This window comes from Diadema antillarum, unplaced genomic scaffold (genome assembly GCF_040938485.1).
Source record: "Diadema antillarum isolate AM-2024a unplaced genomic scaffold, OU_Dant_1.0 scf00000209, whole genome shotgun sequence".
NCBI lineage: Eukaryota > Metazoa > Echinodermata > Echinoidea > Diadematoida > Diadematidae > Diadema > Diadema antillarum.
In genome coordinates, this window is record NW_027271098.1 from 41380 (window position 1) to 102327 (window position 60948).

The following is a 60948-nucleotide window of genomic DNA, read 5'->3' on the forward strand; positions in this document are numbered from 1 at the left end:
CTTGACAGATTTACTCCAAAATTGGCAGGTACCACCATCATGGCGATGAGATCTCAATTCATTTAGATTAACCACCATCCCCCCCCCCTTTCCCGATACGATAGAGCTACGTTGGTGCTATAAAAACATCGATGACAATACATTGTAGTTTCAAGTTTAATGGCAGATCCATGGATTAACACAATTTACATGACTTGTGAAGGTGGACTTTTCCATTAAGTTTTGACTCATCTCCTCGTGCCCCCCCCCCCCCCCCCATCCTCCACACACTAACACGCACACAAACATGGCTAGAATCCCGGTATCTGCCTTTAAACTTCAAACTTAAGTCACAATGTCTTCAAAGTACCAGCCTAACTCTTGTTTCAACCGCTTTTTCATTATGGTGCACATTCAATGATCTCTTTTCCAAGAGGGATCACCCGCATTCTTCATAGCATTGTCTTTTCATTGGGCTTCTTCGTTTATTTTATTTTTTTATTTTTTTTTTTTGGGGGGGGGCAATATATATTATCATCTATATAGGACGTTTTAGCGGCGCATTAAAAACGCGTATTGTAGTCCGCTCAATTTTTACCGTTCAATATTATATATATAGTGCATGAGGCTGAATGCACTATAACAATATAAGCACCGACAAATTCTGAATTTGCCCCGAAGGCCAGTTATATTCAATGAGGCCGCAGGCCGAATTGAATATAATTGCCTGAGGGCAAATTCAGAATTTGGAGGTGCTTGGTAGGCCTACTTGTTATAGTGCAATAAGATGTCATGCACTATGTGATATATAAAATAGCATACATACCCAGTCAAGATAAGCCTAGATCATTTCTAACAGTTGCACGTGTCTACACAAGCAATAATACCAGTTTCTTTGAACCTGTGTAGACAAAATCCTGAAGATCCAAATTAAACTATAGAGTCTAGGGTCTACGTGGTTATATCTAACGTTTTCTAGGCCCTACGATAGGTTAGGCCTAGGGCCCTAGGGGTCCTGGCCTAACGTTTTTATACTAGATCTACGTACACTGTACTGTACGTCACTTACGAGCAAACAGAGCTAGTTCAGTTAACACTTGACCCTACAATACTCTATACTAATAGGTCAACTAACAGTAACACGTTAGACGCCCTACTTACTGCACTGTGGGTCCAGGACCAGGACTAGATGATGTTTTGTAGGATTAGGGATCTACTGGATTTAAACACAAGGCTCGTGCCAGGCCCCATTGCTGCACATGCGGATTCCGAGTTCGAGAGTGTGTTGTGAATGTCGTAGTAAAGTTCATAGCGTAGCGTGATCAAAGAGCGCTTAGCGTACTAGTATACTGTACACACCACACGCTGCCCATTTCCACGGCGCACTTCCACGTAGAATGTACGGAGAAAGCGGCACAAATCTTGGGTTGACTTGCTCAGTAGGCCTAATATCCGTCGGATTGATTCCTTTTTCAGAACAGTAGGAGTCCAAAATTCGTAGGGCGTATTTGATGGCATCCTTTGTGTCCTTATTGTCTAAGATACTGTTTATATAGATCAGTCTCTCTAAAAGTAGCGAACCTGTTCATTTCAGCTTCCATGTTTAAATCTACCGCTGAAAGTCAAGTCCCACACAGATAAGTTGCTGGCATAGCCAGCCTGCGAGAATTGAGAATAACGATAATATCGAGCAAAACATATCGCGGCTGGGGCGCAATCGCGTTGATAAGGTGCGGGATTCAAGTACTCGATGATTAAAATGAGGGAGCAAAAACCGATATCAAATCGATAGTGGGTTATCGTTTGCAATCGTTATATTTTGCGTGCACTATAACTTTTGTCGTGCACTGCCGGCCTGTATTATAAGTATGTATGCTATAATGTATTTTTATATCAGAGCTTATTGAACGAATCGCATAGACCAACGTATTAATTCCCCATAGGCTTCCGTTGCCGTTCAAGATCACACGATATTCAATTCTGTCTCGTTTATTGCGTCAGCGCTTGCTGAATGCGCAAACGCTTGCTACTAGTGCGCGTCATTTTGTTACATTTTTCACAAGCGCGCAAACATCTTGCTAGTTGTTTGTTTCATACGCAGTTTTAGGGGCTTCCCCTTTACAGCGCTGGGATGGGACTGCCGAGTCAACTTCAAAGACGAGTAGAAGCCGGGTAATTTTGTGCAGTTTATGCTTGCTCTGCTTGATTGTATAGATGATAATAATTATATTGGATGGCCTTGATTCATGGAAAACCAGGGAATATTGCACTCGTTAGGGTCAATATTGCACTCATCTTCGATTCGTGCAATATTGGCCCTAACTCATGCAATATCCCCTGGTATCCCATTCATAGCCATCCAATATAATATAAATATTTTACGTTGATTACTTCAACACTCAATACATTTTTGTGTGTGTGCGTGTGTGTGTGTGTGTGTGTGTGTGTGTACAAGGGTATAACCCTAACAAAAAGTCCTGTGGCACTCCCTGTGGTACTTGTCGGTACCACACAACGTATCACACACTCTCAATGATACCACAGCAACTTTGTGGTACTGTACCACAGGCTTGTAGGGTACTCCCTGTAGTACTTGTCAGTACCACACAATGTACCATATAAATAAATGTTACCACAGCAACTGTGTGGTACTGTTTTACAGGCTCATGTGGTACTCCCTGTGGTACTGGTCGGTACCACACAATGTACCACACAAATATATGTTAACACAGGAACTGTGTGGTACTGTGTCACAGGCTCGTGTGGTACTCTCTGTGGTACTTCTCTGTGGTACTTGTCAGTACCACACATATACAACACAAGCATATGTCAGCACAGGCACTGATGTGTGGTACAGGATAGTACCGCAGGACAGTATCACAGGACAGTACAACAGGTCTAAATGTCCTGTGGTATTTCGGGACCTACCACAAGGCAGTACCACAGGAAATTACCACGAATTGTCCTGTGGTATTTTGGGATGTACCACAGGACAGTACAACATGAATCCCTGTGGTAAATTGGGACGTTTACCTCAGGACAGTACCACAGGACAGTACCACATGAATTGTCTGTGGTATTTTGGGACGTACCACAGGGCAATACCACAGGAAAGTACCACAGGACAGTACCACAGGGCAATAAAACAGGACAGTACCACACGAATTGTCTTGTGGTAATTAGGGACGTACCACGGGACATTACCACAGGAATTGCCCTGTGGTATTTTGGGATGTACCACAGGGCAGTACCGCAGGACAGTACCTCAGGACAGTACCACACGAATTGCCCTGTGGTAATTTGGGACGTATCACAGGACACTACCACAGGACACTACCACAGGAAAGTACCACAGGACAGGACCACGCGAATTGTCCTGTGGTATTTTGGGACGTACCAGAGGACAGTACCACAGGAATTGTCCTATGGTACTTTGGGACGTACCACAGGGCAGTACCACAGGGCAGTACCACAGGGCAGTACCACACGAATTGTCCTGTGGTATTTTGGGACGTACCACAGGACAGTACCACAGGAATTCGATCCTGTGGTAATTTTGGACGTATACCACAGGGCAGTACTACAGGACAGTACCACAGGAATTGTCCTGTGGTATTTTTGGACGTACCATAGGGCAGTACCACAGGACAGTACCACAGGATAGTACCACAGGACAGTACCACACGAATTGTCCTGTGGTATTTTGGGGGACGTACCACAGGACAGTACCACGGGAATTGTCCTGTGGTATTTTGAGACGTACCACAGGGCAGTACCGCGGGACATTACCATAGGAAAGTACCACAGGAAAGTACCACAGGACAGGACCACGCGAATTGTCCTGAGGTATTTTGGGACGTACCACAGGACAGTACCACAGGAATTCCTGTGGTAATTTGGGATGTATACCCAAGGACAGTACCAGAGGACAGTACCACAGGAATTGTCCTATGGTACTTTGGGACGTACCACAGGGCAGTACCACAGGGCAGTACCACAGGGCAGTACCACACGAATTGTCCTGTGGTATTTTGGGACGTACCACAGGACAGTACAACCGGAATTCGATCCTGTGGTAATTTTGGACGTATACCACAGGGCAGTACTACAGGACAGTACCACTGGAATTGTCCTGTGGTATTTTGGGACGTACCAGAGGACAGTACCACAGGAATTGTCCTATGGTACTTTGGGACGTACCACAGGGCAGTACCACAGGGCAGTACCACAGGGACAGTACCACACGAATTGTCCTGTGGTATTTTGGGACGTACCACAGGACAGTACCACAGGAATTCGATCCTGTGGTAATTTTGGACGTATACCACAGGACAGTACTACAGGACAGTACCACAGGAATTGTCCTGTGGTATTTTGGGACGTACCACAGGACAGTACCATAGGACAGTACCACGGGAATTGTCCTGTGGTATTTTGGGACGTACCACAGGGCAGTACCGCGGGACATTACCATAGGAAAGTACCACAGGACAGTACCACAGGACAGTACCACACGAATTTCCTGTGGTATTTTGGGACGTACCACAGGACAGTACCACAGGACAGTACCACAGGAAGTATATCCTGTGATATTCCTGTTGTATGCCTCCCAAAATACCACAGGCAGATCATGTGGTACTGTTCCACACAAGTACCACACAACAAATTAAATGCATAGTATCACACAGTCGTGCCACATAGCAAAACCACACAACAATACCACACATATACAATAGAAAGTAGCACAGAAAAATACCACAGTATATTATTCTTTTTTTTTTCCATAATATTTTATACCACAGGACTGTCACATCAGGAGAATATCACACAGCAGTACCACACAGGAGTACGGTACTGTGGTACTGTCCTGTGGTACTTTCCTGTGGTACTGTCCTGTGGTACCGTCCTGTGGTAATTACCACAGGAGTACCACAGGACTTTTTCGTAGGGGAAGATTTCAATTACTTTTGTTTATCCTGTTCAATTGTCTTATTTACACCTTTTTTTCCACAAAAAGAAACTTTGGTTTATTGTGGGGTTTTTCTTGTCGAAAAATGGAAATATACCTGAAATTGAACTTGAAGTTGGCATACGCGATGTCCTACATGCACACAATATACCATAATTACGTACATACAGTATAGGCCCTAATACACATTAATGCGTCATTACAAACATCGCTAAAGAAACGCACACGCACACACACCCACGCACACACACACACACACACACACACACACACACACACACACACGACAAACCAGTGCAAACGTAGCAACAAGCATATCGCCATTCAAGAACACAGGTAAGTGTGCTCACGCATGGCGACAAAAAAAAAAAAAAAAATACTGTAGGACCTACACAGACCAAAACACATACGGATAATTATTTAACAATTTTGCTACTTCGCGAACCATTGATCGCTGCAGGACGAACACGTTGTAAAGCAGTCTTCAAACACTAGTACAGCATAATTATATGTAAATGGCCACAAAAGCGATTGATTACATCATGTGATTATTCCATTGTGTACATAACATGTATTCCGATGTTATGTGATTAGTCAATCCTTGACAATGACAATTTTTTCTGTTAATTCGATTACATTTATCACTTGAGCACAAAGTCACTAATTACCTCTTGACCATAATATCATGCATTAATTGATTAATCATGCATTAATTAATTGATATTAATTCAAATCAGTATAGAATTATAAGATTGCAGTAGAACAAATTTCTGTTTCCTTTTAAATGGTATTATAGAGGGGGCATTTTTAATATCGGAATGCAATGAATTCCAATAGCTTGGACCGATATAAACAAATGTGTTCTTGGCTAAAACGAAGAAGAGGTAAATGATATTCATTAGAACGTCGAGTTGGATATTCATGAAACGACTGTTTTTTTTAGGAACATGGAATGAAAAATATCAGGAAGACAGTTATTGTTATACATATACATAAATTGTTCTAAATTAAATGAAAACAAATCTCGGATTTTTAACAGCTTATTAGAAGCAAGCAATACACATGATACATCTGTATGAGAACGTATGGGAGAATAACAAATGATGCGGAGTGCTTTCTTTTAAAAGGAACACTCTATCCAACAAATTTTGGTGGGTGTTGCCCCAAACTAACACTCCGTAATTTAGGTAGGGCAATATCAATGACGAGTATATCATAAGTAATGATTTTTGTGGGAAACACAATTGTAGTCTATTAATGACGCCTATATTACGTGAGATTATATTACAAATATAATCAATATGCAATTTCCAAGAAAGTTTGTCATCTACAACAAGGAATTTGAAATGTGAAACTCTCTCTAAATGTGTATCGTCCAAAACTATGTCTGCATTTAAAGTGCTAACGGTATTACTAAAAAGCATATATTTCGTTTTTTTGAACATTCAACGAGAGCTTATTAGCTCTAACCCAATTTGTTACTTTTTTCAATTCACTGTTAACTTTTCGAACAAGAACATCAATATCACTGTGACAATAAAATACATTAGTATTATTCGAGTAACATCCAAAACTTTGTAACAAACACTTGTATCGCTGGCCAAAAAACAAAAAAACAAAAAACAAAACAAAAAGGCCTACCTGCTTTTGACATAAAATATACCACTGTACTTGACACTTTCAAAAAAGCACCCTTTATGGTGAGAAAGAGAATACAACCATGTATGGACGTACATATCAACAATATACACTCCGAATGAGACAAAATGGCCGTTATAGACAGATGACCGCTATAGACAGCTGGTTTCTAAGAAAGCTTTAATTGTTAATGAAGGTGGTAATTGTTCAATCGTAGTTTTGATTCACAGTTTCTCTTCCATACATAATATAGGTGACGTGAACGGTTTGTGTTTGGTGGTTGTATACGGCAGATGGCCGCTGTAAAAAGGTGATCACTAAGACAGTTAATAGGATACAGTCTCTCACCTGTACAGAACGGCCACCCCGAGTAAGAAAAAATATGGCCGTTGTATACAGGTGGCTGTTATGGACAGGTTCATTTTCATGCTTTTTCTTTGAGCGGGAATTTAATGGTCGCAAACGCAGGTGGACGCTACAGAAAGCTGGTCGCGAAAACGGGTCTTGCTGTACAGTCGAACCAGCATATAGCGGCCACCCAAGGGAAATGAAATAGTGGCAGTTAATAGACAGGTGGTCGATATAGACAGGCGATCCCTAAGACAGGGTTAACTGTATAGTAAATACAGATGTTAGTGATTCAGGCACACAATATTGATTGAGAATTTCTCTTTCATCTACTAAGAGTATATCCGTAATAAATGTATATAGGTGAAGTGAACTGTTTGCACATTTCCCGGCAGCTTTTTGCACATTTCCCGGCAAAATTGAACATTTGCACATTTCCCGTTGATGAAATGTTGAGATTTGCACATTTCCCGGCGTTTGCACATTTCCCGGCGTTTGCACATTTCCCGGCTCCACAGGCCGCCCACTGATTGTTATGCTCTCGAAAGACCATTCTCCGGATCAGTGCTCCGTGCCCCACCCCTGCACTTGAACCCTTGCTACCATGGTTGTCCCATTGGGCTGTCAAAAGTGCGGCGAGCCCAATCTCAGGTCGCGATCATGTCGACATGGTATGCAAATTCAGTAGAGACGTTGTACACAATACGGTCACAAAGCAAAACTTATGTCCGTTTTAGATCATCGGCCAAGAAGAGAGCGCCATACAAACAGCACATGAGTAATGTTTTGAACTGCACGGGTGTAGTGGCGGTGAACTGATAGAACAGATAAAAGTGTCAATTGTTCTAGTTCAACCTCAAGGACCTCATTGTTCGTGCTGTTCAGTACCCTCCCTCACTGACAATATCCTTCTCCCTTACAGCAAGGCACATTCAAATGTTCAGCCAGTGGGTACATCATTTTGTAATATACACATCCATGAGAGTGACTCTTTCCACAACAACTCTACCGACCTCGCTCACCACACCAAGGACAACATCAGTTGTACCACCGCTAATGCCATGTATCTCATCACTTGCAGAGTTTGTATATAGGATTCAGTATGTTGGGGAAACTTAGACAACACTCAAAAGACGCTTCTATGGACACAGATCTACTGTCAACACAGCCAAGCTCGATACTCCAGTAGGCCACCATTTCAATCTTCTCAATCATTCCGTCACTGATATGACTCCCAGGGCATTGAATCTTTAGGCACTCGTCTAGACACAGTCCGAACCAGCAGAAAGAAGCTCTGGATGAAACGACTTCACACCATCCAACTCCATGGCCTCAATATCCAAGAGGGAAATGATTAACATTTTTTTCCTCATTCTTTGCGCTTTTTCCTATTGCAATCCTTTTATCCCCGATTGATTCCTTCCTCTTGCCAGACTCTCTTTTATACAGCCCTTTTCCACCCTCACATACACGCACTGTGTATTTGTTTGTGTTTATACAGGTGTATGCTCTATACATATACATGTATACATGCAAATCCGCATATGCATACTTCTCTCCATGTTCTCCCTTTGGTTTTTGTGCTTTTTCCCCTTTTTTTGTTTTTGCTTTTTTTTAAAAGTTTCTGTTGTTTTTATAATCATTATCATTATCATTACCATTACTGTTATCAATATCATCTTTATTGTTATTATTATTATTTTAAACACACTTTGGTATGTTTGATAGCTTGCATTTGTTGGTTGACTCTCACGTTCATTTTGTTGCCTCTTCTTGGTATACCAGGTTAGGGCTCACTGCTTGCTCAGTTCCCCCCCCCCCCCCACTGTTGCTGTTGCTATTTCAATCTTTTCCTTTCTTTATCCCTATGTTGTTCCTCATCTTGTTTGATGTTGCCTCCCTATTCATCCTTATCCTCCAAAGGTTGTCCCCCTTGGTCCTCGGGATAATCACTGACCCTCCTCTGCCTTTTGTCTGTCCACTCTCATTAGTAATTATCGACCCATTTCAGTTTTACCTTGTTTTTCAAAAATCCTTGAAAACAAAGTAATGTATAATAGATTTTATACGTTTTTATTTTCCAAAAATGTTTAATATCCGAGCCAGTATGGTTTCCGCAAATTATTTTCAACTGAAATGGCTATTATAGAAATACAAGATCAAATGATTTATGAAATAAATGTTGATAAAAGTGTAATTGGAATATTAATGCACCTTTCAAAAACTTTTGATTCTCTTTCTCATTCTATTTCATTTTTAAAAAGTAGAGTATTATGGTAGTAGACGTAGTGTTTGGAAAGGTTTTGAGTCTTAATTCATATCTTTCTGGCAGAATGCGATATACTGTTTTTAATTCTGTTTCTTCTGATTTGATAAGGATTTGCAGCGGGGTTCCACAGGGGTCGATTTTAGGCCCTTTGTTTTTTTTTTGGCTTTATATCAATGAAATTTTTAATTCTTTTTCATTTTATGTGCTCAAGACACTACCATTCTTGCTTCACATAGTAATAGAGATATTTTATATGATATTGTAAATAACAATTTGTTTAAAACTGTGAATTGGCTTCAGTGCAATAAACTGTCACTAAATGTAGATAAAACTAATTATATGTTATTTCAAAAGAAAAAGGGAATGTGCAATTAACAAATGACGTAACAAATATAAGGAAAGCCCAAACGTCAATGTGAATCAGTTCAGTTTTTAGGTATCATTTTAGATGACAATATTGACTGGCGTGACCACAAAGAAAATTTATGGAGAAAAGTTGCGCAGTTTGTTCGTGTTTTAAATCGTTTGAAGTTTGAATTGGTCCTATTTTCTCTTTACAATTCTTTTTTATTATGTCATTTGTTGTACTGCAATGTTTTATGGGAGACATTTTTAATTCCAGACTTGATAGATTATTCAAATTACAAACAAAGCAATATGTCATGTTACAAACTCTCTTAGCTCACACCTCTCAGTTATTTAAACGATTGAAAACACTTAAGTTGTATGATATAAACAAACTTCAAATAACTTCCTTGATGCTATGTTTTTTACACAGATATACTCTCTCCTTACATCATGAATGTTTTCACATTAAACTCAAATAAACACATTTATAGTACGCAGAGCTGCAAAAAGGTTAATCAATTTTAAATGATCTAGTATTACATAAAATAGGTTCATCATACAGGTTTTTGAAATGCAATAAACCCAGATAATTGTATCCCCCGAACTTCGGAGGATACTATGGATTTGGCCTCGTTGCGCCGCATGAAGGCATGAAGGTGCATGTATATATATAAAGACGAAGAAGCCTATTGTATTTGGTGATGGCGCCCTCACTTGTTCCGTCTGTATACATGAAAAGGTAAATTTAACAGGGTCTTCTTGTGTGTGCGACGCTGGCCTTGTCTCTTGACCGATTTTTTTTTTTTTTAAATTTGGTATGTAAATGTATCAAAGTCAAATCTATACACTTATACCTGTCGATAATGCTGCCCTCACTGTCCCACCTTTTACAGGGTCAAAGGTCACCCTGATCATGTCAAAATTTGCAAAAAGCGCTTATTTATACAATAACTTGATTGTTACTCGACGGATTTTATTCACACTTGCTAAGGAGGTGTATGGGTGGTCATTCTACGTAAAGCCCCTGTTCCACTATGCCGTTCTCGCTACGATTTGACAATTTTCTCAGATCGGGAAGGATCGGGTAAAACCTGAGCCGATCTGGACACGGTATGATGTTAGAACGCTCTAAGCACGCTGCAGCTACGACTACCACGTGCTTGCTACGCTCTTACTACGATGATCGGTAATGAGGCATTACGATCTCTGCCGCTGCAGCTACGCTTTAGAACGATGTAGCTACGCTGTCAGTGCGATGTTGCCGATGTTATCCGATCGATGCACGCTGTATCTACGCTTTGAACGATCTTTACGATCTTATCACGCTGTCACCCCGTTCAGAGAGCTGAAAAGTGCCCGATGTGCCCCGATGTACCCCGATTCGACTGTCGATCTGCAGTCAGTCAACTTATTAGCATGCAGAACCGAAGAAATATACTGTGGACCTCGAAGAGGCTCCTTAACTCACGGTTCTTTTGCAGCAATGCATCGTTATAAACAAAGACGTGCTGATTTTTCCAAGGCTTTTTCTTGATGTCCTTTCTTTTATAGTCCGTCTTCCTCCAGTTGTAGATGATTTCTTATTCTTCAAACTTCTGCTATGTCCTCTTCCTCCTCATTAAGCATAACGTGCAGTCTCTCTTTCTTCGCCTTTTGGGTAGATGCTTTGCTGCTTTCTTCTCTTCTTTTTCTTCATCTCTTCTCCTTCTTCGAAAATTTGAGCTCCTTCTTCTTCATGTTCTGCCCTGACAGGTGTAGCGACAATGCCCTCCTCCTCCTCAACAGTTCTGCCTCTCGATCTCCTTATCTTCTTCTGGCAGACATTTTTTTTTTGTTTTCTTCCCGTTCTTGTGCCGATGTTACTACGCTCAGAAAGACCTTGTTACGCTCATCCCGCTGCGTTTACGCTGCCACTACGCTCTCCCCGCTTGCCGTACGATTAAAAATAGGTCAATTTTGATCGGGGAGATCGGGAAGAAATTTTGAACAGTTTCAAAATTTCTTCCCGATCTGAAAAAATGCCCGCTCCAACCCCGACCTCCACACGCCGCTGCTACGATGCGCGCGGCGCCCTCAGTGTTCCGACTTGGATACCATGTCACATTTCTTGTGTGCGCAGTATCAGCCACATTTCTTATTAGATTTTCTTCAAATTTGGCAAAAAGGTGCATTATAGGGCTCACACCTGTAAATAAAATGAAATGTCCCAGACCCCTTCACAAATTTGTACCAAAGATACCAAAATAAATGAAGAAAACAATTAATTGAAGGTCATTAATGCAGTTTCGCATAAAACTGAATAGCTGCAGATATTCAGTATGAATTCCGCTACAAACTGCATTTTGGTTTGAAGATGAAAGCTTTTCTCATGGAATTTGAAGGGACTACATTTCATTGGGTGCATGTACGGAAAATAGGTGATATTTTGAGTGAAAAGAACTCGTAGTCTGACTTTGCGGACCCTTGGACAGAGTTTGAGCCGAAGAACCGGCCTTAGAAATTTGATGGATGACAGGGTATAGCTCACTTATCCAGGTTAGTGAAGATGAAACACCTCATTTCCCCCAGCTATTTTACAGATTTTTTTTTTTTTAAATTTGAATTTTAACACACGTCTCTATGGGGAATAATTTACCCGTGTGAGCCCTATAGAGAATGCACACAATGCACACAAGTCAATGGGAAGTATTCATCCCATACAAGCTCTGCTGGTTTATGCTGATCTATTCTGTCAAATCCATCCCCTTCCCCTACCCCCCCTCCTCTCCCCTTACTCCTCACCCCTCTACTCCCCCCCCCCCCCCAACTCTGCTTAACTACAATGTGTTTTCTTATTATGCTCTTGAGGTACTAGATCTTGGTAGAAACTAGTCATTAGTATCACACAACTTTGAATGATTGTGTCATTTTAATCTAGTTCTTTGTTTGGGCCAGCACTGAAACAGCTCAAAATGCATGAAGTTTGATAAATAAAAGTGTTTTGCAGTACTTTTTAGACAAGAAGGTGATGATGACACCCCCTTAATCAAGAATAACTACCTGCATCTATGTATTCATCTTGTGAAAAACTAATCAAAACTGCAAGATTTATTTTTGAAAAAAATCCAAAGGGCATCATTTTCAAAAGTGTCTCTTTGAGAAGCTTTATAACCCTTGAATGTGCAATTTCCTATAATACGTTTATGTAGTGGCAAATATCACCAAAACACATTTATGATGTTAAAAAGTCAAATAAGAAATGATGACCTCCACTATAGTGAAATCAAGGTGCCTATTGTTTTTGGTGGTGTCGCCCTCGCTTGTCCCGTCTGTATACATGAAAAGGTAACTTTACAGGGTCTGCATGTGTGTGCGACGCTGGCCTTGTTTCTTGACTATTTTTTTTCAAATTCGGTATGTAGATGTATCATAGTCAAATCTATACACCTATACCTATTGATAATGCTGCCCGCACTGTTCCACCTTTTACAGGGTCAAAGGTCACCCTGATCATGTCAAAATTTGCAAAAATGCTTATTTATGCAATAACTTGGATAACTGGATATTACTTGGACTTGTTAAGGAGGTGTGTGGGTGGTCATTCTACATGAAGGACACAACAGTTTGTGGTGATGGCGCTCTCAGTGTTCCGTATTATATTATGTTATTATATTGCGTATCCATATTATACAACATTCTGGCCTAAAAAGTAATCCAGATGGGGTGTGGGAGACGGGTTCGGCGGATACATGTGCTCGAACGGGTCTCTTGATTGCTCTAGTTTTGATAAGAAAAATAATAATTCCTTTAAGAAGCAGTATATGTCTGTTTTTATATTTTGTTTTGTTGTATGTTTATAATTAATGAAGTATCTTCAGTATAGAATTGATTTATGATCTCTGAAAATAACTTAGATTCCAATGTTACAATCTTAAGTAACTTTGACAACGGTGTACGAGCGCCTACAGGTCTTATTGGCTTTTTATGTGTACACTATTTTCCATGTTACCTTTTGCCTGTTGTAATCTGTAACAATTTATGACTGTAATTTTGATGTTGTTGTTGATGTTGTTGGGTTTTTTAATGAGTGATGTTTGTATGTTTTGATCTTGTAACACTTTATGTTTAATGTTGTTTTTTGTGATTTGAAATGGAAATTAACGAATTGAATTAAAATTAAGTGTTGCTTTATCACAATTTCAGAACTTAAGTGGAGATTGTGTATGGATTACAGAGGAAAGAGAATTAATCATTTTTCGCATATGAAGATGACATGAAAAAGAGAATGAAAAATAATTATATGTTTTTGTCTGCTCCTTAGAGAGGAAGTATTTGTACTTCCCGCCCACCTCGACCTCGACATCCGTTGTGGTATATTAAGCGTGATCTGCACTCCCCTTTGTCACTCTTAACATTTCTCGTGGGGCGAGACTTTTCCTTTTTTCCCCACTAACAAATAAGTTTAGCAGGAAACAAACTCACGTAAGCTGTTTTTTTTTTTCGTAAACCGATTCTTTGAGTTTCGGATTTTTCATGAAAATATCCCACAGTTTTCCTGCGAATGAATTAACAACAACATTTCAACACGATACATGTGTAAAATAAACCGTTATTTGGTTCATGCGGAATCTCATTCAGCGTAGTGATTTTTGTTATCACCTTCCATGTACTCAAAGAGTTTTCGGTAAAAATACAATTATGTTTATGAGTTTTATGGGGATGATGCTGGGCTGCGTAGAGCAAGGGTCAGTGATCCCCTCCCCTCCCCTTCGACAATCGACGGTAGAAATGTCAGAGTGCAAACTTGGGCAGCCATGAATTTTATTGTGGTCTTGTAATTACATTTTCTTTCTATTTAAAGGACCCCCCCCCTCCCCCCCCCCCCCGTTTCTGCGGCCATGATAAATACTTGGACTACGACTTGCATGCATTGGTTATTGCTATATCAGCGTAGTCATCGGGTACATTTTTGCATTGCCCTTTTTGCCTTGAATTTGTCTAGCTGATGTCATGAAGCATAACATTTGGATGTGTTGGTAAACTGCCTTATTGCATACTTTATTTCGCATAGTGTCTTATAAGGTTTGTCAGTTTGCTATCTTGTGCATAATTTGATTGACATGGAAAATTTTGGCGAGACCATGATAATGCAAACCCATATGAATAGTTATATTACAATGGTTGCGCTACAATACAGAAATAAGTAGTAGGCCTTCAGTTTGTTTGTTTGATTATTTGTTGGTTTTTTTGTTTGTTTGAATGAATGATATTCGTTTATATCAGTTTCCTTTAGGTTTCCTTTATGTTTCTCTCTCCTTTATGTTTGATATAATAAAGTTGTATTTGGTATCGCAGTCTGAATAATATCCCTTAACCTTACTATAAGTTTTTCAGGCCAATTCCAGTCCATTTGATAAAGGGTTCGTTCAATCTAGCAAAATCCTTGTTATCGCATATTCTGTCTTCTACGTTCAATGTATCACTTCGATCAATGAAATTTGTACATGTGCCTTTTTATTGCATGAAAAGTGTATTCAAATTGGCAGGTGCTCTAGAGTCATGCAAATTAACATCATGTTATTTTTATTTAGAAAATGTGAGAACATCTAAACATATGCAGTTATATGTAACTTTTTGTTTCATCAGTACACTAGTTACGCTCAAACAGTGATCCTGATGAGCTAACTTGGAGGATAAGCTCTATGGGGCGCCAAGTGTTGTACGGTCGATTTCGTTACCGATTCAAAACCGACCGTGCCACTTTTAGCGACCCATAGAGCGTATCCTCTAATTGGGTTATCCTTTAACTTAAAAATCACCTTTTGAACATGACCATTGTTTAGCTGTAAAAGTAACATGTTTTTTATCCTAAATAACTCGATTTTGTTGTTCTGTATCGCCCTTCTTCTTTTATACATGTTATAAGGCCTACATCCACCAGTAATCTTCTATCATTAATGTTGTTACAGTCTGGCGTATATCTCAAGAAGACACATTGACAGAACTGTTGCCAAGATGTTGGTGTCCCTATACATCACACAACCAACAAATAGTCGCCAGGCACGGATTTATTTAGTTTGAATAAGAGCAGATTCTGAAAGAGCAGACTTTAAGCTTTAAAATTATGTTGACTAAATTCAAATGGATTCTCCCAACCTTAATCCCAATCACACTGGAAAGGTTATACTGAAGTACACGGTGTATTCAAGCACTTAATCTTACCAAAACGTACTCTGTGCAATGAATGGGACAAAAAAAAAAACAGGATGTAAAATTTCATGACAACAACAATGAAGGGATTATCAGTTTAAGCCGAAATTGATCATGGTCTTTAACATATTCTGTCCATGACTATCAAATACCAAATTCCAAAGCAGTAGCATCATCAGATGAACGTGAAGAGTGTGTATGTGTATTTAAGAGGGCGGTGAGTTGGCTCAGTCGGTAGCGCGTCTGCCTCACGATCACGCGGCCCGGGTTCGAACCCAAGTCTGGACTGAGCAATGTTGTGTGTAAGCATACCGTCCCCTCTAGCAAGAGGCAAAACACTCTGTCCCTCGGATAGGACATAAAATGGAGGTCCCGTGCATGAGAGAGTAACAACCCATGCACGTAAAAGATCCCTCTTTATTCATTCATCCCAAAGAGCAGGGTGTTTAACCCGGTGAAGTGGTCCCACCTCACACCCAACTGGACCCCGCATGGAAGACCAGCTTAACGTGGCTGAATATGGGCTATCCCGCCATCTCCTCAGATGGACATAAACAAACAAACAAACAAGAAATGAAAAAGAGGACTCTGAGACACACCTAACCACACTAGTCTGAAAAAAAGAATGTTCTAAGAACTCCTTAAAACACAATTTCCCGCTAGTTTTATGATCCTAAACTTAATGAAAACGTAGAAACAGAATTGCTCTTTCAGAAAATATGAAAAACTCAAGATTGACTAGGGTGACCCGTTTCAACTATATTGAGTCCTCGCACAAAATCAGTACGTTAACTTTTTTGTTGTTTTGTGATGTACGCCTACAATGAAGAATAAAGATTGAATTCGAAACTATGAAATTTTATGGTGTTTACAAAACAATAACTACATGAGGAAAGAAAATGAAAAAAGAGAGAGTAAAATCATATTAACATGCCTGCTAAATTGACTGCAATACAATGACATGTTGAATTCAATGCCCAGAAATGAATTCGAATGACATTGGTTTCAACCACAAGTAATCTATATGAGAAAGAGATCTCATCTCATAGCTCTCCCATTGGCTAATAAAGAAAAAAATGAATATTTGTCAAATCCTGTTTTCTGATACAACATCCTACCTCTAAGACGTCAGTTCGGTAGGTATGAAACACCACAAGAATTTATTTCGGTTTATGCAGGTTGCTTATTTTTTATAGCACTCCCCCCAAATTTTGAAGATTTTTATGTATTGGTTAGTGGAGGTTATGAAAAGATATGATCAATTCCATTTACCTTGCTATTGTGAATTTCGCCCACTCTGCCTTTCCGAGAAACCATGTAATCGTACTACTGTTGGTTTGTGTCCAAACTTATATTAAACTTATTCAACTTTGCTTGCATGAGTTAGGGTTCTATCTCTGAAGTCGACTTGCATAATGAAATGTCTCGAAGCGAATACAAACACACTCAAGATCTCAAGAAGAAAAAGAAAGTCTAGTCACTCGATTAATTCTTCATACAGGTTGCCAAACTGTGATTTAAAATAGGTAAGTGAATAAAATGCAAGAAGAGAGAATTTGTGTTGTGTTTTCATATGTTTACTACGTCAAATTACTGCTCTAGGCACAGTTTAATTCACAAAAAGATAAAAGCTCAATGAGAAATGCAGGTTATTAGCTGAAAATACTTTCTGGAGATTCTTAGACACAGATCGATATGCGAAAGAAGGTGGATTGGCAAGAAGGCTGACAAATCAATATTTTGGGAGTCCCCGCTTCTCATTTTATCTTTTACCTGAATGAGGATGAGATTTCCTGCATGTTAGAAAAAAGGAAAGGAAAATCTAATGGAAGTGAGTTGAAATGCGCAGGCTTTCCCTTTTCAGGTCTTTCTTATTTCACAGGCACTGCCAGGGACGAAGAGCGAACTGGCTTTGTTAGTTTAGTTTCACATTAGTATCAGTGAAACCTACATTAAAGGACATTAAATGGGCAGTTTTAAGGAGGTTGAATGCCGCGAATGCACAAAGAAAAACGCATTCAATTATATTGCATTTTACTGAGGACTGTCAACTGCGCACGATGGCAATCGATAATTTTGGTCAGTGCATCTCTAATTCTAGAGAACAGATTGTAACATTCCATTTGTCAAAATCATGTGAGTTATCTAGTCATTGGGCTCCACTGAAATTTTGTCTCAAAACATCATCTCAACCTAAAATTTCTTTATCGATCGCATATAAAAACAGAAACGAGAAAGTTACATGGTGTCTGTAATCTCTTTCTCCTATTTTTTTTCTATTCAGTTTTATGTATACATAGTGTATGTGTAAATTATATACATACACATTATTATGTCTGAGTTATATCAAGAAGCTGGTGTTTGAAGCTCGGTTATACAAATTGTATTGATGGCACAGTCCTCAATCTACACACACTACGCCATCTGTGCCTTAGTGTGGAGTAGTCCTGAGGGCCTCAGATCAATGACAAGGCTTTAAAAACACTGTCAAAACCTTAAGGGAAATCAAAAATTTCCCCTTTGGAACGAATTCCCCTTAAGATACCTCGTTTTCAGACCCCCATGTACGCTTTTATGCATATATATATATATATGAATATACACTATATAAATGTATACATAAATATATATACACTATACATATATATATATATATATACATATATATGTATATAAATAAATGAATATATATATATATACATCGGCAGCAACGAGCTGAAACTTATAAACATGGCGGGATGGTGTAAGTTACTATGTACTGACAACAAATCTTACACCAGGGACGCAGCTGTACGTGTTGAAACCCCTTTATTGAGATTTCGTGCTTCGCCCTTCGTCAGAAATATACAATGACATTGTACACCAACTGTAATAATAAATATATACAATAATCAACCGAGATTAACTTATGGGCACATAAATAGCCTTAATTATATAAAAAATTTTTAAAAATGTGTATACTTAAACATAACAATTTCTTCGCAAACCTGTGTATGTGTGATGATAGAATACAAAAAATAACAGAAAAATGATTTTAAACAAGTACTGATATATGTTTTAAGCAGATACCAAATTACAATATGTATATATATATATATATATATATATATATATATATATATATAATTATATATATACATGTACATTTATATATAAATGTAAACGAATACAAATAAAAACGGAACTGACATGTTATTCCATGACGGGGCCCGTTCCCATTTAATCTGCTACAAACAATTATTCAAGTATATATTTAAAAGTCAAACAACACAGTAATCTTTCTTTTTTAAGACTTCGACAAAATAATACATATCCTATAATTATACGTGTACATGTACATATATGCACATACATACATACACATGCATATTTCCATGCATGTCTACATTCATTCACCAAAATTTCCTTCAACAAATTCTCAAAATTCTCAATCCCTATCAAACCAAAATACATATTCAATATCTGTTTAAAATAATGAGATAAAAGGGGGAATATATAAAAGATATATATCCCTCATTCCATATTCATTCCATATCAACCTTATCACATTACATATAAATTACACATTTATATAATATTCACATTCATACCTACATCTATTTCAACACTTATTTAAAATTCTCAGTTACATATATATGCATATATTTGCATGCATACTTACATCTACGTCAACAATTACCCATAATTCTGAGTTCCTATTTAATAGAAAAATATATATATAAACAATAAAAAATATATAGAATGTATATTATAGTATTACTTAAGGAGCCGTTCAGCTTCGTCAGTAGAATATAGAGTTTAATTATATAGAGTCTAATTCTGCATTTTGGAGTGTGAATGGTAGAGAATTTGTATGAGTGTAAAGAAAAATCGAACAATTAAAGCATGGTTCTGCAAACGTCTTTTGATTGTACTCCTGTGTAAAGGATTTGGAGCATCTGACTATAAATTCACCGTAGACTTCGAAAAAAAAATGAAACAATTTAAATGTTTCATTTCAATTAGCATGAATATTTTTTAATCTTATAACAGCCTACCTCTAAAAGGTCAGCATTGCAACAACACTACACGAATTTTACTTGGATCGTAAAGGTCAACCAGGTTTATGCAAGATTCACTCCTGATAAAGTGATAAGAGTTACTATCACCAAACTCTATGCAAGTTTAGGAAAATGAGATGGGCACTTGTGAAAAAATAATGTGTCTTGTGAAAAATAATTTTGCTGAGGCTAATAGATTCGATGAAATGATCAACATTTCTTCCTTTGAATCCATCATGTAGTCAACCTGGCCTATAAGTCGACCTCATACCAGTCGCAAAAAAAGAGAGAATTCTATTACCCGGGATGGATATACCTACTCTCATAAGCATCTACTTCTATTTATATGCAGGTTCCCACCACACACAATTTTATTCATCCGTCATGAATGTAATGTACTTGAGAATGACTTCAGTTGATTTTGTGCCATGTAAATGCTGTTTGTATATACTGAACTTATAACTTATAATTTATGTGTTACTTTACATTGTCACAGATGAATGTTGTAAATACAACACTGTATGGTTTGTGTGGAAACTAAATAAATGAAATGAATGAATAAGCCATTGTATGTCGAAATTCATTTAACACGAAGGGTTTTCTCTGGTTACTTTGGATTTGACTTAGGCGAGGATGACTGTATCTAGCAAAGTGAACGCAAGCCTGAATTTGAATGTGACTTCTCTTCCAATGTATCAATCGTTTGGTTTACTCAGTGTCACATGGAATTTTAAGCTTCTTCTATCGTGTGCATCAAAAACACCTTTGTTGATCTGACAGTATGAATATACCAAAGACCATTTTAATCACGTGAAGAAACGCTTCGTACAATGTCACTGCCTTCTCCAGGCTTAAGGCTTTACCACCTTTCAAGCACTCGAAACAGACCGAAGAACATTTTGGAAGTTTTTGTTTTGCCCGTTGTTTTTTATGGGGCTCTACATTCGAGTTTCTGGAACTAAAGACCAAGATGAACATCATTTTATTCAATTTGTCGTTGACCCGTAACATTTGCCCTCAGTTCATTTGATACACGTTGTGGGTCGCAACAAGATAAGGTGATTATAATATGGCCATCCAGATCTCAACTTTTTCTACCATTTTTTTCCATTTTTTATAGCACTGTAGAAATGTAGGGTAACTGCATGTTCTCTTTACTAACATTGCTACACATACCTGAATATACCCGCAATTTTAATAGGTATAGGACTGGCACTAACTTGAGTTTTTATCAGGTTTTTTATGAGCATTTACGGTGAGCCATTTTTTTTCTTCGGCAGAATGCCAGTTGCAAACCCTGCGTATATAAGGCTTTATCTAATCATAAAAATAGGGTTTTTTAATGACCAATTTTGTTACGTTTGTGGTGGAATCATTTCTTGAAAACATTACTTTGTAAACACCCCCCCCCCCAAAAAAAAAAAGCGAAGGGAAAGCAATGCGTATAGGCCTACGTGTTACTACAAGCTATAAAACAAGACAATAGTGGTGATTCTGTACACACAAGGTTATTTCAAATCATTTTGACATGAATGAGAGAATACTAGTACGTCCTAGGAATCTACAGACCTATAAATGAGTAGGGACAGAGTCTCTAGTACTTAGGAACAAAGGGTGTTATTGACTGTTTGCCTTTGTCTAGAGTGTACGTGAAGTGCCACTTTGAATATGGGATTCTGAAATACAGAGATGATTGTCCTTGAATGGACATTTAAGGCGCTTCTAATCGCAAATCGACTGGTTGAAACTGCGCATCATTCAGTATCACTAATTGATAACGGCATCAAGTTTTTGTTACCAGTGGCAGAACCTTGGTTGACCCCACTTACAGTGTTAACGCCGGGAGCGGTCAGTCCGACGGTTTGGTGAGCCGATGCCGACCTGATGCAACAGCTTAGCAGCACCCCTCTGAACTCTCGAAGTCGAATCCAGTAAATCAGTGGATCTATAACCCCGCTGAGGGCCACTAAGCAGAAAGCAAATTTAGATAGATTAGAAAACCAGCGCAATTCGAGCAAAGATGGGACGTGATATTCGAACAAGAGAATGATACACATCGGGAACCAGCAGACAAAAGAGGCACCAACGATCAATGCGAACGTAACTAGAACCCTTTTCTGTTTCTCCATACGTCTTACAAGGAGAGAATCTCGAAGCCCGATATCGGTCGAAGTTACAGCGATCGCGCGGTAGATCAGTACGTAACATATCGCGGTGAGCACGAGACAGGCCATGATGAGTATAGACGACATGAAGAGGCCGATAAACTCGTATTGAATCGTCATCGATACCGCCAGGTACACTGTTGTGAATATCGCCCAGATGATTAAGCAGACAACAAGCAGGCGAGGCAGCGTGGCGATACCTCGATGGTCGAATGGATCCAGTCGAAAAACGATATATCGGTGAAAGGCAATCGCCAGCACACTGAAAAGGGATACCAGTAGGGCTGCATTGAACAGAGGCTCCATCCACCTGGCTTCTGCGATCCACCTCTGCTTAATGAAAGATGGAATGAAATATACGAGACCAAACTACGTACATTATGATAATCGACGAACTGAAAACAATGAAACAACGCTCACATCAAAGCATGCTTGTTAAAATGGCAAGTTTTATGCATTAACGGTTGTTTCACAATAAGGATAAGCCTCTGTGTGTCCCGAAGTTGAAAATTGTTTCCTTGTTTTTATTTGGGGTTTTTGTGCATTAAAGGAAAGTTGAATGTAAAACATCTTTAAAAAATGGGAGCTTAAAGTCGTCAACTTTTCTTTTTATTGTGTGAAACATTACAGTGGTGTTAAAAATCTAGCCCATTGACCATTGGTAGCATCTAACCATACCCTCACTAGAAATTTCACTTATAAGGTGAAAAAACACATTTTTTGACAACTGAAGGATGTTCAGTATTAAAAAAATATATTAAAAAAATATCACATTATCAAGTTTCAAACAGCTTTCTAATAGCATAGTAACAATTTTTGTGGAAAAATCCACAAAACAGTTCCCATGAGTATATGTGACCCTGCACCTCAAAACAAACAAAAAGTCGCCAGACATGAATTTTTAGTTAAGACCATATTCTGAAAGAGCAGACTTTAAGCTTTAAAATGATGTATAACTCAAATCAAATGGACTCTTCTAACCTATCTAAATATTGGAAAGAAAGCACAAACTCAGGAAAAGTGTGAACTTAGAAAAGAGGCTCTGAAGTACAGTGTCTATTCAAGCGCTTAATCTTTACCAAACCGTGCTGGCTGTGCGATGAATGGGACAAAAAAAAGGAAGTAAACCACCAGAGTAACAACAATGAAGGGATTATCAGATTAAACTGAAATTAAAGATGCCTCATTAACACACTCTGTTAATAATTAATGCCAACTTTCAAAGCAGTAGCATTATCCTTTCAAAAGTTATTAGAGTTGAAAGTGAAGAGTGTGGACAAGGTTTTTCAGAAATGAAAAAGGGATTCTAAAGACACACCTAATCACACTATTCTACCAAAAATGTTGGAGATAAATTGCTAAAAAAACACACTTTCCTGCCCGTTTTATGATACCAAATTTTAGCATAATGTAAAAGAAGACCCGCTCTTTCAGAAAATATGAAAAAGTCAAGTTCGGCTAGGTTGACCCATCTCACTTATTTTCAGTCCTCACGCAAAATCAGTGTGTGCGACTTTATGTTCGTTTTGAGGTGCACTGTATCATATTATGATCTTAAACCCCACACATCAGCTATATCCAGATCCCTGTTTTATGAAGAGTTAAAATTGATTATAAAGTTGATTTCTATGGTAAGTCTATGGCAGCCTGTGAGGAAAAGAAATTTAAAATCAATTATATATTTGGATAAAACAGGACCTTGTACTTCCCTAATAGGGATATACGGGTGTTTTTGCAGTCAAAGTTTGATTGTAACTTGGTGAGATAAGTAGTAAAAAAGCGATTCGGAGAGGACATTCATTTTTCAAAGAAACCTTGTTTTTTGACATATAAATATATTAAGGAATATTTACAAAATATTTTCTCCCTAAATGATTGATGAAAATTGTGATTTTTTAGTTCAAGAGGAACATTATCTCTGATAGGTTTCATCGAAATGTAGAGCAATTTGATATCAGGCACAAAGAGACCCTACCAACACTTTTAAATAATATGGTCATTTGACAAAAAAAAAAAAATGAAAGAATAGGTAAACCATAATTTAGACAGAGCGGTTGGACTTCACAGATGCAATTTTTAAGAATGGTTTTACACTATCATAATGTTTGAATGCCCCGTGATAAGTAATAAATGACATATATAGAGGACCATATATTTACCATTAAGAGAGGACTTTTTGGCAACTGAAAATACTGTATAAAACCATAAAACCACAAAACTCTGTCTGCATATTTATTCTTTAGATTCTGAAAGAAGAGTAGGAGAATGGATCCATCTACAAGGACATGTTTTCAATAAATTTCAAATAAATAGAAATGAAATATAATACAAGAAATCCTGAAAGAACACGAAAAATGGGCTACATATACATTGTAATTTAAAACAACATGATAGTATGTGTACGTACGTCACACCAAGGTTCCTTTGCATACAAATCTTATACACTGATGTGGCTAATGTGTGCTGATATATGAAGCATTAAAAAAATCACTTGGGAGAAGATAGAAAAAAATAGAAAGCGAATTGGCGTTTCCGAAACGTAATATGACGAGGTGAATTAGTCGGACCTGACTTGCCTTGTACTTTTGAAATCAAAACATTTCTTTTTTCACATGAACAAATTCCTGATACATTGTATCTAAAATCATTTGAGATGCTTGAATGAACAGCCTGAAGTTTTAATACTTTAACTTTTGAATTAAAGATTTTATTTGTTAATTCCTGTACCACTGGGGTCTTGCATATCTTGCATATCAAATTTATTTCATTGTTTAAATGTGTCTGACTTTGCTTGATTTATCTCATATAACATACTTTTTATATAGTCTATATCTTGGTAAGCCTGTTATGGTCTTACTCTCTAAAAAAAAAATCGAGTGAAAATTTTCACTCTAAAAAAGTGAATACAAAAAAAAAGGTGAATTTCGAGTGAAATTGGAGTGAATTTTGAGTGAAAATGCTCATTTTCACTCATTTTGGAGTGACGTCAGGGATCACTCGAAGATTTTGGAGTGATCCCTGACGTCACTCCAAAATGAGTGAAAATGAGCATTTTCACTCAAAATTCACTCCAGTTTCACTCGAAATTCACTCTTTTTTGTATTCACTCTTTTTAGAGTGAAAATTTTCACTCGATTTTTTTTAGAGAGCTATATGTGCTTTGGCGTTGACCCTTGAACTCTTCCTCCTTTGCTCCTTTCCCTATCCTCCTCTTTCTGTCCCCTTTCTGACCTTTGACCTCCCGTTTATTATTTCAATGCGTGATATGTATGAGAGCTGCTTTGTTTCTGTCTGTGTGTGCGATTGTGTGTATGATTTGTTTTATGTTCCCTTTGTTTCCCACGCAATTTGTCTTATCGTTTTGTTTCACTAGTGCTACTACTTACTACTCAGCTTGGCCTTTTAGCAGTTCCCTCCATTTCCGACATCTTTTCCATGATACGATTCAGTTACAGTTTTCCCATTTATTTCCGTAAATTACAAGTATGTTTTGTTTTATTGTAAAAAAGAATGGTCTGCATTAATTTCACTTGAATAAGCAAAAATAATATTGTACTCACTTTCTTGTATATGCAAATGTCAGATTGTATTATATACTTTTGTCGGAAATGAAATAAAATGAAATGAAAGTAAAAGATAGAGCATTTTTCAACAAGATGTATGCATTCTTTGTTTATGATGAAAACATTTTCTTATAATGTATAATGTAACTTAATCTTTGATGTAAATAGGTATGTATACATTGTACCTATGCAATCCAGAAGAGTCAAACAGATCCAAAAAAAAAATAATAATAAAATGTTTCGGAACAAAAAAAAAAAACAAAACTAAAAATCTTCAGGGCTCTTAATGAGGGCAGGATACACAATTTGAGTTTTGTCCTGTGTGAAGTAATATAATCTAATACAGGTACTTTCCTGTACGATTTCACCTTGTACATTACATGCCCAGTACATTTTGGGGGAGCATGCTACATACAGTACAGAATATGCACTTTACACGAGTTTATGATTCATCTGTTTTGTTGGTGGGGGTAATTAAGAAATAACCATATCAATACGATTTGTGTGCGCTTCTGCAGAAATCTGTGTGTTTTCACTCATTTTGCTTTTTCATTGATTATCTCGTAAAAGTAATACCTGAATCGCCATCTCAGCCAAAGCATACCATCCCTTGATGCCATTATGTAAGCATTTTCAATGAAGATTTAAGAGGGTGCTTTACAATGCCTTTATCTTGCCGTACTTAGACTATTGTAATCTCGTCTGGTCAGGGACTAGCCCGCGACAATTAGATCGGCTAACGATTCTCCAAAAGAAAGCCATTCGCCTTTTTTTTTACAAATTCCCTCAATCTTGCCTACACCCCTCCATTATCTAAGGACTTGCAAACGTTAAATTTTCGAGACAGAATTTCAATTACAAACTTGGTATTTTTATGTATAAATATGTTCGCTCAGTTTTGCCTGATATTTTCAATGACTATTTTTTCTTCTCATGCCATGAAACATTATTTCAATACTAGAAATAAACAGTGTTATATTTTACCCTTTTATCGTCTGAAAATCACTCAGTCAAACTCAATGAAGTACAAAAGGGCTAAATTGTGGAATTTGTTAAGCACGAAACTGAAAACTGTTAACACATTGAATCTTTTTATGACTCGATATAAACAGCTTTTTTTTTAATCTGTATTAATTAATGTTTATTATGTATGAATGAATGATGAAAATTGTGCAATTCCCTTACAAACTTTTGACAATTATCCTTCATGTTTGTTTTGTTTTTTATTGTATTGTATTATATTGTATTAGTTCAGTCGTTGTTTTGTTTCGCGTTCCTGCTTCTATCATAATGTATTGTTGATTTTGTAACGGCCTCTAATTTAAGTTCTGTTTTAAGTACATTTATATATATATATATATATATATATATATATATATATATATGTGTGTTTCATTCAAAACTGTGATTTTAAACTATGTTGTAAAGGAAATCTCCATTTCCAAGCCCTAGGCTTTTGCGTGATTTCCTCCTTTGAATCACACATCTATGTAAATATTTTCAATATGATTTTATGAAATTAATAAATTGAATTGAATTGAAAAAGGGTGAAAGAAATGTACGTCTTTCTATTTTGTGTTAAAGACATCACAGCAATTCTTTTGACTTCTTTCTTTCCGTTATAAGTTTTGCTTTTTATAATACAATGTCCTTTACACTGAACGTTTTCTTGCATGTATATTGTATGTATGTATTGTACGCACTTAATTTTGATGACTCTTGCAATTTTCCATTGATTGGTAGTTAGCCGTCCCAAATAAAAGGCAATCGAAAAACTTAAAGGCATTTGGAACAATTGTGGTTTATCATCAAAGAGCAAAACATCCCTCCCGTCAAAAAAAAAATGACATATACTACTCTCCCTTGTTATCCGATATACTGTTAGACTGGCTACCTCTCGTGAAATCTGGATTGAACTTGAGTCCTGAATGTGGAAATGTACAAGAATGTGGAAATGTACAAGTAAAAAAAAATAGATAGAAAGATTAATATACGTAAAATCTGACTTATCTTTGACATCATAAATATTTAATAATTATCGCTGTTTATTCAGTAGACTAATATTTAACATATAAACAAGGAATGTCACTTACCGCTACAGGACCTTCCAGCCGTCTTGCGAGATTTAAAACAAATATTACAATGGCTGCGACACAGTCCGATAAGGCCACGTTAAGAGCGAAAACATTCTGTTTCTTGCGTAGCTGAGGACTGACAAAGATTGCGCAAATCGTTAAGAAGTTGATAAGAGCAGCCAAAGCCGTGAATATAAGCAAGCAATATTGGAGAACAATCTTAATGACATCCATCGTCGTTTGACAAATAAAGGAGTTGGAGTTCAGTCACCACAATAGCCGTACGTAGCAATAAGACTTCCGATCAATGATTTTACAGCGTCAAACATGAACTTCTATTTCCGCGGAGGATATCAAACACACTGGTTGGGAGGTCTTGAATGCACAGCTCCTGTATTCAAAGGTACGCCACGTAATTTAACGGTTTGAAAAATTGTATACACTGTATTACACTCGCTAAATCAAACAATATTATATCAACATATCGGACCTATTACAGTGTATTATATTATGATTATTATTTGATATTTCTCCCACATGTGAACCACTCGTCATTTGTATTATGCAATGGCAGAATTGGTAAAAAAAGACATTATGCTGAAACGTTTTTGCCGAATTATGCTGAAACAAAGTCAGTGAAAGTGAGTCGCTTATTATGTGATACATCAACCAATATCAATGACACGCAGCTCTAAGCATGGTATAGTAATTACTCGACTTATAAACAACGCATTTCTTTTTGCAAACCTTTTACGCATTACACTAGGAGCCGCCACAGGTAGGTACACTTTAATGAACATCTGAATCATCCAATACTGTCGACACCATGCAGCAATAATTGCTCATAATGCAAGGAGGAAAAAGTATAACTTGCGAAAGGCCTTAGCAAGCATGCAGCGAAAGAGCGGAACAACACTAAAAAAGAAAGGGAGGAGTATTTTTAAGGGCTGCGTATAGCTCTGAAGAATAGCAACATGTTCGCCGTCAAAATATACTTATGGTTTGTCGACCGCTTTATTGGCTCTAATCATCGATAATGGATAAATCACGTCACTCCCCCTGCCTTACCCGTTAGGTTGGACACCGAAATGACGACTGATGCTACACCAGAGGGTAGAACATGTCAAACGAACGCCACTCTAGCCAATCACTGGTCTTTATATAGCGAAGACATACATAATACACAAAGAGCAGTTTAAAGGGATGGTATAGTTTAACAGGTTCCAACTTTCTGTGAAATATAAATGAGAAACCTCATATGAAATGTTATGAAAGAGGAAACGATTCTTACATGAATTGTTTGTTTGATCATGTTGATAAAGATCAGTTTTGAAATGGCTGAGATATCCAAAACTATAAGTGAGCCAATCCTCTGTCAGCCATTTCAATAAATCTATTTTATACTTTAGTATTTCATAAGTGGTTTCTTATTATCTATCAAAGCAGGGAAAATCAGTGTCCTTCATTTCAACCACAAGTATAGCACCCCCTTAGAAAAGAAAAGAAAAATAAATAAATATTGTGTGCTCTTTTTATTTTCAGTGACCGCTTGATGGCGCACTACGTATCTTATTAATTAATAGAAATATTATATATTCATATATCATAAAATATATAGAATATAATATATTATATTATATAATTGATACAAATATACAAAAAAAAAGGCTTGCATTAATTTCTATGCCCGTTTTTTCTGTCGGCTTTCTCTCCTCCTCACCCCCCCCCCCCCACATTCTCCGTCATTCTCCCTCTCTTCCTGTCTTTCTTCCTCGTTATCTCTCTCTCTATCTCTATCTCCCTCTCTATATCTCTCTTTATCTCACAAGCGTCACTCTCCACACACTGCGTCACATTCTGTGTAATATTCGATGTACTTCACTGACCTCATAGCTTGCAATTATCTTTCAATTTGTTTTTACGTTGAATTCTAGTTAGTTTTTATGACCGCGAGATGGTATCATCGTAATTCATCTCGAGGTTAAACATTTCTGACTTCGGCATCCTGCGCGTCATTGAAGGCACTTAAGCTAAAGGTATGAAGACTCCTAGTTTTGTTCTTGTTCTTCACCGATAAACCTCAAGTTTGGAAGTCTTTTATTGCGCACATTAGATAAAACAGGGAGGTCACCTCCCTGGCTAAAAGCACTCGGGAGTGTTAGGCGTCAACACTTCAAATAAAATGCGTGAGTACATGATTATCGCAATGATTTGGTGTGATTACTGATTTTGGAACTACTTATTGTCCTCGCAATCGCCTTAATAGCGTCTTCACATAGCAAATAAGAAGAAGGTTTTCATCGCATCGGACGATTTAGGCCACTCTCGAACTGGATTTTTTTTTACATTAACCTCTGTGGCCCCTTAGTTGTTCAACATTCTTTATTACATGAATAAACAATGTGACCTGAAAGGCCTAGGTTGTCTCCTCGATTGAACGGGAGGCACAAGGCACAGATAAAGAACAAGACAGAAAAACATGTAACTACATCTTACATAGTAAAAAACACACTCAAGAAGTACAGGTACATAGTTATTACTCAAAAACAAATTAGTAAAAAAAATACATTTATACACAAACAAAATCAATTAAAATATGCAATACATGACAGTATTTGATTTCAAGACATACCTTTCTGTCATTGTCAATAATACAACTTTATCTCATTCTATTGTTTTCATATCTTTACCTTTCAAATCGTTTTCTTTAACCTCTCTCTCTCCCTCTCTCTCTCTCTCTCTCTCTCTCTCTCCACCTTCCTCTCCTACCTTTCTTATATCATTCTTTTACTCCATTACCTATCAATTCATTTCACACCTTTTTAATTTCTTCTCCAAAAAACTCCACTTTAACTTTTTCATTAAAAATAGCACCAATCCATTAACAATACCAAATCATGAACATCAAATCTTATATATCAAATACTAACAATAAACCAAATTTCAAATTCTTTTTTCTGTGTATAAATCGAAACATAAAAATCTTAACACTTAACAAAAATTTTACTAATGATGTAAATAGATATACAAATATCATTATTTAAAATCATCATCCGCCATACATTATATACTTATGGTAAATCGAACCCCAAATACTGCTTTTTTACTTTCACAGTGCATGTAAGGGTTTCCATGGGTTCTTTACGAGCATTATAGATGGCATAAAGAGGAAACAATATATATTTTAGACAGGGCCTGGATGTAGGGTTTCATGTTTGCCTGTTTATGTGCGAATCTTAATATGGAACAGATTTTCTTTTATTTTCTTTGGTAATTATTCCTCGGGAGCCAACTGCGAAGCAAATGAGATCACACTTGTAACCATGGGATTTAATGTCTGCTTGAAGGGGCGCATATTTTTCTCCTTTTCTTTTATTTACGTCTGTGATATTGGGCTCAAATGGAACTGTCAACTCTGCAATTACAACTTGCTTATCTCTCTTGTTCATTTTCACAATATCGGGGCGTCCTGCTGTAACCACAATATCAGGGGGTATGGTGTCACCGTTAACGCGATGACCATCTAAATCTGCACGCATACAAACACATATGATTTCCAGTACAAGTAATGTTATCACTGATCACATTCTTCACATAATTCAAAATGGAATCATGTCTGTAATTACGTCGCTCTTGTTCCAACGTTGTTTTACAATTGTTCAATATGTGGAAAAGCGTTTCATGATTGCCACCACACAAATGACAACGGGAATTATTTTTTACCCCATTTAAATAGGGAGATTATCACGTGAAGGTAGGCAGTTTATGGACGCTCTAAACTGGAGGCGCTTTTTGGAAAAGAGAACATAATTGAACGCATGAAATTCTTCCATCGAGATGTTTTCATGCAACTGATTGACAAATAATTGCCCTACATCGACGTAAATAAACACTGAATTGATCAGTGTCTTATGTCGATGTCGAAGTAGGGCAATTTGTCAATCAGTTGCAATAATTGAACGCCATGTCAAATCCGAACCCTCTAATTGCAACAGCTTTAAAAAGTCACCTTGCATGACAAGGGGAGCTACCTTTTCCCTCCATAAACAACGTCATAATACAATGACGGAATGTACCAGAGTATGGATAATTGGTGCAATGTATGTCAAAAGAAAGTAAATTAACACTTTCAGGTACTCGGGTACTTATTATCAGGTTTGTTCTGTCTTGATGTAATTGTTGTTGCTGTTCTTGCATTGGAAATCACTTTCACTGCGTCTTTCCAGACTATAAATGATTTAGCAAAACAGGCAGTAGGCATGTATCATTACATGCAGTTGTCTCATGAAGGTTATATCTATAATCGTAGAATTAGCATCATGCCATAATATAGCATATCACATCACATCAGATCACACCACACCACAGCACATGGCATGACATGTCATTCGATCACACTACACCACAACAAGATTCAAGATTAAAATTTAGTTTCACTTCCATCAAATAAACAAAGAAATTATATACAATGTATATGAACATGATATTTGTAATAATTGCTGAATGTGATTTAACAAAGTACATATGAAAATGAGTAGCAGATGAAAAAACATAATTATATCTTTCATAATATATACATGAAGCACAAGTTAATTAAGGATGGGGATGGAAATAGAGGATCCCACTTAGATGCAAACATCGCATCACATCACTTCCGTCACACCACATTACACCACACCACGCCCATGACATGACATGACATGACATGACATGACATGACATGACATGACATGACATGACATGACATGACATGACATGACATGACATGATATCACGTGTCATTACACCACATTACACCACACCACACCACATCACATCACATCACATCACATCACACCACACCACTCCACACCACATCACATCACACCACACCACGCCCATGACATGACATGACATGACATGACATGACATGATATGATATCACGTGTCATTACACCACATCACACCACATCACATCACATCACATCACATCACATCACACCACACCACACCACACCACATCACACCACATCACATCACATCACATCACATCACATCACATCACATCACATCACATCACATCACACCACACCACACCACACCACACCACACAACACCACACCACATCACATCACAACATATCACATCACACCACATCACATCACATGACATGACATGACATCACATCACATCATATCACGCCAACCACATCACATCACATCACATCACATCACATCACATCACATCACATCACATCACATCACATCACATCACATCACACCACACCACACCACACCACACAACACCACACCACATCACATCACAACATATCACATCACACCACATCACATCACATGACATGACATGACATCACATCACATCATATCACATCACATCACACCACACCACACCACATCACATCACATCACATCACATCACATCACATCACATCACATCACATCACATCACATCATATCACGCCAACCACACCACATCACATCACATCACATCACATCACACCACACCACACCACACCACACCACATCACATCACATCACATCACATCACATCACATCACATCACATCACATCATATCACGCCAACCACACCACATCACGCCAACCACACCACATCACATCACATCACATCACACCACACCACACCACACCACACCACACTACACCACATCACATCACATCACATCACATCACATCACATCACATCACATCACATCACATCACATCACATCACATCACATCATATCACGCCAACCACACCACATCGCATCACACCACATAACACCAAACACCTCATCACGCCACACCACGTACCTCACATCACTCACATCACATCACACAGGTGCACCACACGATATTATAGGTCTATTTATGAAATTACGTGACATTTGGTTAACATCATTGATATGTAGTCTCTTCTTCATAGTGCGCAGAGATAGTTGAATTGATATGACTATGACATCTGCTTTTTTTTATTGCTCCAAGGTGTTTTTTTTTCTTTTATGATATACTAAATCATACAGTGTAGTAGCATTCGTGTTATATCAGCTAACAGCGAGGACGCCGTCAGACTTTTTTTTTTTTTTTTTTTTTTGATAAAACAAAGTGGAGACCAGAGTCTCTGGCTATTGTCCATGCTGTTACTCAGAATATCCAATTCTGTCATTACCTCGTTTGCTATTAGCACTAAAAAACAGATTAATGAGGGATCTTCCATGCAAGGACGGGTGATTAAACACTATAGATCACAACAAAAAATACTCAGTGATTGACCGCATTTCGACAGAGTATTGATGAAAAAAAGATCATACTTTCCCCATCATCATAATCATGAATTTCTAATGTCTGACGAAATTTGTATATTCAGCGATTTTTTTTTTGCGTTGCCATTTTTTCTATTGTAGTCAACTCATATCATTTCCAAATTGCGTCTTCGTACGACCTTCCCATCATTCAATGCAGCTCAAATACATTCAAAAGCAGGGAAAGGGAGGATGATTATAGATTACGATTTGTTACTGCACATCAATTTAAGTTCATCAAACAATGGACCAAGGTCCATGATCAAACATAGCCTACGCCTACGCACTGCGTACTTTGTAAATGAATCCCCATAACTCCTGCCCCCCCCCCTCTCTCTCTCTCTTCAGGTAAGAGTCAAGGAATCAATCAATCAACACATTATGAAGCCGATTTGATATCACAACCTGTTCCCATGAATACTATCAGCAAGAGAAGAAGTCACTGTTCGCAGATAATTTCTCTTGCGTCGGAGCATGAAGATTTCCGTTAATACAGGCAAAGCTTTTATAGGGGTGTGCTCTCCATGAAGCGCTACAATGTTGAACTAACTCGGCGTCTTAAAAAAAAAAAAAAATCATATTGCTACCAGTATTAGTACGTGGAGAGTTGAGGCAGGATGTATCCTACGCGCTTGAATGGCAAGGAGCGATCGTGACATGTCATCTTAGTCATTTACATATTTTGCGAACATTGATAACACCAGTATAGTAGACTATTACTTACGTAGTTCCTCTGGCATATTGCGTGTCCCGAAACACAGATTTTTAAGTACCTGTCTGTAGCTTCTTAGTCAAACAATTGACAGTGAGAGGTAGGCCTGTTTATGTCAATAACGTACGGTTATACAAGGAAACTAGAAGCACTTTTTAAAACTGATAATTAACTTTCACGTTAATGGAATGAAGCCGGTAATTCTGATAGCTGACGGGTTCGCGATTGTCTCTTGACAAATGAGTGTTGACATACGTGCTCATTTCAGAGCCGAACCAGTGACGGTTAGCACGACTCATGTATGCCATGATTGCTATCTCCCCTGTCTCTCGGTTAATTATATCTCTGCAGTGTGAGGCTCTAGTTGGAACTATAGATCACGAGGTGGCAGGTGTAAGGCAATTTCTATCACCGAGAAATCTCATACTGTCATTAATCGCTCGAAACAGTGCATGACATATTAACTTGTTGAAAACCCCGCTAAAAAAATAAAAAAAAAATGTTTACATAGACATAATTTATATGTGGGACAATCAGTGTACTGCAGTGCACAAGGTGGGTGCAGTTAAATGTTATACAAATGCGACGAAGCAGTCTATAAACCAGATACCGTCAGCAGTTTTACACTCTAAGGCTTAATAACTATTGCTCAATCCGATGTCTGTGACGTATGATATTAATGGTATAGTGCACTATACCATGAACATTACGACTGCCTTTTATCTTCAAAACTATCAACATCATAGCGATGTTCTATGTGTGGTCACCATGAAGCCTATCATACTATGATTATTGATCAAGATTTCAATCATGAAGGATGTGATACAAGATTGTTATGTAGACTTTTGTGACCATCAGCAGGGTTGGAAGACAGGGCGCAATACGTGGTAAAATCTGGAATATGATACCCTGGTTCACCACTCGATGCTATATTGTACCGAATTACATACACGTAAAAGTCATTATACGCTCACTCCTGTATATCAGATAAAAAGTGTGTACACTGTGCTAGATCAACAGAAATAGAATCCGCAAGAACCATACTAAAATTGAGTAAACCACTCTACCATGCTTTGATGATAGATGCTGCGTGCAAGTTTGTGTGTTTCAGAACATCATAAACACAACATGTACGATCAAAAGCGCCATGTAGGATTTCAAACCCGAAAACAGCATCGTCGCTGAAATCACCAACAGCGATCAATAAACCAGGACCGTGCCCTGTGTTTGTGTGCGTTATCCTGATTGCCATCGGGTATGATTATGTACCGAGAAGAGAGTGACGTGTGGGTAACTAACGTTATTGTCTACTTTGCCTGAAAAGCGCCCGAAATTACATTTAAAGGCATAATTTACCATTTGCAGAAGAAACAAAAACTCAGCATCAGTGCTTTAAAAGAATTGTAGTTCTAAAATGTGAGTTAGTGATAGAAACAACCACTGTAGAATTTTGAATCCGTATAACAGATGTTAAGTATTGTTTAATACACAAAATGTGAGCAATAGTTATGATAAAATTTGTTTCCAGAATAAAACGTCAACAGTTACGGTTTAATGAGAAAGTAATGATACCTCCTTATATTTTAGGCTTTATTACAAAAATTAAGGTTATATGGTGGGATGTTATGTGATACAACAAACCTGCACATATGCATCAAATGTGATATTTTGAACACTTTTTAAATCACTGCTCCCAAAGGTTAACAGGAACTTTAAATGCTTCTGGCTTCTGTCTTTCTAAACAGAAACGGACGTAATTATTATCATAAAAGCCTAAAGATGCATAGTCCCTGTAGTGTAGAGGACGCTGTTGATGATACTGCCGATCACCGTTAGCATTGATACGAAGATTGCCGAAGTTGAGCTGTCATCAAGAGTAAAGCGCGAAGGTATTGCTTGGTAACGTTGCCTTTGTTGTCTTCTCTGCGCATCACCTTGTGTAGTCTGTAGTAATGCCAGGGTCCGTGTATATGTGCTTCTTATTATGACATCACAAAAGAAGTTTGCTAAAGCTGTCATCCCCCTAAGCCGAATCATGAGCCGAACTGTGATCGGACCACTGACTACAGTGGATCGGACTCCTTCGGACTCTCGGAAGTGGGCCACAGCGTAAAAGAGGAGTCGATTTCGGATTATAGGTCTCTATGGGAAACTTGCGCCGTGCGCCAGCGTACACACTTTGACTACAACACCGGGACCATGCACCTTTGAATAGCATGATATCATGTCACGTGTATGTATGTATAATAATGTACTGTAACCCCTATGCATATGTTGAAGTATGCAAGTATGTATGTGCGTGTTGTGTATGTATGTGTGCATATGCAATTTATCTGCGAACGTGACTATAGTCATTTTGATTGGAAATGAAAGCCCCGAACACTTTCTTTCTACAAGACACATGAATCAAAGAACCCGGCAAATATTTCGTTAATGTGTATTTTTATTTTCCCATGAAAGCATGGTCGATAATACTAGTACAGCCTACTTACTGTAAAGAAATCAGCATGCAGGCTTAATAACAGTAAGTGCTGCACACTCACAACAAAATTTACGAAGTGAAGGCTTAGGGCTTTAAGATGATATAACTTTGTGAATATGACTTCAATAAAGATAATTTTGTATTATGTACATTTTGATTTACAATCATGGATCAAAAAATAAAATTGACGTCAGTGTGGCACGAGTAGACAGGACTCGACTACATTCCTAATAGTTTGGTAATTATTGTACATGACTTATCTCTTTAATACCAACGCAGCAGTAATTCCCAATAACCACTACAAGGAATAAAGACATTTCTAAAGCATACACACACTGTGCTTCTACACCCAACAGGCATTTTGCTCTAATATTCCATCGTAAGAACTGTACATTTCCAGTACATCGGAATGAACAATATTTCTCAAAATGAATACATGTAGATACTTAACTGTAGTGTAAACCTAAAATTGTTGAATAATAAATATCATGCATAATGTTTGCGTATCATACGAGTGCAGAATGTGAAAAATGCAGCAGTTTTCGTTTGCACTATTACAGCGTCAATGGAGCGAATTCCTAAACGTCGCCTAGATTTAGTCCATGGATTAACTACGTCACATGACGTCATTAGGACCATCATTCTGATCTGAAATTTTGCGTTTCCCAAATGGAAATTCAGATTTAGTCCGTGGATTATCTGGTCTACCGTTTGGGAAATGCTCAGTGGCCTTGATTAAAACCATGGACTATGTTTAAAAGAACCAATAGACTAAACGAGGGGATAGTAGAGGGACAAAAGGTCCAAGCAGAGGTCTGTGTTTCAGCATTTCGTAAAACTTGGTCTAAAATGTGTGATATTAGTGAGGAATAGTCGTTACTAACAGGAGACTTAGAAAGCAAGACTAGGTCTTTCAAATGTAAACGGTCCCTTCTGTGTGTTGATTATGTCACATATGAATTCATTTTTTTATGCGTTGTTTGTTTCTTCTTATGATAGTATGTGGTCACGTTCTCATCATTGGTCGACGAAACTTCGTGTGGCAGAATCCTGTGATTGATCTTATGAAAGTAGTTAATGCATTGTATTATTATTATTATTATTATTATTATTATTATTATTACTATCATTACAATGTATTATTATTACTATTATTACAATGTATTATTATTATTTATTATTATTATTATTATTATTATCTTTCAAAACTGAAAAATTCGGATGATTGGTTCATTTTGTAACAACCTGTTTCAGAATACGCTGTATTCGTAAATAATCTTGGCGACGTTTGGGGATTCGACTCAATATGTCTTCCCGCCTTTGTTTTCCGTGATGAGATACAACAACTCTAGTAATGATATGCAGACAAGAGTGATGTAATTGTGGCCCTCTGCCCATATTCTACACCAAACCCTCCTCCGGCCAGTGATATCTGGCTTTCATTGGTTTCTGTTTGGTTTCTCATCATCTATATTATATACTGGGCTTGATATGAGGGGCGGCCCGGTGGCGGATGTGGGCACTAGAAATTAATGCCGGGTCACCAAATGTTTATTTTCATTTGTTTTGGCAGCTTGATCTGGAGCCCAACTTAAATTAGAACTGCATTATTATTTTGCTTGTGTCTTAGGTCACTAAAATTTCAAATTAGGCGTTTAACTCGTCTGAACGGGTCGCCAGAGGTAATAAGTTAGGGTCGAACCCTGTTATATGTATATCATAATATGCCTACACGTAAATACGGTAAATAATATATTATCTTGGTAATCATTTTGGTGCGCCTTTATTGAGTAGATGAGGTTTACATAACATAATCTCAATGCATAGATAATTGTAATGAGTTCATGTTACTGGTTGGCAAGTAGAAAAGAAGACACTCACTCTTTCTGCAATTTCGGGGTATGAACTGAAATAATGACATTACTATTGTGGCGTCATCCCGAACCAAGGCTCGTTATCTCGGAGGCTCTTTGATCCGAAAATGAAAAGAAGTTCGTACTATTAGAAACGAACATTCGCGATTACAAACGTAACAATAGTAGTTCCTTTTCGGATTGAAGAACCTTGGGAATAACGAACCTTCTTTCATTTTCGACCGATTAACGAACTTTCGGAATAAGAGAGCTCACGATAACGAACTGCAACCGTTTTGTGGATAGATTATTCTCTTTCAGTTATTAACATAGTCACTGATTTCTTCGCAATATATTTCAACTTCTTCTAGGTTTTGACTTGCAACAAATTACGCTGTCTCTACGCTATGATACTTTCACCAACGCACAATAGATATCCGAACATTTTTACGAGGAACTAACGACACAATGCCGATGTGGTGATATCCGACATCGTTCAATCTTAACTGGCAACGTAGCTTGGACTACGTTTTCTTGAGGATTTGCACTCTAATCCAAATATCTTGTCGAAGACCATTAAGAACTCAAGTTATAAGCTGGCTCTCCATGAAAGCTGAATGACAAGGGGAAAAAGTCGTTTTATAAAATGGTCAGTAAATTAATGAAATTCAACCTTTTCCCCCATCATGCGTCCGTTACACTCAAACAACACTGTACAAGGCTTGAGCCAAGCGTTCGGATATTACCGAACGCATGGTTGAGTTTGAATCTATAAAAGTCAATGCATGATGACTGACAAATCAGATTTCAGAATTTCTAAAGCCCATTTTTATAAAAGTTAATCACGCAAAAGCGACAAAAATGCGAAATCCACATAGTCTTATGTTTCAGACTTCGTCGTTGTCAGGCACATCCGTGTTGTCCTCATCGCCTTCCATCTGGGCGTAGCTGGCCGGAAACAGACCGATGCGACCATTTATCTCACCCCTCCACCAGCCGTCATCTCCCTTTTCAAGCACATTTATCACATCGCCTGTAATTAAAGTTGACACAGAATTGTCCTTTTGCTTTTGCATCTTAAGATACAGATCAGGGCAATACACAGAAGAAGGCACAAACAGGGAATCGAAATTTGGGATAAGCACGTTAACGTGAAAAGATGCGAGAGAAGAAATACGCAGTGTACTTAATAAAAATCTACGTCGGGCGACTTTCTGTTGGCTTTGTGATATATAGGGTCACAGCTGTCCTTAATCCAAATTTCTTACGATGACAATTTATTGGCCAACGTCACAATCGCTTCGAACTACAAACACACAGAAATATGTTATCGTGGAAACTGGAATTGATAAGACAGAAAACTCATTATCATTCATTTCACTATCTCCATCTAGAATGATTCATCTCAATTACTTTTTTTTTTCATTGCAGCCATCCAATTTTGTAACTGAAATGACTGTGATCACGGTCATATGCCCTGTAACGATGGCCTTACCTTCCTTTATGTCCAGCTGATCGTCGGCTGTCGCCTCAAAATCGTAGATGGCGCTACACACTCCTAGGACCTTCTCGTTCCCTACTAATAGTCCGATGGTGGAAGATAAACACAAGAGAATTAAATCAAATGTATATATTTTACATACTTATGAGTCTGCCTCATTTGTATGTATCAGATTTCTTTCTTTCATTGCTCCTTGTTTTTTCCTTTCTTGTTCGTTTCATAGCTGTATCTCCAACGACATTCCTGTAGAATTTATTGTTATACCCGAAGATTATGGATTGGAGCCAATCATAAGTCACCCAACACTTTGGTTACTTTGTGATACTGTAGTAATCATGCCTATTGACCCAATTAGACGAGCATCGCAATACGCGAATCGGCCTTTTCTGACCTTTCTTATAATATAAATAAAATAATTATCAAACTTCTATTCATACAGGCCTACTTTCGAATACCGGTATTAATCTACCATAACATAGCTCGTCAGGTGCACAGGACTGTCTTTTGGCATGTTGGAATAACGTTATATAGGATACAGATTATCTCATGTACACTGCTTCAAAATTCTAGTCACGTGGAAAGTGAATTTCATCGGCCCCTTTATTACAACGCGTTGGTTCATCTGGAAACTTTGATAAACTTGCAAGCTGAGAAGCTAACTCACTTGAAGATGCTGCGGAGGCAGCCGCGGCTTCTTCCACCGGCGAAGCTGCGGCAGCTTGCTGAGAGCTCGGGGCCACGGGAGCAGCTGCGGCAGCTTGCTGAGAGCTAGGGGCTACGGGAGCAGGGGCTTTCTCTGCCGCTACGGCCACAGCAGCGGCAGGAGGTGGTGCCTTGACTACCGCAGCAGCGGCTACTCGAACAAAGACGAGGGATGGTATGCTTGAAATACTGCGGACGTGGCTGGGCTCCGGTGCATTCGTCCGTGGGTAATGTAGAGTGCCAATTGTTGAGCCCTAGGTCCATTAAGACAAGTGATTAAAAACATAGATATAAAATGGAGACAGACATATTTCCCCTAAATTTGATTAATTCACATTCATAAATGCACTATTTTCTTTCTTTGATATCTTAAAACGTGAAGATATTCGCTTGAAAGGGGTTTTCAAACTCACCTGCTTGTCCCTGTTCACACGGATGTACTCGGACAGTGCACACACCGGTCGTGGCTGTCCGTCCATCTCTGCCAGGGAACTGAGAATCTTGAATTTGGATGCTGTCAGCATGTTGATGGAGTCATTGGTCTGTAGATAGATACATACATAGATAGAGAGATAGATAGATAGACAGACAGATAGATAGGTAGTTTAGATAGATAGATAGATAGATAGATAGATAGATAGATAGAGAGATAGATAGATAGATAGATAGATAGATAGATAGAGATGGAAGTGGTTATGGCCACTAGTATCATAACAGATTCAAATCAGAATGATTTTTTTTCTTCTGTACTAATGATGCAGATATTGAACTAGCATCTGAAAATTTCATTGGTTTGCAATAATTCAGTATACACGCTCCTTTTAATTCTACAAGTGGGGAGACCGAAAGTCAAAATTTAAAACTAAGTTCACGTAAAGGGAATTACAATTCGACGAAGACGACAACGACGATGACAACAACAACAACAACAACAAAAATATACCATATACCACGTTATATTGCACTAGACAATTTGGAGCGTGGCTGGGTTTTTTCTTTGGTTTTTGCTTTTGTTTTTACTTTTAGCTTTGACACCATTCACGGAAAAGTGAAATTACACCAAATAAAAAAAAAAGATCTGTTATTTGAGTAAAGAAAATAACGCTGAGCATAATTATGTCAAGTCTTTGCATGTCAAGGGAAAGTGCTCTCTTGATTGCAAAATCTGAATTAACTTATGTATATCCGTTTTATGGAAACAGATTCAATTTAGTAAATTTATAGATAGATGGAGTATCAAAATGCAATGAACTTCAGGGTAGTTGATTTGTAACCATAAAGTAATAACCTAAGATATTTAATGAGGCAGCAAATTTGTGTCGCGTGTGAAGTTTGGAATAAATTCATAACTTCATAATTACAATTGTAGAACTACAATTTCCGATTATACTACACATTTTACAACGACAAATTAGTTAGAGGAGTCTGTTGCTAAGTTTGTATACTTGTCTTATGCTAAATTTATTTCAACAACATTGTTTCTAATCCGTTTGACTCATTGATACGTCACTCTCTCAGATCACATTTCCGCCTTTATTCTTTTCAAAATTGAAAGACACCAAAATCTTACGTACTGATATTCTGAGCGTAAACTTTGTGTGTGTGTGTGTTAAAAAACATTTGGATAACATTCAAGATCATGATGGTCATTGAACATTGGTGGTAGCGTACTTACGTGCATGGATTGTAGTCTGCTATCTGGTTTGGGGCTATCCTTTGGCGCCTTTGTGCTGCTCTTGCGGTTAGGTGCGGTTTCTGCAATTTAGAGTGTGGGTAGATGAGTTTGCTTTGAATTTCTCGATACAAATATGCTTTTTGAGTGATATATGGGATATTGCTAATTGTCTTGTCAAGTGTTTCTATAAACAATCGATAACCTAGCATTTTATTAAGTGGTACTGAATAAGAAAAGCATATCTGTAATTATTTGTTTACTTAGATATTGATTTTACCTAATCATATTGTATTAAATTCTGCATTTACTGGTTTATATGTTTACTTATTAATTAATTACTTAATCTATCTATTTATTTACTTATTTATTTATATATCTATTCAATCATATTTATTCATTAATCTATTCATTCATTCATTCATTCATTACTTCACAGAACTTATTTGAAAATTTGAAAAGTACCAAGAATATTATTCGGCACTAGATGGCTCTTGCCAAGACTTCCACATAATGATTACAAAGGGATTTCAATAAGAAATTTACAAGCTTCCATCTTTAAACATCATAGCGATTTGATTATGCAGAGTCGCTGAGACGATCAATGAAAGTGCAGCAATCTACTAAAAATATACCCTGTCCTTTGCCGACTCTGGTCATTTCATCATCAATCATCTTGATCTTTCTCGCTACGTATGCCTTGCGTTGCTCCATGCTCATTCCATTGTTTTGCTCTTCCTCCTGCAGAGTGAGAAAACATCGTGTGAATTGGCAGAGTCATGTAATAAAAGTATTAGAGCACACACACATACAAACACACTAACATACTAACACACACACAAACAAAGTATACACGCTTCCAACTCTTCATTAAGTAAGTCTACCTGAAGATGTCAGGCTAAATATCAACGCCGTGCCTTCGTGGACGCTGACGTGCCAGCTGAGCAAGAAGCACACGTCAAAAAAAAATGAATAAATAAGATAAAATGATAACTTAAATCGAGAATTTAACTTTCCTCGTTCCATATTCTTCTTGAAGAAAAGCGCGAAATGAAATTTCACCACTATTTCTCCATAAGATGATTCATTATTTTAAAAAAAAAAGAATCATCGTAGCGACGTTGCTATTCTGATAACAGCATTCATGAAATGTCCATTTAGCAAAGCCGTTATTTCATATTTCAATTTGCGAAATTCGTTAGAATTCAGTCGATCTTCTCTTTTTTTTTTTGTTAGTTCGATTATGTAACATAACACATACATAATAAAGCCTAAGGAGAAGATGTAGAACTGAAATTAGTATTATTCAGGAACAAAAATAGCAGCTTTTTCTTGTAGCTCAAGACACCAAGCTAGTTGACTCCTCTTAAAATAAGCTGATTAAACATGAGTACTCGTATCAAACATTACAGAAGATATAAAGAAATGAATTGATTAAGATAGGAAAGTGGGGCCAAGTCATTTGACAGTGATCTGCGCTATTCACAGGTAAGTGATCACGATGAGAGAAAGAAAAAAATAATCAAGTTTTTTACTAGAGAAGGTAAAGACAGACCTATTGATCACTCACATAGGAATCCAGGAGCATCTGGTAGGTAGGCTGTGGAATCTTGCCCTTTGCCTTAGCGATGGCAGTGACGTCAGCACTGGGCACTACTGCCGACAAAGCTCGGTTGATGCTCTCACAACACTGTGTGAAACGACAGCACAAACACACAACGACAATAACAAAAACATATTACAATAAATAAAGCAAATCAAATCAATTGTAGTAACATTCAAAGGTTACTTTTGGACAGTTTGATGAACTTCGAGTTATGTCAATGTTCGTCTGTTATGAGGAAGAAAGATTAAAAATTGTGATTTGTGAGGCGAGAATAAATGGACGGATCAATAGTAATTAGAGCGAGGAATATTATATTTTGATTACAAGAAGATTTCATAGAGAATGGTTTGAACAATTCGGAAAAAAAAAAACTTCACCACCTTGAAAGATCGAAGCCGCTTTTACTCTAAAATTTACATTTACTCATCGTCACCAACATCACCACCATCACAAATGATATTTGGAGAAGAATTCATTGAGATTGAATGCAGTATGAACAAGAAAGAAAGCCTCTTAGAAATAAGCAGTAATTTTACCGTCTGAATCTTAGGTGTCATGTCCCATATAACTTGAGAATATTTGCCCAAGAGCGACTTCTGTTGATTGATGCGTTCGATTTCAAGCTTTTGGACGGTAGAGGACGCCCCAACGACAGCCAGCTCGTGGTCTTGGCGCGCTTTTTCAGTCATCATCAGCTGCCTGATGTATTCTGTTTCTGTCTTGACGACAGTCTCGTCTGCCTTTTCACTCTTCGATTTCAGCTAAAAGATATGAATGGAACATATATTCAGTTCAATAACAGTTAATTCATCCTCCAATTATATCAAAGTAGGAACACAAATGGCTGTCACCGCGAGTTATAATCATTCCATTAATGGTAGTCTTACTTGGATGTGGGGATATTCCAATATTAAACAGCTGATAACCCTTTCGAGCTTGGAAGAAAAATTTTAATTAATGAATTTGCCTGAATTGTTATGATGACATAATAATAATAATAATGATAGTAATAATAATATTGATAATAATAGGAATAATAATAGTAATAATAATAATAACAATAATGATAATAATAATAATAATAACAATAATAACAATAATAATAATATAACCAATTATTACGTGATGCAAAATGATGGAAAGAGGGGAAGAGGATTGCTGGGATTATGGGCAAAACTTTGTGTCAAAAACGACATAAAACATTCCTATGCATGCATATCCAGACAAGAAACTATAATGGAAATGCTGAATGTGTCTTTTTTATCATACACAATGTACATTGGAGTTCAAGCATGCGCATACGGTATAAAATGACACAAGCAAACGAATATACATCACCTTTTACGCATCTGATTGAAACCCCTACACTCACCCCCCTCCCCCGAGTAAAAAATTGGAGTGATGTCTTCCTCCACTAGTGCACTTACCTTAGCAACCTCCTTGTCCGACAGTGGCTTTCCCTTGGCGTTGTTGGGACTGCTGGCCTGATTGAAGAGGTTCTGAGACTCCTTCGACTTTGCATATACGGCCTTTTTCTTCTGCATAGGTATCAAGAGATAATGTTATGTTAATTCCATTTTTTAACCTTTTCTGTGGCAGTGATTTCATGGACAGTGTGTGACATGCATACGGTTTGGAAAGCAAAGCACAAAAGGGGTTAAAATCCTCACGAAGAGGATATAGTGGACTCCCGTTATGACGATGTCCTCGGGACCGGCAGTTTTCTTTCGTTATATCGAAATTTCGCTATAACCGAACAAATAAATAATAACAAATATGGCGCAGATAATACTGCGGTCTGAATTTTTACTTCGTTGTAACCGGAATTTCGTTAAAAATGTGTTCGTTACAACGGGAGTGGACTGTAGTAGTTATTCTATTTGTAGGGATATCATGTCACTTTGCTAGAGTATGAAGATGCTCATGCAAAGGTAAATTTGATTATAATAAATCATTTTGTCTATAGGCCTGAAAATCACAGCTTCCGAAGCTGCTAAGATGGTATTTCTTGTTTTTGTCGATGTTCGTTATTCCCGAGGCTCGTTAATCCGAAAATGAAAAAAAAAAATGTTCGTTATTCCCAAACACACAAGTTTCCTATATATACCTGGATGTTCGTAATCCAAAAGTGGGGGGAAAAAGTTTTGTTTTTCCGAAGGTTCATTATTCCTAAGATGAAAAGGAGGTGAGTATCAATGAGCCTTCGGAATTACGAACTTTATTTCGTCTTCGGATCAACGAACCTTCGGAATGACAAACTATAACCATTCCTGTTCTCACGAATTCAAGCCTGTCGAAGAAGAAGAAGAAGATGATGATGATGATGATAATGATGATGAAGAAGAAAAATAATAATGATAGTAATAACAATAATAACAATGATAAGATTAATAATAATAAGAAGAAGGAGAAGGAGAAGAAGAAGAAGAACAACAACAACAACAGCAAGAGCAACAGCAAAAGCAACCACAAAACAAAATGAAAACGAAAAAGACTTGCCTTCATGAGTTCTGCTCGTGAATCGTTCACTGTCTTGACAGCCTTTTCCACCGGAGATTCGAACTAAGAAACAGACAATAGGAATGAAAATAGAAATTAATCAAATTAATGTTATCAATCAGTAGGGAAAAGTTCCAACTTCCCAAATATCCTCTTACAGTTGAATCAAAATTGATTATTGGCAAAAACTGGAAATTTGTCAATTCTTCGAGTGCCTATTTTCTAAAATAAATGCAAACAAGGATGTACACCTGTTTATTTCACTGCCTTCCCACTAAATTCATATCCAACACCATGACGTTTTACAAACAGGTTGGACCTTTCGAGCTTGTATGTAATGATATCATAATCAATAATGATAATGATAATAATAATAATCATCATCATCATCATAATAATGATAACAATAATAATAATAATGACAATCAACAATATTTGTATAGCGCATTATCACATTAAATGTCTCTAAGCGCTGTCACATGGACTGTTTATCAGTAAGATAATTGTGTTGTGTGCTCTTGGAATTTCCATGGCAACAGGCCGAATTCAGTGCTGACTAGAACTGCCTTTCAGACAATTTGAATTTCACTAAAAGTAATGATGGCACACCCAAAGTACTTACTCACCAATTTGTAACTCTTTGCCTGCTGTTCGGCCATCTTTTTCAACGGTTTCTGAAGATCCCTCATGATGGTTTCAGCCACAGTTCTTTCAAGCAAATAAAAAAAAAAAAGATGAAATGATGTTTAGGGATTTTACTTGAACAGAGCTTTCGAGCTTACATTTGTTTATTTACTTGATTTGATTTCACTGTATTTCTTTCTCGTATATAAATGCAACACAAAGTCAAACATACAGAGCTACTGAGTAATATCTGAATCTAACAGTGGGAATACTTGGAAATACTTTTTAAAAAAAGTTAAATGATTGACCCAAACGTACTGCATAGTTTCATGATAGTACAGAAGAAAGACGAGCATTGTGTCACTTTATGCATAGTCAAATAAAAGACTTTCATGTACCTGCGGTCTAAGGGGCAAACCATGGATATCAACATCATAACAGAGATGGGGATGCCCATTTTCATAAACAAACGCTTGATAATGGCCTCAGAAATATTACGTGTCAGCAAACTCAACAGAACAGCTATCTATCCAAGGGCGTACCGAGGGGGGTGTTTTGGGTGTTCAAACACCCCCCTTTGCCAAAAGGGGGGTGTTTAAGGTGTTCAAACACCCCCCTTGGGCAAGAGGGAGGTGTTTGAGCTATTCAACACCCCCTCTTCAGCAATGCTTAGATGTTGACAAATGAAACAAAAGCTGTCTTTACCGCTTTTATTTCCGTTTTGAATTCCGCATTTCCTTTCTTTTGCGTTCATTTTTTTTCTCTCTCTCTTCCTTGTTTTAATGTTTGTGTGGATGATGATACATTATAGAGTTACATAATATCATACGCACTAAAGAACTCGTGTACAGTACGTGTTAATACTACGTTACTGCACCGCGCGCGAAGCTGACGCGCAAACAGAAAACCAAATCAAACAAGATAAAAACAAAACATGAATTCCATGTTTTGTAACGCTGAAATATACAAATTTTCGGCTCGCTCGCTGCGCCCGCTCGCCAAAATTTATCCAAAAAAAAAAGAAGAACAAAACGTAATGATGACGTGGAAATATAAAAATTTCGGGTCACTCACTCGTAGTAATTTAGAGTATTTTTCCAAGTCCTTAGTTTGTTGGCATAAATCGTTATCTATGAAGCCGTCACTATCCCATCTTGATTAGAATTGTAAGATTTAATAACCAAAAAATGACAAGAATTCCATGTTTTGTAAGGTGAAATACAAAAATTGTCGGCTCGCTCGCTGCGCTCGCTCGCCAAAATTTATCAAAATTTATCAGATTTTATATCACCCTAAAAAAAAAAACCTTTTAAGTGCTCGAAAAAGCACATCAAGTGGACTTTTTTAAAGTCCCTACCGGGATGGGATTGGGGTTGAACACTGTTGGTATAAATCGTTATCTATAAGACCGTCACGATATCTTGATTAGAATTGTCATTCGAAGATTTAATAACCAAAAATGACAAGAATTCCATGTTTTGTAAGCTGAAATACAAAACTTTTCGGCTCGCTCGCTGCACTCGCTCGCCAAAATTCTTCAATATCTATTACATTTAAAACACCCTCAAAAAGACCCCTTCTATAAGTACTTGAAAAAGCACATCATGTGGACTTTTTTTAAGTCCCTACCGGAATGGGGTTGGACACTGTTGGAACAAATCGTTATCTATAAGACCGTCACGATATCTTGATTAGAATTGTCATTCGAAGATTTAATAACCAAAAATGACAAGAATTCCATGTTTTGTAAGCTGAAATACAAAACTTTTCGGCTCGCTCGCTGCACTCGCTCGCCAAAATTCTTCAATATCTATTACATTTAAAACACCCTCAAAAAGACCCCTTCTATAAGTACTTGAAAAAGCACATCATGTGGACTTTTTTTAAGTCCCTACCGGAATGGGGTTGGACACTGTTGGAACAAATCGTTATCTATAAGGCCGTCACTATGATTAGAATTGTAATTTGAAGATTTAATAACCAAAAATGACAAGAATTCCATGTTATGTATAAAGCTGAAATATAAAAATTTTCGGCTCGCTTGCTGCGCTCGCTCGCCAAAATATATCAAAATTTAGGGTTGCCTATTTATACATTTAAATCACCCTCAAAAGACCCCTCTTAAATTTATCAGATTTTATATCACCCTCAAAAAAAAAAAACCTTTTAAGTGCTCGAAAAAGCATATCAAGTGGACTTTCGCTCGCATTTAATCGTTATGCCATTCTCCTGATGTTACTGCCAGCAACTGCCAGCAGTTGCACCCGGTGCGCCCCCTCCCCTTAATTTCTAAAGCTAAAAAATGTAGCTGCCAACGGCAGTTTGGGGACTTAAAATGTCAAAATTTTCAAGCTCGCTCGCTTCGCTCGCTCGCATTTAATCGTTATGCCATTCTCCTGATGTTACTGCCAGCAACTGCCAGCAGTTGCACCCGGTGCAACGCCCTTAATTTCCAAAGCAAATATATATATACATATATATACATATATCATTATACATAGCTACAAACGGCAGTTTGGGGACTGTAAAATGTCAAAATTTTCAAGCTCGCTGGTCATACCTCCCCCAATCATGAACATAAACCGACACCCTTGACGACCAGTGGCGGATCCAGGGGGCGCACCGGGCGCCCCCTCCCTCCAACGCGAAAAAAAATATATTTACATGTAGCCACAAACGACAGTTTTTGGACGGTAAAATGTCAAAATTTTAAAGCTCGCTCGCTTCCCTCGCTCGCATTTAACCGTTATATTCCATTCTCCTGATGTTACTGCCAGTAATTGCCAGCAGTTGCGCCCGGTGCGCCCCCGCCCCCCCCCCCCCCCCCCCGAATATCCAAAGCGAAAAAATATAGCTACAAACGGCAGTTTGGGGACTGTAAAAATGTCAAAATTTTCAAGCTCGCTCGCTTCGCTCGCTCGCATTTAATCGTTATGCAATTCTCCTGATGTTGCTGTCAGTAATTGCCAGCAGTTGCGCCCGGTGCGCCCCCTCCCCTGAATTTCCAAAGCGAAAAAATATAGCTACAAACGGCAGTTTTGGGAATGTAAAATGTCAAAATTTTCAAGCTCGCTCGCTTCGCTCGCTCGCATTTTATCGTTATGCAATTCTCCTGATGTTGCTGTCAAATTGCCAGCAATTGCGCCCGGTGCGCCCCCTCCCCTTAATTTCTAAGGCGAAAAAATATAGCTACAAACGGCAGTTTCGGGACTGTAAAATGTCAAAATTTTCAAGCTCGCTCGCTTCGCTCGCTCGCATTTAATCGTTATGCAATTCTCCTGATGTTGCTGTCAGTAATTACCAGCAGTTGCGCCCGGTGCGCCCCCTCCCCTTAATTTCTAAAGCGAAAAAATGTAGCTGCCAACGGCAGTTTGGGGACTTAAAATGTCAAAATTTTCAAGCTCGCTCGCTTCGCTCGCTCGCATTTAATCGTTATGCCATTCTCCTGATGTTACTGCCAGCAACTGCCAGCAGTTGCACCCGGTGCAACGCCCTTAATTTCCAAAGCAAATATATATATACATATATATACATATATCATTATACATAGCTACAAACGGCAGTTTGGGGACTGTAAAATGTCAAAATTTTCAAGCTCGCTGGTCATACCTCCCCCAATCATGAACATAAACCGACACCCTTGACGACCAGTGGCGGATCCAGGGGGCGCACCGGGCGCCCCCTCCCTCCAACGCGAAAAAAAAATATATTTACATGTAGCCACAAACGACAGTTTTTGGACGGTAAAATGTCAAAATTTTAAAGCTCGCTCGCTTCCCTCGCTCGCATTTAACCGTTATATTCCATTCTCCTGATGTTACTGCCAGTAATTGCCAGCAGTTGCGCCCGGTGCGCCCCCGCCCCCCCCCCCCCCCCGAATATCCAAAGCGAAAAAATATAGCTACAAACGGCAGTTTGGGGACTGTAAAAATGTCAAAATTTTCAAGCTCGCTCGCTTCGCTCGCTCGCATTTAATCGTTATGCAATTCTCCTGATGTTGCTGTCAGTAATTGCCAGCAGTTGCGCCCGGTGCGCCCCCTCCCCTGAATTTCCAAAGCGAAAAAATATAGCTACAAACGGCAGTTTTGGGAATGTAAAATGTCAAAATTTTCAAGCTCGCTCGCTTCGCTCGCTCGCATTTTATCGTTATGCAATTCTCCTGATGTTGCTGTCAAATTGCCAGCAATTGCGCCCGGTGCGCCCCCTCCCCTTAATTTCTAAGGCGAAAAAATATAGCTACAAACGGCAGTTTCGGGACTGTAAAATGTCAAAATTTTCAAGCTCGCTCGCTTCGCTCGCTCGCATTTAATCGTTATGCAATTCTCCTGATGTTGCTGTCAGTAATTACCAGCAGTTGCGCCCGGTGCGCCCCCTCCCCTTAATTTCTAAAGCGAAAAAATGTAGCTGCCAACGGCAGTTTGGGGACTTAAAATGTCAAAATTTTCAAGCTCGCTCGCTTCGCTCGCTCGCATTTAATCGTTATGCCATTCTCCTGATGTTACTGCCAGCAACTGCCAGCAGTTGCACCCGGTGCAACCCCCTTAATTTCCAAAGCAAATATATATATATATATATATATATATATATACATATATTATTATACATAGCTACAAATGGCAGTTTTGGGACTGTAAAATATCAAAATTTTAAAGCTCGCTTGCTTCGCTCGGTCGCATTTAATCGTTATGCAATTCTCCTGATGTTGCTGTCAGTAATTGCCAGCAGTTGCGCCCGGTGCGCCCCTCCCCTTAATTTCTAAAGCGAAAAAATATAGCTACAAACGGCAGTTTGAGGACTGTAAAATGTCAAAATTTTCAAGCTCGCTCGCTTCGTTCGCTCGCATTTAATCGTTATGCAATTCTCCTGATGTTGCTGTCAGCAATTGCCAGCAGTTGCGCCCGGTGCGCCCCCTCCCCTTAATTTCCAAAGCGAAAAAATATAGCTACAAACGGCAGTTTTGGGACTGTAAAATGTCAAAATTTTTAAGCTCGCTCGCTTCGCTCGCTCGCATTTTATCGTTATGCAATTCTCCTGATGTTGCTGTCAGTAATTGCCAGCAGTTGCGCCCGGTGCTTCCCCTCCCCTTAATTTCTAAGGCAAAAAAAAAATATAGCTACAAACGGCAGTTTTGGGACTGTAAAATGTCAAAATTTTCAAGCTCGTTCGCTTCGCTCGCTCGCATATGCAATTCTCCTGATGTTGCTGTCAGTAATTACCAGCAGTTGCGCCCGGTGCGCCCCCTCCCCTTAATTTCTAAAGCAAAAAAAATATAGCTGCCAACGGCAGTTTGGGGACTTAAAATGTCAAAATTTTCAAGCTCGCTCGCTTCGCTCGCTCGCATTTAATCGTTATGCCATTCTCCTGATGTTACTGCCAGCAACTGCCAGCAGTTGCACCCGGTGCAACCCCCTTAATTTCCAAAGCAAATATATATATATATATATATATATATATATATATATTATATACATATATTATTATACATAGCTACAAACGGCAGTTTGGGGACTGTAAAATATCAAAATTTTCAAGCTCGCTCGCTCCGCTCGCTCGCATTTAATTGTACAATTATGCAATTCTGATGTTGCTTCCGGCCATGAGGTGCGCCCCCCCCCCCAATGTCTTGACCCACGGTACGCCACTGAACACCCCCCTCTAAAAAATCCTGGGTACGCCTATGTATCTATCTATACATAATAATTATCATAGGGTTGCACATTTTGTGCATTCGTCTTCCATATGAAAAATGTTTTACGAGTAACCTCTTCACGCGCTAGCAGAATTTCCTTTTAAGCAGATATTAATCTGTAATGAGCATGATGAAGTTCAAAGCAACGGATGAGAAGTTAATAAATATGACAATAGCATGCATACCATCAAGGACGAAACGGATAAGGACAGTTAAAAAAGGGGGAACCAATTGAAATTGTTTCCATCCTGATTGCCGGTTCTTTTTCTTTACTAGTTTTCAGGAAATAGACTCACTTGTGTATGGTTGCCTCTGCATCGAATTGTCCACACAACACACTCCATGCAGCAGACAAGGTTCTGGGTGAAAGGTTTCGAGAATTTACATGATATGTTTACTTACAAATGTTTGCCTTTCAAGCATGTCAAATACTTTATACTATATAATACTTTTTTTACATTAAAGGTAATTCCAAAGGTTCGTTAATCATGTTAATCCCCTGTTTATCCGAAGATCAAATAAGGTTCGTCATTCCGAAGGCTCATTTTTGGATCAACGAACCTTCGGTTGAAATAATCGTATTTCATTTTCGGATTAACGAAACTTCAGAATTCGGAAATCCCCCATTATATGTTCCTTAAAGATTGATCGATCCCCCCCCCCCTCCTTTTTTTTTACGAATGCAACAATTAATATGTTTAAAAACTGAAGACACTAGTGATTAATGCTGATATGTTTATCCATTAAGGAGTATACTTTTCTGGTCATAATCTAATTAAAACGTACAGGTAACTTTGCTCAGAAAAAAAAACCGTTAAACTACTTTGTGGTATCTCTCAGGAAATCAATGAAGCAGAAAATACTGACGGGTATTAAAAGGGGAACCCTTTCGTAAGAATAGCTTTTGTAGGAAGACCTTACCCTGAGTTGGTTCTGGTAATCTTGTTGGCTTTCACGCTGAGTTTGGTGAGCAGTTTGGAGTAATTCATCTCCACTTCAGCTCTGTGGGAAACAAACAAAATGCAATGATGAATTAAAAAAAAAAGGACATATGATTATAGACACCTAGATAGTTACTTGTACCAGACCTTTCTAAGAATACGGAGTCGAGATATTGTCATTCATTAAGGCCGTAACTTGTACCATACCGTAAAAGGAAAAGGGAATTGAATATACAACATGCTTTCTGATTTCATAATTATATATACATGTATATACCATGTTTGGCATCATACACAGTGCTGTCTTGATAGAGATGAAAATAAAATGCATTTTTGATAAAGAAGATTATCCACGTCAAAAGTCTGTTTCTTAGCAAATTTGGACATTAGCACTTTGTTATTTGATTTGATTTTGATTTGATTTCACTTTTTTCAGTAAAATTTATTGACCTTTGATATTTTTTAGTCAGAGTTTGTTATACGTTATTATATAGCACAAATCATAAAATCCGAATGAGCATCATTCTTAATGAAAAAAAAAATCTTGTACCAGGATACATTTTAACTTCTTGTTTCCTTCAAAAAAGTATAGTTTTCTTCAAGCACGAAATGATCCGAGTTCCTTCACAGCACAGTATGCAGTATTTTGATGTACGTGCATACGAGTGCGTTTGTAATATGAAACGTGTGTTTGTACCACACACAGAAGATATCTACTGTATCTAAATTACCATCACAGACCTTAAACAATAGTGTTTACAGAAAATTAAGTGGAGAAAAAGGGTGGTCCATAAAGTGGTACTGTTTACACGTGTCAAGCTAGATTCTGAACGATGCAAGCGGCCAATGTCTCAAACTAAAGCAGTGACAAGGACCTGCGGATCTATCAGTCCTACAGAATTAGAGTCAGTTAAACCCTTCCTATGCCAATGAGGTAAATGTGTACAAATTTCACACGCAAAGCAATGGACAGGAAATAAACGTAACACACAAAGGATTAAACGTACCAAGGCTGCAGTGATGTCGTGAAAGAGACTAAAAGAAATGAGTCGAAAGGTCGGCTCTGGCTTTGCTTAAGATAATGGGTATCAAAAACAAACATCCAACATTCATCGCAGGTTAAGTACGTTTGCAAATGACTTCACGATGTGTCGTTATTGGCTTAAAACCCTATTTAGTTGTGGAAAAGATGAAATAGAGCTTCGAATTCAAACTGTTTCACGGTATGAATAAAATTGTGCACGTTTAATCAGGTTCAGTTTAAAGAGACAATTCTCGTTAAAAGGATCGTGTAGTTTCGTTTGAGTCCTATCTCCAGTATTGTAACATTTTTTTTTATTTATTTATTTATTTTTTTTTTTTTTTTTTGGGGGGGGGGGTAATGAAAAAACTCTCATCATGCTCATGGAATATGAAAGAGCATGAAATGCCGAGAGGGATCCAATGTTTATTTGACAGAAATCGGTTTTGAAATGGCTGAGATATCCACAACAGAGCAATCCTGATAAACAATGTGGGACCCACCTTTTAATTAGGATTGCTTTGTTTTACTTTTTTTGAGGTCTCAGCCATTCCAAAACCGATTTTCATCAAATAAACTGTGAATTCCTCTCAGAATGGTAGGCTCTGTATTATTTCATAAAGTGATTTCTAAATATCTTACAAAAAGTTAAAAGCCCAATCCTCGTGTCCACCAATACTATACGTGACCCTGCACCTCAAAACAAACAAAAAGTTGCCAGACATGAATTTTTAGTAAAGACCATATTCTGAAAGAGCAGACTTTAAGCTTTAAAATGATGTATAATTCAAATCAAATGGACTCTCCTAACCTATCTAAATATTGGAAAGAAAGCACAAACTCAGGAATGGTGTGAACTGAGAAAAGAGGCTCTGAAGTACAATGTCTATTCAAGCGCTTAATCTTTACAAAACCGTGCTGGCTGTGCGATGAATGGGACAAAAAACAGGAAGTAAACCACCAGAGTAATAACAATGAAGGGATTATTAGATTAAACTGAAATTAAGCATGCCTCATTAACACATTCTGTCCATAATTAATGCCAACTTTCAAAGCAGTAGCAGTATCCTTTCAAAAGTTATTGGAGTTGAAAGTGAAGAGTGTGGACAAGGAATGAAAAAGGGATTCTAAAGACACACCTAATCACACTATTCTACCAAAAATGTTCGAGATAAACTGCTAAAAAAAACACACTTTCCCGCCCGTTTTATGATATCAAAAATTTTAGCATAATGTAAAAGAAGACCCGCTCTTTTAGAAAATATGAAAAAATCAAGTTCGGCTAGGTTGACCCATTTCACTTATTTTCAGTCCTCACGCAAAGTCAGTGTGTGCGACTTTATGTTCGTTTTGAGGTGCACGGTCACATACAATCCCTTTAAGACTTAAATGTTAAACGTACGATTCACACATCGACGTTTTCGAATCGATATTAGAGTATAAATAATCTGCCACCATTTTCGAGCAGTTTCGTACTGTTTTGGAGTCTCTGCAATTTAGTTTTTTATGACTATTTTGAGCTTAATATTTACAATTGCTCTTGTGCTACTATTCCATCTCCAATTTATCCAGAGTTCTTTTTGTTTGTTCCTGATGAAGGGTTAATACATCCCAAAACATACCACACAGAAGAATCCAGAGAGTTATAGTGCTTGAATATTGATCAGAGCTTGATTTTGTGACGGAATAAAAAAGTTGCCACTGCAATTGTCATGACTTACGTCAAAACACTGAACAGTAATGCAGAGGGCGTAAAAATGCATGTCCAGCTACTGTCCGAAATGCGCAAATTCAAGTATGACATATTGCATTATGTGTGTTATTCATTAAAATCCCCTTGGGCTTAAAGTTTTCAGCGACTCTCGATATAATCTTCGATCATAGTTTTATGGAATTAAAACTGAATCATAATTATGCTTTCTGTCACTATATCTTCAAATTTGTTCGTTGATCAATTAAGTACAACCCGCATTAGGGTTCTGTCTAAACATGTCGGATGTGACTCTGGAACTAAGTTTCCTCTAATTACAGTTAATCAATAACGATATTAAACGACCTTTCGTCCCGAAGACGCCAAACACGCCCAACTAATTCTGATTCCGTATGGACACTCCTGCTAGCACTGACATTCTATCAAATTCATTTCATCTTAGTGTGTTTGCAGAATGCAGTCTCCGCCCTTTGAATTATGTCCAATTTGTATAATCAGTCACAACAGTTTACCCTTATCACACTATATGTTCGATGTCGATTTCTTAAAGAAAAGTTATTATCAATGATTAAAGAAATTGAAAAATTCAGCTTACATTTAAGGGAAAAAATTCAAAACAAAGATAATACCAGTATTTTCCCCTATGTGTCGTGAGTTTAATATGAGTAGGATGAGGGAACAAGAGCCGCAATTGTAGTCCTGATACCAAAATATTTGTTGAATGTTGGACCAATGTTATTTACACTGACAACACTTATTAGACATTGCTTGTTCCCGCAGGAACATGTCTATGGATTTGAACAGAACTATAAGAAGAAAAGATAAAACATATCTCAAATTATGCGATATAATCCAAATGTCATACAACAATAGACACCATATTTGATGTAGTTTGCTTTAAAAAAAAAGACCTCAGAGTTTAAAGTGTCAGATGTCAGAATACATACCAGAGATATAAAATTATCAAAGGTAAATGTGCGAAGGCACGAGAGCCAGAGCCGAAAATGTCAGAGGTCTTAGTCTAGGTCTAAGTGAAAACCCAAATACATTTATGGAACGTGATATTTTTACATACAATGTTAAGACGTATATCCACGTTCACGCTCTGATGTTGTTGTTGTTTTTTTTTTTTTTTTAAGTTGACATATATGCACATCTAGCATTTTACCTGGTACTATATGTGGTATGTGGCGTTTGCTTGGCTTATGATTGAATACAAAAAGGATCTTTGGTCGATATAGTAACTATACAAGTCAATGGGCAGTCAGCTATAATGGTGTTTATTTCCTGCACGGGTGGATTCTGATATTCAAAATGGCAAGTGTCTAAGTGAAATTGACATTGCTGAGATCACGGTTGATTATGCGCAAAATGTTACTACATCGGGACAATATCACTTGATATTGCCCCGGTTTTGTGCACGTATTCCTGAAGGATAATCACTTGTGGGACAATTATCTAATCAGAAATTGTAACAACAGATTTGGAAAATTCGTCATCACATGAGATGAATTAAGAAGGAATAGGCCTAAATGGTAAGGAAATAGACTTCTCGGAAGAATTATCGGGTGCACATCATGAGCTACACACCCACGAGTCATACAGCCCACGATTACGTCAAGACTAACGAGCTCGACATCAAATGAAATAGGCCCAAGAGCTATACGTCCACGAGCCAGACACTGGGCAAATAATGCGCACGTGATCATGAGTTTGAATCTAGGCACAAATGCCCTCGAACTTACTCGTGGGCTTAATTTACGTAGTGTCGAGTTCGTGGACCTCTCTTTCCTAGTGTCGTGCTAGTGGACCTTATTTGCCAAGTGTCGAACTCGTTGGCCTCATTTGCCTCGTGTCTAGCTCGTGGGTCGGATTTACTTGGTGTCTATGAGCTCGTGGGCTGTATGACTCTTGGGTGTATGACTCATGGACCTTTTCCCCCATGTTTGTTTAGCTCGTAACCAGTAGGGTGTAGCTCGTGGGATGACCCCGGAATTGTAGGAAAAATTGTTCCTGAACTATTCGACATTTCAATTTAAAGGCGTGGGTTTCTTTCACCTTTCTTCCAGAACAAGGGCTAACTCCTTCGTGAACTCCGTACTCTCCCGGATGTGTTTTCTCAACTCCTCGTATCCGGCTGCATCCTGGGAATGAAAGTATAAAACAGATGACGATCAAGCCAATTGTGTGTAATGGTTTATGCTAAGGTTACGACTAGTGAAGATTGGTACTATCCATGAATAGATCAAACGTATAGAGAATCTGATCATGATACAGAATGACAATCCGAAATGCTATTACATTGCGAATTCTAGGGAAGAGTCGATGAAGTGTATATATAGGGTCTACAGTTTGTTCCCTTTTTCCTTCCTACCCGGGAAGAAATAGAACAAAATCAGAAGAACGATCCCCCTCTCTTAGGATACCTCATCCCCACGTTTCTTTCAAACTGTGTTCAATACAGTGTTTAATTATGTTATGCTACTCTCTAATCATTGTCGTCTTTTGTCGTCTCAAAGTATATAAATCTATCATTCATTACCTATTATGGTCCAAACTTGTGTAAAACTATACGTGTATTGTGTGGGTGAATATCTACCCTGCACACAGTTGATAGCATATGAGAACGCTACACACCCATGGTATAGCGATGGAGGCGTGGTCAACAGCTCGGATTAATGGTAAGAAATACTGTGATCTAAACAATGCGTGAATAGGTATAGCTGGTAGTGGCGACGAAGAGGTTCTTATGAGCTCAGGTGTGTCAAAGATGTTTGTGTGATGGGGACGGAAGACAACAAGACAAAGTATTTTTGAGAGGAAGGGGGAATAAGAGCAATTGTAGAAATGCTTGACTGTAGAATATGTTTTTCTTTGGATGGAACTTTATAGGTCATAATTCCAGGTTTATTGACATAATTGAGCTCGTGAATAAACAGGCGTATATTTGTTGTCTTCGATTTTTTCCTTGTTTTTTGCAAAGTATTATATTTGCATATATTTCGTTTTCATTAGTGATATTCTCAGTTTATTACCTCAGACGGGAACTTTTCATACAGAAAATGCATTTCCTGAAGAATTAGTAAAGACAGATGGTCGCATATTCTTCCGAAATTCTTAAAGATGTCAATACATGGACATGTGATAACAACACTATCATGCTGACAACTGCAGCCATGTCAGGGCACCGAAACCAGTGAAAACGGAGTGAAGGGGTGTAACTTATGTTTAGTGCCAAAGAACTTACCACAAACGCCGTTGTGAAGTCGGCCTCTGCCATGGTGACAAGACGCAACGATGAACAAAGTAGTCCTGGAATAAATAATTGTTACTGGCACAAGTTCGAGGACCAGTATTGGGCCTTTTCACTTGCAGTTCCTGTTCCACTTCAGCTGTGTGTAATTTCTTAAAACCCTAATTCAGGTAGGTCCCTGTCGTGTATGGACACCATGTGTGTTTGCGCTGCAGCTGACGGAAAAATGCGTAAAGATAATGATGATTACGTCACGTTTCAAGATCCATTGGGATGCTTGCTTCTTGCTGCATGTCCCGGTCCACATTCGAGGCACTTTTGTGTGCTAATTACACTACACTGCTTTATATACCCGAGGCCAATACAGTCATTATCTGTTCTCCGCGTGCACACCATCAAACACACTACACAACTCACGTAATAATAGACTCCGGTATTGTATGTGACCTGTCTTTCTTTACTGAACTCTTGGAGAAGGAATGGACTTTACCCAGTGCGAAGAGCCAACCCTTTACAGGCTTGGTATGATTAACGATGTTATCTCGGAAATCTTGGACCGCTGCATACAGGCACGCCCAATATGAGGTGATATCTGACGATATATGGACTCGCCCGACTCAGGCGGCGACACTGATGTCATTATTCATCTCGCTTCGAATTCCACTTTAAATTGGTTCTGATAAAATAATAGAATAAGATAAATAAGACATGGGGTGTTGGAGTGATGTCATCTCCTCAAAACATAAATCTATATCTTTTTAAGAGATCAAAAATGCAAAACTCGATCAAAATTTGCTTCTT

At 38.0% G+C, this 60948-nt stretch overlaps 1 protein-coding gene across 1 annotated transcript; it reads right to left on the minus strand.

Annotated features, from left to right (window-relative positions):
• Nucleotides 1-38627: 38627 nt before the first annotated feature.
• On the minus strand, nt 38628-60335 carry LOC139724242 (nostrin-like). The gene is made up of 15 exons (XM_071635386.1): nt 60142-60335; nt 58953-59038; nt 54143-54223; nt 53518-53580; nt 47535-47616; nt 46909-46971; nt 45837-45947; nt 44946-45170; nt 44374-44493; nt 43439-43544; nt 42807-42886; nt 41545-41673; nt 41094-41385; nt 40424-40507; nt 38628-39961 (listed from the first exon to the last, which is right to left on the minus strand). Exons 1-15 carry the CDS (start codon nt 60172-60174, stop codon nt 39816-39818), a joined length of 1701 nt encoding a protein of 566 aa, XP_071491487.1. The 5' UTR covers nt 60175-60335; the 3' UTR covers nt 38628-39815.
• Nucleotides 60336-60948: the final 613 nt, after the last annotated feature.

Coding starts and splice junctions, on each gene's coding strand:
- LOC139724242 (XM_071635386.1), bottom strand. CDS start 60,174: ATGGCAGAGGCCGACTTCACAACGGCGTTTGTG. Junction 42,887..43,438: donor CAGAGTCGGCAAAGGACAGG/GTATATTTTTAG, acceptor TCTAAATTGCAG/AAACCGCACCTAACCGCAAG. Junction 40,508..41,093: donor TGCCTCCGCAGCATCTTCAA/GTGAGTTAGCTT, acceptor TCGGACTATTAG/TAGGGAACGAGAAGGTCCTA.